The 72,089-nt window shown below is 42.9% G+C and overlaps 1 protein-coding gene across 1 annotated transcript; it reads right to left on the reverse strand.

The window, feature by feature from the left end:
- Positions 1 to 10,960: 10,960 nt before the first annotated feature.
- LOC126457348 (tetra-peptide repeat homeobox protein 1-like) lies at positions 10,961 to 41,169 on the reverse strand. The gene is made up of 2 exons (XM_050093576.1): positions 40,966 to 41,169; positions 10,961 to 12,854 (listed from the first exon to the last, which is right to left on the reverse strand). Exons 1-2 carry the CDS (start codon positions 40,978 to 40,980, stop codon positions 11,892 to 11,894), a joined length of 978 nt encoding a protein of 325 aa, XP_049949533.1. The 5' UTR covers positions 40,981 to 41,169; the 3' UTR covers positions 10,961 to 11,891.
- Positions 41,170 to 72,089: the final 30,920 nt, after the last annotated feature.

Raw genomic sequence — 72,089 nt, forward strand, 5'->3', positions numbered from 1 at the left:
GTTCTGCAGCGAGCAATAAGTCCATTAGAGTGAGGACAATGTGCACTGTGCAGGTACCGACAGGCTGGCAGATGTCGATTCAGAGATCATTTGCCGGCCGGTGTGCCCGTGCGGTTCTAGGCGCTTCAGTCTGGAACCGCGTGACCGCTACGGTCGCAGGTTCGAATCCTGCCTCGGGCATGGATGTGTGTGATGTCCTTAGGTTAAACAGGTTTAAGTACTTCAAGTCTAGGGGACTGATGACCTCAGATGTTAAGTCCCATAGTGCTCTGGGCCATTTGAACCATTTTTTTTAAAAAATTATTTCAGCGAAGATCAGAACTGGACACTGGAATACGCAATGCAAAGTGAGTCAGGGGAACAAAGAGTTGAGGTACGTTACAGTGTGATAACGATGGCTATATGGTGGCGCGGTGTATGGTGTTGCTTCCAGAACTGTTGAGCGCCATGCCCAGGCATGCGACCTGAGGGCATCCGGAGGTCTCTGTGTGGAACAGCAGCGAGAGACTTCACTGAGTCAGCCGACTGATGACGTCATCTTACCCTGCACGGCAGAGCGGCCCCCGGTATGCATACAAATGCTGTGCCTGGGCAGGGCGGCAATCCACGTGCACTGCCGGGCTGCGCATTCGCAGGGGCACTTCTTCCTTCTGCTCCCACTTGTTTCCTCCGGAACTCCCCAGGGGCACGAAGACTCGTGTCGGGGAGGTGAGAGGGTTGCTGCTGGTTTGGCACCTTTACAGATATTCCATGAATAGCGTAAAAGCAGGGAGGCCCAAGGTCTATTGCCTTAGTTTCATCTCCAAAATAAATTAAGGGAATAAATTACCCTCTAAACGTGTTATGCGTAGGTGCAATTTTCTTCTGTGAGGTGCACCGTTATATTACCTTAAATTTTTTGCGCAAAAGAATGATAAGGTTTTTACCGATCTCTGAAGGAAAGCAAAGGAGATATTGGAGAAGTAAAGAGTGAGATGATCTGTCTATCACAGAATTTAGGTTAATGATAAACCAAGCAAAGAGGAAGATGGAAATAATTAAGAAACTTAGGAACTTGATAACACATGGTACATTATGCGATATGGTAAACTAAACTGTTATCGAGCGTCCATAAGACGAAAGAAACTGAAAGTAAAGCGATGCAGAATGGTTACATGATTTCAAATGTCGTCATGGAAATGAAGAAGGGATTGCTAACAGTGCATGTCTGAAACATAGCACTGAATAGAACCGAAACGTGGACTGTAGTAACACAGAATATGAAGTAATAGGCAGTAGTGTAATTTTTGCAGACGCATTCTACACGGAGCTGGTGATAAAACAGTTCTGTATTTACAGTCGTTACGGTGTACAGTCTCGCTTCAGGCACATCTCCTCAGTAGCGTATTCTGTGCTATTCTCTACATCTCCATTAACTATTTCAACCAACATACATTTGAAGTTGTTTACCGTTCTCAAACCGTTGTATCCCTCTTGAATTATCAAACCCTTCCCCCCTACCACACACACACACGCACACACACACACACACAAACACACACTTTCCATTACCAAACTCATTGTTGCATGATACGTCGGAATGTGTCTTACAAACAGATCTGTTCTTTTAGTCAAGATGCATTATATATTTCTTTCCTCCACCATGCGATTCAGTACATCTCCATTAACTTTTTGTCCAGCATGTGGAACATTTTTCTGACGATTCCGTGATTGTGGTAGTTAATTTGAAGAAAATGTCCGCACCGGTTGCACTTTCCTTTTTATTTGAACCCGAGACCAATATCTCCCCAAGGTCATTATCTACCGTTATCTACGTAGTAACAGGAAGCAGGTACACTACAATTAGCCAAATGTTAGCAATACGCATCATCAACACCAATTCAGTTACATAATTTTTCGAAACAATTCGTCCACACACTTCATAAAAGCAAAAAATGAAAATAATGTAGTATGAACTGTTCCATTATTGAAATTGAAATACTCACGCAAATTAAATAATGTTGAATGACAACTTGTCAACGATCATCATAAAAACATAATTATTTTAAGAAGTTGGTTACATCAAGGAAACTGACGTACGTCTCCTAAACTCACGTATCAGGCGTTCTAGGAGGACACAGGATGACTACTGAGGCGCGCTACGAGTGGCAGTTCAGAAGAGAAGATGCAATTTACAAGTAGGGCCAGTATGGTCAAGTTGTCAAGGAAGCAATGGCAAGTGATTGGAACTGAGCAAATGATTCAAAAGTTGAATCAATTACAATACAAATTGAAATTAAATGACAGAGAATATGCTTAGTAAAAATGTGTAAAATGCATTATTAAATTACAAGAAACTACAGCATACTACGCTAAGAGATCCTATTAAGGATGAGAGGTCGCGTAGGAACCAACGATAGTAAACGAAAGGAAGCAGGAAAGTATATTTGCGCATGCAGACCCGATGTTAATTCGACGTGTACTCATAAGGAACTCAGCGCGAGCACGATCTCCTGTTTACAGTAAACGGGCCTTCTGTACTACTTAAAAAGACATAACATCATTAAAATTAAGCACATGATAATATATCGAACACATTCTGAAAGGCACTCTAGAGGACAATGTTTATCAGCCTCTTATTCTGGTGCGCATGATCATAGATTTCAGTTGCTCCCACAATATCAATACGGGAACCTTTTTCCGTTTAATGCAAAAATGTGAGGTTCTCGGAATATCAGTGACACTGTGTCATTTTGAAATAAAGTGACAACCAAATGTAGATTTGTCTTCTGCAGTCTTCCTCCATTATATCCTTCCCCTACATTGCTCCAGGCAAATGCCGTGACGCTTTCTTTGGAAGGGCACGGTCGATTTCTTTCTCCATCCCTGACACAGTCAGAGCTTGTGCTAGGTGTAGGATGACCTCAATGTCGACGACACGTGAAACCCGATCTCGCTTCCTTTTCCTTCCATATTTATGTATGCTGTTTGACTCTAGTTTTGAAGTTTCTGCCTTTTTGGCCAATATAAAATGCGTTGCAATTAGTGCAGCAGATTTTACAAATGCTTTTATTTGCAGATTTTGTAAATGCTTGCAGTTGCAGATTTGTTGTTTTCAGTTTTAATGTTGTGTAAAAATTGCTGACGTCATGTGTCCTCGCTTTTAAACACAATTCTAATATTAAATTGGAGAAAAAACGTGCTGGGTTTTTAAGTAACGTCCCCGTGGAGGGGAAACGAGAGGATGTTTATCATTTCGGCCACATTCTCACTAGCTAACTTGCCTCTGTATAGAAGAAACTCCAGTTTCTCATCTGCGGAGAAATGATAGCTATTTTTGGAGGAAATCTGGAACAGTTTCTTGTTAGCTTCTTTATTATTCAGGCGTAATCTAAGTTATAAGTTATCTTCTTATTGTTACTTGGAAAGAGAGTCTGAAAAAACATTGTTTTTCTTAATAATTTCAGAATGTGTTTGATGTTTCATCGTGTGATTAATTTTGGTGCTATTATGTTTTTTTTTTTACATAGTACAGTAGGTCCATTTATTGCAAACGGCAGACCGTGGTCAGTTCCTTGTGGCTTCATATCATCTTAACCATGTGTCTGCGTGCTTCCATCCGTTTACTATCTATCTTTGGTCCCTAGATCTAATTTTCGATCGTCGTAGAGTCTGAAAGAGTCGTACCTGTGCTTTCTCGTAATTTAATAATGTGGTTTACACACCTTTTTATTAATCATCTCTGACAATCATTGCTGTAGAATTTGTTTTGTATTTCATTTACCTTTTAACAAATTTTAGCAATTTTATCACTTCCTTTGCCTGCTTACCTGCCTCCTCCCTACAGACTAGCCTCTCCGAAGTGCCATTCCTCGCAGACCTAAGCAGTCATCCTGTACTGTCATACGACAACTGACATACAAAGTGAGGAGACATATGTAGATTTCCTGGATTGTAACCATCTCAACAATATTTATATTACAGTGGTTTTCTAATGATGTTTGTTAACAAGTTTTTTATATTGGTTAATTTACATAAAATAGATACATTTTAACAATAGACAAGTTCATACTACGTTATGTTACTTTATTGTTTCAATGAAGCGTGTAGACAAATTGTTTTGAGCATTTATGTATTGTTTTGAACATTTACGTATTTGAATTGTTGTTGATGATGAGATTTGCTAGCGTTTCACTAATTCTGGTGTACTTTGCTGTGTGTTGCTACGTAGATGTCAGTAGAGAATGGCCTTGGGGACGGTACTAGTCGTGGCTTGAAAAAACATCCATTAGTTGCACGTTAAAACCATCTAATCTTCGGCATCCTTAATCTACATCTACAACTACATGATTACTCTGCTACTGACAATAAAGTGCCTGGAGGAAAGTTTAGTGAATCACCTTCAAGATGTCTCTCTATCGCCAGGCGATGTGGCCGTGCGGTTCTAAGCGCTTCAGTTTGGAACCGCCTGACCGCTACGGTCGCGGGTTCGAATCCTGCCTCGGGCATGGATGTGTGTGATGTCCTTAGGTTAGTTAGGTTTAAGTAGTTCTGAGTTCTAGGGGACTGATGACCTCAGAAGTTAAGTCCATAGTGCTCAGAGCCATTTTTTTGTCTCCCTACCGTTCCATTCTCGATCGGCGCGCGGGAAAAATGAGCACTTAAATTTATCTGTGCGAGCCCTTATTTCTCCTATTATATCTTGATGATCATTCCTCCCTATGTAGCTGGGTGCCAACAGAATGTTTTCGCAATAGGAGGGGAAAACTGGCGATTGAAATTTCATGAAAAGATCCCATCGCAACGAGAAGCGCTTTTGTTTTAATGATTGCCACTCCAACTCTGTGACACTATGTCCCCTATTTCGCGATAATACAAAACGAGCTACCCTTCTTTGTACTTTTTCGATGTCATCCGTGAGTCACACCTGATGCGGATCCCACACTACACAGCAATACTCCACAAGGACAAGCGTGGTGTAAGCAGTCTCTTTAGTAGACCTGTTGCACCTTCTAAGTGTTCTGCCATTGAATCGCAGTCTTTGGTTTGCTCTACCCACAATATTATCAATGTGATCGTTCCAATTTAGGTTATGGTAATTGTAATCTCTAAGTATTTAGTTTTCAATTTTTTGTGGCTTACCGCGTAATAGAAATGTAGGGATTTCTTTTAGTATTCATGTGAATAACTTCACACTTTTCTTTATTCAGGGTCAACTGCCACTTTCCGCAACTCTACACTACTTTCTCATTATATGGGTTCACAGTTTTTACAAAGTTTTTAAATGCAGGCATCTTGCTTTCAGCGGCTACAGAGTTATTTTACGCCTGCTGTTTCCGACAAAGTAATGAGAGCTTTGTAAGTGGGAACAACAGTATGTACAACCAGTGTGGTAGTTTCTTGACATTTGTATAGTCACAAGATTTTGAAATATAGGCTCAGGTTAGACAGCGCTAGCAACGTAATACGCACATCAACGAATAACTAATTAGTGATACTAGGCAGTATTTCATTTCATGTACTGCAATGTATTCTACGAGGGGCGTTCAGTGTGTAATCTTACATATCACTTTTTTTTCTGAAAGCAGATTGGTTTTATTCAGGATTCCAATAAAACATATTATTTCCCACTCCTTTGGTTAAAAATGTCTATTTTTCAGCACAAACACAGTTCAATGCGATGGTCTTAAGCCACCTTACTGAACGGGTCTGCACACCCACATTGTAACATTCTACTGGTCAACGCCAGAGTCTACGTGCAGCTGCATCAAACACCTCCCCATCACCCACGTACTATTTCCCGCCGAGTAATTCCTCCATTGGGTCAAATAGATGGTCCTTCGTTGCTCATTTAGTCTTCTGTTTGGATGCGAGAAGCAAAGCGGGCGCAAACACCTGTAAGAACACAAACATGTGGGCGAAGGCAACTGCAGTACGAACAGCGACGTCCAGTTGGGCAGCGTAGAGGTTGATTGTGGTCCGTCTGTGAGGTCAAATGAGGATGTGCGCATGTTCCAATGTTGCCGCGGTCACAGCTGTGTGCGGCCGACCGGCACGCGGGATACCGGACACGTATATGCAGCGCAGCAGCGCGCAGTGGTCGCGCGGTTTGACTCTACATCTACACCTACATTTATACTCCGCAAGCCACCCAAACGTGTGTGGCGGAGGGCATTTTACGTGCCACTGTCATTACCTCCCTTTCCTGTTCCAGTCGCGTATGGTTCGCGGGAAGAACGACTGTCTGAAAGCCTCCGTGCGCGCTCTAATCTCTCTAATTTTACATTCACGATCTCCTCGGGAGGTATAAGTAGGGGGAAGCAATATATTCGATACCTCATCCAGAAACGCACCCTCTCGAAACCTGGCGAGCAATCTACACCGCGATGCAGAGCGCCTCTCTTGCAGAGTCTGACACTTGAGTTTATTAAACATCTCCGTAACTCTATCACGGTTACCAAATAACCCTGTGACGAAACGCGCCGCTCTTCTTTGGATCTTCTCTATCTCCTCCGTCAAACCGATCTGGTACGGATCCCACACTGATGAGCAATACTCAAGTATAGGTCGAACGAGAGTTTTGTAACCACCTCCTTTGTTGATGGACTACATTTTCTAAGCACTCTCCCAATGAATCTCAACCCGGTACCCGCCTTACCAACAATTAATTTTATATGATCATTCCACTTCAAATCGTTCCGCACGCATACTCCCAGATATTTTACAGAAGTAACTGCTACCAGTGTTTGTTCCGCTATCATATAATCATACAGTAAAGGATCTTTCTATGTATTCGCAATACATTACATTTGTCTATGTTAAGGGTCAGTTGCCACTCCCTGCACCAAGTGCCTATCCGCTGCAGATCTTCCTGCATTTCGCTACAATTTTCTAATGCTGCAACTTCTCTGTATACTACAGCATCATCCGCGAAAAGCCGCATGGAACTTCCGACACTATCTACTAGGTCATTTATATATATTGTGAAAAGCAATGGTCCCATAACACTCCCCTGTGGCACGCCAGAGGTTACTTTAACGTCTCTAGACGTCTCTCCATTGATAACAACATGCTGTGTTCTGTTTGCTAAAAACTCTTCAATCCAGCCACACAGCTGGTCTGATATTCCGTAGGCTCTTACTTTGTTTATCAGGCGACAGTGCGGAACTGTATCGAACGCCTTCCGGAAGTCAAGAAAAATAGCATCTACGTGGGAGCCTGTATCTAATATTTTCTGGGTCTCATGAACAAATAAAGCGAGTTGGGTCTCACACGATCGCTGTTTCCGGAATCCATGTTGATTCCTACATAGTAGATTCTGGGTTTCCTGAAACGACATGATACTCGAGCAAAAAACATGTTCTAAAATTCTACAAGAGATCGACGTAAGAGATATAGGTCTATAGTTCTGCGCAACTGCTCGACGACCCTTCTTGAAGACTGGGACTACCTGTGCTCTTTTCCAATCATTTTGAACCCTCCGTTCCTCTAGAGACTTGCGGTACACGGCTGTTAGAAGGGGGGCAAGTTCTTTCGCGTACTCTGTGTAGAATCGAATTGGTATCCCGTCAGGTCCAGTGAACTTTCCTCTATTGACTGATTCCAGTTGCCATGTCACAGTCTGCGTGGCCCTTCACGCCGGAGGTTGGAGTCCTCCCCCGGGCATGGGTGTGTGTGTTGTCCTTAGTGAACGTTACTTTAAGTAGTGTTTAAGTCTAGGGACAGAGGAGCTCAGCAGTTTGGCCCCTTTGGAATTCACACACATTTTTAGCGACCGTGTTGCGGTGATAACACAAGCCCCGCCAACAACTCAGTGTGCTTTTGTTGACTGTCAGGTATCCGTAAACATTCAGCAAGGGCCTATGAATATCTGAGATGCTCGTATTTTCAGCCAAAAGAAACTCAGTGACAGCTCTCTGCTTGGTACGGATCTCCGTTACAGACGCCATTTTGAGGGCTACGTATAGCGCCGCCACTTGTCGGAACTTCATGAAACTATAGGAACTGAGGGGGGGGGGGGGGGGGGCATAACTTAACGATGCCCTACAACAAATTACGACTTTTTCCAACCGAAACTGGCTGAGGACAAGAATAATTGTTTTAATTGTAGAATGTCCCTCGTGTGTATCGCGAAATGTTGACATCAATAGCGTGCACGTATACATTTGAGTGAATGTCTCAAATAACCTAGTTTATTTTTCTTTATTTCTGAGGTCTGTCTGTTCGTTCAGTATGTATTTTGGTTTTCATTTGAAGTCTGTATAAATTTCGATTTCTGCTGGAGCCTTCACAATCTGCCATTCTCTAACGAATGAAGATTCCTCGATGCTGTTCGTGTTGTGATTATAGAGTCGTAGATGTGTACTAAATGAATATTTAAGTTCTCGCTTATGTTCGTACGCGCCTTAAATCTGGGTGGGAAAAATATGCTTGTCTGCCTCACATGGAAGCTTTCACATTCACCTCATTTGATTTTATGCATCCCTGATTCTGTAAATGGTTTTGATTAGTGGGTGACTGACACTGTTTTTATTTGGTTAGTCGTATGGAATCTGATTCGTACATTAGTCTTATCAAAATTATCGATATTCTGTCTTATGCGGCACAATAAGGTAAAGCAACGTATTTCAGTTTTTCTGTTTCTCTTATTAATGTTATTCCTTTATACTGTTGATTTTGTTACGAAATTTTGTAGTGTACACTTTGTCTACCATATTAGCACTGTAGCCATTATTTGTGACTACTACAAAACTCTTCAGCAGGTGCGTTCTGTTCTAAGATGTTCTACACGTTGTCTAGTTTCCCTTAATAATAGCTATACCATAGGGAAGACTGTAGTATGATCCATACCCATCCTGCTGACGAAACACGTCAAACAACGTCAACAAATACTGATAGAAAAGTAATACAGAAGAAAGTTAGTCGACGTAGAAATAGTGTTATACGAGCGGCAAAACGACCGGACTTTGTAAACTGGAATTATTAGATTGTTAGAAGTATACCACTCTGTAACACAATCTTCCTTTAGTGATAACTTCTAGTGTTGATATACTACTGTAGACCACGGAATTGTGCGGGTACTACAGACTGCAGGATTGTTCAAGCTATAACGGAAAAGTTGGGGAAAATTATACACACATAAAAAAAATGTTTTGCATCACCTCGGTTCCGAGAATTTCAAAACCTGTACAGAAAACTGGAATGGAGAGCAATATAAACATCATTTCTGCCCTTTTTACTGCTCATTAAAACCACATATTGCATGTTGTACCACCATACAGCGACACCTTCAGATGTGCTGGTCCACATTGCTGTAGATACCTGTACCTCTGATACCCAGTAGCACGTCCTCTTGTATTGATACATGCCTGTATTCGTCGTGGCATACTCTCCACAAGTTCATCAAGGCACTGCTGGTCCAGATTGTCCCACTCCTCAACGGCGATTCGGGGTGGATCCCTCAGAGTAGTTGGTGGGCCACGTCGTCCATAAACAGCCTTTTTCAATGCATTCCAGGCATGTTCGATAGGGTTCACGTCTGGAAAACATGCTAGCCACTCTAGTCGAGAGATATCGTTGAAGGCATATGCGATACTCATCGATGAAGAGAACGTGAGGCCAATCCTGAGCATCCTTTCGGCATCATGTTGGACCCATCTCTACCGTGCAGCATGGTGTCGTGGTTGCAAAGATGGACCTTGCCATGGACGTCGATAGTGAAGTTGCGCATAATGCAGCCTATTGCGCACAGCTTGAGTAGTAACTCGACGTCCTGTGGCTGCACGGAGAGCGTTATTCAACATAGTGGCGTTGCTGTCGGGGTATCCTCCGAAACTATATTCCGTGGTAGTGGTCATCCACTGCAGTAGTAGCCCTTGGGCAGCCTGAGCGAGGTTTGTCATCGGCAGTTCCTGTTTCTTTGTATCTCCTACATGTCCGAACAACATCGTTTTTGCTCAATCCGAGACGTCTGGACACTTCCCTTATTGAGAGCCCTTCCTGGCACAAAATAACAACGCGGATGTGATCGAACAGCGGTATGGACCGTCTAGGCATGGTTGAACTACAGACGACATTAGCCGTGTACCTCTTTCCTGCTGGAATGACTGGAACTGATCGGCTGTCGGACCCCATTTGTCTAATGGGCGCTGCTCAAGCGTGGTTGTTTACATCTTTGGGCGGGCTCAGTGACATCTCTGTACAGTGAAAGGGACTATACCCGTGATACAATATCCACAGTCAACGTATATCTTCAGGGTTTCTGGGAACCGGGGTGATGCAAAACTTATTTGATGTGTGTAGCTTTAAAACTACACGTGGAACGGTAAGCGGAATGTAGAAGGAAGGACGCTGTTTTCTTTCTGGTTCAGATAGTTTATAAATGGCGTATCAAGGTAGAGCTGGTATCCTTTTTATCTCCTACAACAATTTTAGATCACTCATCCGTTTCCGATATTTGTCAACGTAAATTATTTCAGAAACATTACACTGATACACATGGTACAACTAATTTTCGATTCATTCTTCAACAATCAATTTCGCAATAGTGATGCATCTGTAATTAGGGTAATAATGACACCTTAGTATTTAAAGATTCGTAAATTCAATCTTGAACGCCTGTGATACAGTTAAGAAAGAGACAAAAAGTTTAAAAACGGTTGCTCATAGATTTCCTCGTTTCATAAGCGTAATTCCTAACATGCTACTTCCTGCAGACTGTTTAAAGGCATACGTTCGTTAACTTTCGACGAACATCTGACTGCAGATACTATGTGAGAGTAAGTGGAAGCCTAAATGCCTTGTTTACCAAGACACACAAGTTTTATCGAAATCATAATAAACAGAGCTCAGCGGACGTGGATATGGGCGTCATGCGAACATAGTATTACGCACTGCATTATGTTAATAATTTCGAACAACTGTAATGGAAAGCATGGGAACATGAGACAAATTCTTGGAAATTTTACGGAAATGACACGTGTTTCTGTTAAAAACACACACATTTTATTGTTTACACACCACATTATTCGTGAGAACATTGTTATATACGTCAGTACAGATAAAGCTGAAACTTATAACCTTATTTTGACCCCTACGTCTTTGAATGGTTTATGGATCAAGGCTCCCTTAACGCTATTGACATCAAATTTACACGTTGCAGAAAAAATGGAAATGAAATTGCTACTTAACAACTTTCTATATAGAATAGAGCAAATATGCAATGTGTAACAAACAAGTGAAGAAGTTCCTAGATTTGTAGAGTGTATGCTGAGGAATAAAATGAGGATGTGAACCCATGTCTAGAAATATTATCTGTTGATGCAATGGAGCTTGGAAGCTGTAGGGGCCAGTGCAACCCCTTTCGTTGCGAATGTGCATTTGTAGGCTTTTGTGTCAGGCTTGGACTCGTTCCTCTCCACGTAATGTAGTACGTGGTGTCAGGCACAGAGCAGTAAATTCCGCTTGCTGTCTATCAGCGTAAAAATTCGAGTTTGCTGCCTGAAGGTTGCTTAGCCGCATGTTTTTCCGACGGGAGTTCCTATCGTCAAATTTTTCCGTAAGAGGTTGTACAACCACTAAAATGTATGCAGAGTAGATATACTGCCTTAGTCAAACAGAGTGACTATCTTATAGAAATAATAATATTAGTAATAGATTTGCTGCCTCTGGTCATACAGATGGTATCTTTACGCGTGTCGACTCACTATTAATTCGTCATCAAGTGATCTGCTTTAAAAGGTGATGACTTGGTAGCAAGCTGAAACACTGTTACAAACTATGTGACCTGAGGCCAAAATAAGTAGTATAAAAGAAATTCCCTCGTAGTTTGTCAGTATGGTTTTGTTACAAACTGTGAAGAAAAAAATGAATCACAGAAAGGGACACGTATATGTGTAAGCGTTGTCTAGCCTTTAGCAAGGATGTACTGTGTAACACAGATTTGGCCAGGTAGGTTGTTGTGGGATACAGCCAGGGTTGTACCACGGTCCGCAGCTGGGAGGTTGGGGACACTGCAGGAACGGCCACCACGGTATCTGACGGCACTGCTGTGGAATGTCGTACATTACCTCCTGCGGTTGGGACTGTACCTGAGGTTGGAGTTGGGGATATGGGATCGGTTGGGGAACGGCGTAAGGCTGGGACGCCGAGATGGGGAAAGGGACTGACCAGGGCTGCGAAATGGGAATGGACTGGGACTGAGACACGGGGATAGGCTGCGGTTGTGGAATGGGGATGGGTTGTGGCTGAGAAATGGGGATACGTTGTGGCTGTGCAAGTGGGTAAGGTTGTGGCTGTGGAATCGGAATGGCTTGCTGCTGAGGAATGGGGATTGGTTGTTGCCGTGGAATGGGCATGGGACGTAGCTGTGGGAAAGGCATGGGCTGTGCCTGTGGCAGAGGTATAGCCTCGGGCAGTGGGTACGGGAAGAACGGCCGCAGCTGCCTTTGTTGGGGAGTCGTCAGGGGCTGTTGGGGGAATGTGTAGGGCATGTACTGGGAACAGCACGACCAGCAGCAGGGCCCGCCGAAGCCCGCCTGCCAACACTGGGTGCAGTTGACGCGCGAGCACGCCTCCGGGGGGCAGAAGGGCCCGCACGGCGGCAGCCCGTCGCAGCCCACGTCGTTCTCGTCGCAGTCGGACAGCAGGCAGTCGCCCGTCGGGGACGGCTGTGGCTGCAGGACCAGCCGGGCCGAAGTGTCGTTGCCCCGCTGCACGGTGCGCGTCACGTCTACCGTCGGTGGGACGTTCACTACAATGGTCTGGTTCACCTCGCCGGGCTTTATTGGTGGCACCTTAATGATTGTTGAGCTGCACGTCGCCTTGTCAAGCGACACTGCGAGCATCAGCAGCAGCACTGTCAGCCCCATCTTCGTCTGAAACATGGACGTAATACTTACTATTCAGTCATTTAAACTATAACAGCATGTTACGACAGTTCAAATGCTTCAAATGGCTCTGAGCACTACGCGACTTAACTTCTGAGGTCATCAGTCACCTAGAAATTAGAACTAATTAAACCTATCGAACCTAAGGAGATCACACACATCCATGCCCGAGGCAGGATTCGAACCTGCGACCGTAGCGGTCGCTCGGTTCCCGACCGTAGCGCCTAGAACTGCACGGCCACTGCGGCCGGCTACGACAGTTACTCTGAAACTAAATATCTCCTATTCTTTATAGTGACTGAGTGTCTACGCCAGTTTACGTATCAGTACTAATAAACCTGGTCGCTGCTGCTCACTAGTAGGCGTTCCAACGTTCATGGTGCGTGGCAGGAGGTATGTATTACACGTTTCCATTAGCTTCTCATAAAATTTTATATGAAATATTTTGTAAGTAATTATTAGTACATACTTTATCTTCCTGTAACTGTGCTTTGTAAACATGAGGTCACTTCTCTACATAATAAATCACCATTACAATGAAATGAACACCCTTAAATGCTTACAGGCGTTGACATACGTCAATGGGAATAGATGAAAATGTGTGCCGCGACTGGGACTCGAACCCGAGATTTTCTGCTTATATTGCAGACGCTCTATCCAACTGAGCCACCGAGGACACATAGGGTAGCACGACTGCAGGGATTTATCTCTGGCACACCTCCCGCGAAACCCACATTCTCAACGTATTGTCCCGCACTACATTCGTAGTGCCCCCGCCCATTATACTCATTACTCACGGCGCCTTGCCGATTCCCGTAAGAGTTCGGGCACTGTTCGTGCATTCGCACAGAAGAAGAAGATGGTCAATTGGCCGGTGAGCCTTAATTATATATATACTAAGATGGTATCTGTTCTTTCGGACATATATACTAAGATGATAGCTGTTCTTTCTGACATGTCCGAAAGAACAGGTACCATCGTAGTATATAAATCACCATTGTCGGTTCAGTGGGTGGTTAAAAATTTTTACTCCTAACAGAGATACAAAAGTAGGCGGTAGCAAAAAATGTGGATTACCCATGCACTACATCAATTTCCTGATTATCCTAGTGTGGAATATCTTGTTTGTGTATCACTTCTGCTTGTGAAACGTAGCACTAACAGAGATGTCTGTGAACTGGAATTTGACCATCTAAGTCTAGTACATACAGTTAAGAATCTATGTTCGACAGGGAAGAGAGGGAATACGCGGTGACCGAGAAATTGGTTATCACAAGCATAGATACACTGAGCTGCATAGCTAGAGTACGAAGCGCAATATTCAGTTTATTATACTGATGCTCTAACTCCCCGGAAAATGAGAGCAGTTGTCAGGAAAAAGACGATGGAAAATAGAAAAAAATGGACGATTATTTTCCAAACGTAAACTGAAATTAAGTGATAAGAAATACAATTTATTCTAAACGTAATTTTGTTGATAATCTGTCAGCCTCCGGCGAGTAACGTGTAAGTAATGTGGTGGGATTTCAGACCTAACACGCAGCATGATTCAGAAATGCAGTAAATAGCAGTTTCCGGTGAAAACATCTGTATTTTGGTCTATCGGGTTTTTCGGTTTTCCGTGCAGTCTAGTAATTTTGGGTCTTCCTTCTAATATCTTCTTCGTGTCGTTGTCCCGTGACTGGCAGCAGCAGCAGCAGCAGAAGAAGAGAGTTCCTAATCTCTGAAAGAGAGATGTGTTATTGAATTCCTCACTGCAGAACGAACTGCGGAAATTTTGGTGACGACGCTGATTTAAGATTCGGTGCGTAAGCGATGCTTTCTGAGATCAGTTGATAGGTTCAGTCAAGCGTAGTCGATTCTCGAGATTGGCGTCTCAATCGTTAGGGGTGTTGGTACGTTTATTAGAAGTAGGAAAAAGTTGACTGGCGCCGCGTGATCTTACATGACTCTGTGCTATGTGTTCCTGGCTCGTACCGCCGCTCGCAGAGCGAGTGTCACGATTTGCGCACTGTTAGTAGTGAGACAGCACGAACAAGACCACGTGTATCGATACACAATTCTCTGGAGGCAGAAACAAGAGCCTTACTGAGTTGCAGTAGTTAGCCAGCGTTACCTAAGCGTTGATTGCTATTATTATTCCATTCTTTGCATGTGTAACATTGTACATGTGATGGTGTTAATTTCTTTTTCTGTCCAACCGGTTCTAGGCACTTCAGGCCGGAACCGCGCTGCTGCTACGGTCACAGGTTCGAATCCTGCCTCAGGCATCGATGTGTGTGATGTCCTTCAGTTAGGTTTAAGTCGTTCTAAATCTGGGGGACTGATGGCCTCAGATGTTAAGTCCCATAGTACTTAGAGCCATTTGAAGCATTTTTTCTTTTCTTTTCCTGTTTTACTTTGTGACACAAAACTTTCGTAAGTCAGAGATAAGTTCCAATTTGCATGGTGATAATATGAAACTCTTTCATGTAATTTACACTTTCGTTAATGCATGGTGTTGTTTGCCTGTACTGAACAGATTTAATGCAGGCATTGATCACCGGTTAGTTCCCGTTATTTTCACCTTCAATCCGAAAAGACTGCTTTCAAGATTAGCAAAGTTTAATACTTCGCTCCTGAACCAAAGTGAATTACAGGTCCATCAAAAAGCAACACTGCAAGCATCAGCAGCAGCACCTCGTTCTGAGTAAACTTGATGAAATAGATTTGAGACTGCCAGACTCTTAGAACCGATAGTTTCATGTATTCATGAGCCTTTGGAATGCAAAAGAAGGGTCTATTAGTTCCTGAGGCATCTTCAGACTCGTCTAATAATGAACGTAAATGGAGAGACATACAGCAGAGTATGAAGGTATCTGCTTGAAAGTTGAAAAAAAATAGGAAAAGACATTCGCAATTTACCAAACATTTTATCACGCAAATAATAGAAGAAAAATTTTGAAATGCACGCTGGCAGTCGGAAGAAATATATGAAACCAACCGTAATAACAAATATCGACGATTTTAACAGATAAGCAAGATGTGATTTGCATGGTGAGGGATTTAAACCGGAAGCGTATACTTCGAGTACTGCCGTATTACCCGAAGAACAATCATTTGACAACAATAGAGAGAAAATGATAACGAGAAGGCTACAGGCCAAAATAACGTGGCAAAAGAAGTTTGTCAATTAGGAAAGAAAGATCTGTTAGTTGCTACAACTATACACATCACTAAGTTTACTAAGATGAGGGAAACATTGAAAATGCTGCAGTGATACTATCGCTTAAGAACGTTTCAGAGGAAGTCTTGAGAACTGCCATCCTCCAAGAAGACCCTCGTTCTGCCAAAAGCGTTGCCAAAGAGAGCGGTGGAGTGAACAGTTTCAGGTCGCCTTCTTGACTCTGCGATACGAAACTGACACTGAAATGCTGAAAAATCATCAATGATCAACTGTATATGGACGCAGAAGGCAATGGAAGCAACTGCAAGAGACACATTGTGTGTATCGACAGCGTATGTGGCTCGTAATTAAAAATGATTAGAAAGATCACTTCATAGGCTAAGGATTCCAAGCGAGGTAACCAATAACTGAAAAACCAACGAAAATATAACATTCTACGATTCGAGGCGTGGAATGTAAGAATTTTGAACATGGTAAGGAAATTAAGTTCTTGCTGTTGAGAAGAGCTATCACACTCGCTTGTTCAAAGAATCTATAGAAATACACAAACATGACAAAAGCTTCAACAAGAAAGAAGAAAGCCTAAAGGTGAACGGATCCTGAATTTTCTTGCTGCAGCGAACGAACGTTGCAGGTAGCAAGGGAAGAACCGTAGAGGAAATGACAACGGGAAAGCCTTGGACGTTGGTGCGCCAGATACATATAACTTGCGGCCGCGAGTTCGATTCCAATCCACCACTAGCAATTGAGGGTGAAGCTTTGATAACGCCAGCCGCATGTGCTGGCGTAGCGTCGGAAAAATCAAAGAAACTGAGACAGAAGTCAACAGGCAGTTTGTCAGACTGAAGTTTGACAGAATCGTCTGGAAGACCTAATATGGAAATAAGTGGTATGCTGAAATACTGAGGAATGATAAGATGCGTTTCAAATTGTCTGAAACTACAGAAACTGTGATAACGAATATCATAGTAGGCAGTTTATCTGCAGAGGAATGAAAGTATCTAAAATCGCTATAAGGAAGCTCGACAGGTAAATATACTTACAAAGCAAGTAACTGAAGATACCTTGGGTAACTAAAGTAATAGTTTAAGTGATCGACGGAAAAAAAAGAAATACAAAGACGTGCAGGAAGAGACAGGAACACACCAAGTGCAGAAACGCCAAGGCGAAATGGGTGCAGGAAAAATGTGAAGAAATCTGAAATGGAATGTTAAATGGAAGGATAGATTCAGCAAAGAGAGAAACGAAAACAACGTTCGGTCGCCCTACTACTTAAATTATACATCGAAGAAGTTATGACGGAAATAAAAGATAGATTCTAGATTGTGATTGAAATTCGTGAGGAAGGATATCAGTGATAAGATTCGCTCGTAACACTGCTATATTTAGTGAAGGTAATAAAGGCAGGACCTGTTGAAAGAAATGTAATTAATGGGCACAGAAAATGGATAGAAAATAAACCAAAGGAACTCGAAAGTAATGAAGGGTAACTTAAGTTAGTGATGAGCTGCACATTAGTGGATCAGGGAGTAGAAGAATTTAAGAAATTTTGCTACCTTCGAAGTGAGATAACGCATTTAGGCGTAGCACTTCACTTTAAGTAAGAGACGGTAGTGGGCAAACAGCTTCAGATAATGAGTCATGGTTACTGCATGACAATGCGCTGTGATCCAATAGCTAGCTACAAGTAGCTTCGACTATGGCCGAAAGCTGACAGCTTCTTACAGACTATGAAATTATCAAATAGTTGAAACCTTTTTTTAGGAACAAAACTGAAGTTATTGTGATTATTACGACTGTCATTAATTGTTTAATTTTTATTAATATGAATGGTAGTGTGAATGGAAAGTAAGTTGTTAAATAAATATTCTTATAGCTATTACCTTAGTACACGTTAGTGTGGGAAATGTGATCGTACAGAGAAAGTAAATTATACATTCAGGGCAATTTTGTTATGCACAACTAGCCAGTATGTGGCAATGGGAGAACAAGAAACATTTTACGAAAATTCTGTTGTTTAAAGAGGGAGATATCGTAATATTTGTGGACTTTCTAAATTCTTTCATTTAGTAAACTATTCACAAAAGCTATTGAGTTTTGATTGGTCAAACAGAAAAATTACAATGATTGCCCGGTTTCATACTAATATAGGATTGGTTACTATACATATCACTCAATCAAAGGACAGTACGTACGCGCGTATTTTGTTGCATGTTATATGAGCTGTGACCGCAAACAGAACACTCTTAGTGATCAAATTGTGTAATATTTGAGTGAGCATTCTGTCACAGAGAATCCATTTGGTAATCGGTTCGGTTAATCACCATAAACTAGCTATTACGAGTGACTGTGATTACGTCTGTGTGTTGAAACTTATGATTAGCAAGGATTTGGAAACGTTTTTGGACCAAACAAGCGTCAGTATATCGAAGTATTCATCCACATACAACCTTTCAATTAATCGCTCATTAAATCTGTTACTGAGAAACATTTTTATCGCCCGTTGGGTTCCTAGTACGTTATTAGTAGACAGACAAATGCTAAGAGAGTGAATCGCGGGAGAAATCTTGCAGAGATGTGTGTAAGCTTCAGACACAGGAGGTTTTGATGGGTGGGAAGCTGTACACGATTGGCTGGAAGAACACAAAGAAAACAATATTAGAGAAAAGACAAGAGAGCCAGTAATTTTTTTGATGTTCAAGATGAAGTGAAGTGCTTAACTGACAGCGGTAGTGATCTTTGTGCTGTCATGCAGAAGTTGTTAGATGCTTTACCTAATAAGGAGGAGTTGATAATAGTGCCTGTCATGGATATTCAAATCAATGTAACCACTGGAAAAGTAAAGACGCCTATTAAATTTGAAATGATTTACTTATTAACTTAAGTGGTACCCAGTTGTGTAACAACTTTCTCATAATTTACGGTTTGAGGATCGACGTATAGATAGGGGTAGATTTCTTTAATAAATACAAGAGCAAGCTCGATTTCAGTGACGATCGTGTGACTTTGTACGTAAAGGGGTGGCAGTACTCCATTTTACAGGAAAAAGAAACTCAAAGATGAGGAAAGTGACAATATTCGTATAAGGTATTGTAGGAAAAGGATTTAGAACGGTGTAATGAATACAGTGAAGAAATTGAGGTGATCCAGAAGTGTCATTGGCAGTAGAAAAGCAACAGGAGAAAACAGCACATGAAAATATTGTAACAGTTCTGATACTAAATGTAACTGGATTTTCTCTTTTGATGCTAGTCAATTGTCAGGATGAGCATTCTAAAGCATTATGTCAGGGTGAAAATACTAAATTAATTAATTTTTCTCTCTTAACAACATGTGGCCAGGGTGGGTTCTTCCTTGGCTCGGGTATGAGGTCGAATGAAACATCATTTTTACATAAGATAACTTTTATTGATGATTTGTACAACTGTTTCTTACTCGATGTTCTGGCTCGGAGAGCGGCAGCTGTGTCGTTTGCGAAGTCTTCTGCTGCGGCAGCGGCGGCGGCGGCGTCTGATTACGCGTGGCAGTGTGTATCTCGTGTCGCCGTCTCGCCCAGCTGACTGGAGACGCGCAGCGCAAGGTGGCGAAGTCGTGCATCGGATGGTGATACCTTGGATTTGGCGTCCCAGTGTTTCTCTTCTCTAAGCGGCCGCGTATGTTGTGCGTCGGCCAGCGGAGCGGCGCGGCGGGGGAAGGCCAGTGTCCCGGACACGAACAACAGACTCCCGCTTGCCAGTCTTCGGCTGTCAGATCTTCATCCCAGCTCACAGGTGACTGCTGATGTGAGGCCATCTCCTTCCCGTCCTCACGAGTCACCCGGGTGCGTAAAAATCAGACTTCAAATACCTTTTAACTTCTGTCTTCTGGCGCCGCGGCTGCTGCTTGCTATTCCATTACAGCGGCGGACTTGGTGCGTCTGTGCATGATGCAGTCTCTTCTTGCATGACAGTCTTCAGCACCGAAACTGACTGAAAACTACTGCTACGCTTCTTCACTTCTTCGTCTTCTTCGTCTCTCGTCTCTCGGGCCCACTGCATCTCACGTATTTATTCACTTCAGTTTACTGGAGGTGAACGACTTCACAGTCATTGCCTCTTTTGTCACGTTGAGAAGCTTCTCGAAGAATCTTCTTAACGCCGGTCATTGGCTATTGGAATGTAGGCGAGGGCCTTTGCTCACATGCGACAACTGAGAAACACGTGAGCCGGTCGTTGCCTCTTCTGTCACGTTGAAAAGCTTCTCGAAGAATCTTCTTAACGTTGGTAATTGGCTCTTCGAATGTAGGCGAGGGCCTTTGCTCACATGCGACAACTGAGAAGCACGTGAGTCTGTAGGGCGATGCCCTGACGGTTGAATCGACAGCGACCGGGTTATGTGGAACTTGCTGACTTCACGGTCATTGTCTCTTCTGCTCTGCTGTTCTGCCCGCTGTTTTCCAGTATGTAACTCTCTAAACTAAACCAAGTTTTTCATTTATTTTCTAATTTCTAGTTCACTTTGATTTCACTAATTTATTTACTTAAGTACCACTCAATAATATTAAGAAAAACGTTTTAGCGAGAAACAGATGGCATGACGCTATGGCATCTCCTACTAGCTTTCAGACTAGAGACCTAGTCTTGGTCGAAAGAGGAAAAAATATAAGAAGATAATGGCAGAAACCAAATGGTATACTGATGAGTACCCTCTTCTGGCCATCTTTATTTTTGTGTCGTATGACTTCCCTAAATCGTTTCGGACAAACTCCGGGATGGTTCCGTTGAAAGGGCACAGCCGACGTCCTTCCCTAATCAGATGAGAACAACGACCTCAGTGTTTGGTCCCCTTCACCAAATCAATCAACCAAACAACCAACTGGTGAGTACATGGTGACTGAGAAACCACATATTTATGCCTATAGGTTAGATTATTGGAAATCAGGAAAACTGTTTGAATTACACAAAATTGACTTAGAGAGATATGTACAATAAGGACAGGAACAGGGAACGAAGATCTCTGGGGGCATTACACTATTTGCAATGGTAGGTGACTGACGATCACTGGGCACTCTAGTTATTGGCGAAGTTATTCGTTTTCATTTCATGTTGTCAATCTTCCTCTTTTGTCTAGCATCTTTTACCATCTTCACTATCGAAAGAAAACTAGAGAGACTGCAGAATGTTGTGTCAAAGTTAATTATAGGAAGAATAAAGAAATTCAGAGTAAAATATTAAGAAATTTGGAAAAGTGATAATGAGGTCTATCATTATGGAAGAAAGTAATTAATGGATAAATTAAGTAATTTGTTGCTGAGAAGGGTGTGTTGTCGCGAAAAATAGGCAATGGATATTGAAGTAGGTGACATGTGAATGACATGATCAGTACAAGAAAATATGTGGTAGAATGATCTGACTTGAGGTAGAATGGTGTTTTATTTTGTTGAAAAATAGGCAGGATGTTGTTGAACAGTGAGCTAAATTATACCCAATGTGGTTTATCAGGAAATTTAGTATAGGTAAAATAACTAGTTATGGAATGAAGTATTGATTGTAGAAGAGTGTGTTTTGTGACGAAAAGTGATTAATAGGTGTCGGAATAGTAACGAAATACTTACGGGATGTGACAAAATAAACTGCTTGGTATGATAAAGTAGAGTTTTCGTGGGAATATTGAATAGTTTTCCTAATATGACTAAAGCCAAGTGTGTGTGTGTGAGAGAGAAAGAGAGAGAGAGAGAGAAAGAGAGAGAGAGAGAGGGCCAAAGAGAGTGATATGAAGAATTTTGTAAATAACTTTATGATCTTGGATGTAATTTTCTTTAGTAGGTTAAATACTTTATTGTGATTATTTTAAGAGGCATCCTGGCCTACCAAAATTATATCTGACTGTATATAAACTGAAGAGAAATGGGTAAAAACAGTGGCAACTGTTTTATGCTTGTAAATTTGTAAGGGAATGATTTATGCAAGTATTAAGCTTTTTGAAAAATTCTGTAAACCCTAGGTAAGTAAGATTTACTGAGTTACTTAAGTAAATATTTAAAATTCTTTCACTAACAACCAGTTTTACTAACGTTATTGATGTTTCCCGGTTTGGAAAGTCATGTTTTTCTAGGAGTTTCGTATTTGTGTCACTTTCAAGTACCGATTAAAGAAAAATTCCACCATTAATTTACTCTCTAAGACAAGAATCAAATAACTCAAAATTTTATCTGAAAAGATAAAGCAAAATAAAAAAATTTAAGGAAAATACATGTACTAGTATTTATCTTTCAGGAAGATACTGTATAAAAAAGTAATCTTAGACAAATATGGTTTCAGGGAAATGACCAAGTAACTGCAGCCTTGATTGCATTGTAAACATAGGTGGAGTGTTATGGACACCACACAAGTAAGGCACTGTGATGACGTGAGGAAAACGACTTCAAATCTAGGACACTAGCGACGTGCCGTACATAAGGTAGGTATGGGCCTATAATTATACACAGACTCATTGCTGAGTAAAAATTGTAGAACTTCTTGGGAGTGAAGTAAAAAAATGGAGAGAGTGTAAATAAACAAATATTTTGAAGTTAAAAGAGAACATAAATCCCGTATTTAACTGAAATTCTGTAAGTAATCTGAACCACTTTCGAAACAAATTAATTTGGTGCTTCGAAAAAGAATTTATGTAAAGGATGTCAGGGAAAATGAGTTTTTGTAAATTAATAAACTACGTTATTTTAGAACTGGCAAGTCCAGAGTAAACATTACGTAGTTTAGTTCACTAAGTTTGCTGTTGGAAAGTCGTGATGTGCACAATAATTAAAATATTGTTTTGCAATAATCAGTTATAACCATAGGGAGTGTGGGTGATAGCGCTTTATATCGAACTTACATTAAGTACGAGACAGTAGTGGCCAGACAGCTTCAGACAATGAGTCATGGTTATCGGATGACAGATGCGTTTTGATCCGACGGCTAGCTGCAAGTAACTACGACTGTGACCGAAAGCTGTCGTTACCTACGGACCATGAAACTGTCATGTACTTAAAACTTACTTTGGAAGCAAAACTATTTATTGCGGTTATTGTGGCTGTCAAATATCCTAATGTGATTATTAATGTGAATGACAGTGTGAACGGTAAGTAGGATATTAAATGAATATTGTGAAGTCTATTAACTGGATACACATTAGAGTGAGAACTGTGATTGTGCAGAGAAAGCGAATTATACTCAGGGGAATTTTGAAATGTACAACTAGGAAGTTTATGGGACTGGGAGAACAAGTAAAATTTTGCGATAGTTCTGTTATTTGAAGAGGGAATTATTTTGATACTTATGGAGTTTCTAAAGTTGTTCATTTAGTAAATTGTTGATAAAAGCTATTAAGTTATGAGTTGTCAAATGTAAAAGGCACGGGATTGCGTGGTTTAATATTAATATTGTATTGGCTATGGTGTGTATCAGCCAATCAGAGGACAGTATTTTCGCACATGTTTTGTCGTCTAAGGAATTACTTTATTATGTCTAAAGAGTGGAGTTCGGACCTCAGCCACCATCGTGTTTGTTTGCGAATATAAGGAGCCCTGAATAGATTTGATAATTTTGCAGAGTAATAATTAAAAGTGGGCCATGGAGTGCCGCAGAGTCGATGCGAACGTGTGAGAAATACACATGAAATTCGGAATTTAATAACTGTAATTTGACTTGAATAACCAAAATTCCCGTAGCATGCTATACAAGCCGTGACCGCAACCTGGACATTCGTAGTGGCCGAATTGTGTAATGTTAGATCTAGTATTCTGTCACAGGTAATCCGCTTGATAATCTTTTTGGTAACGGGTTCGGTTGATTGCAATAAGATGGCTGTTACGAGTGACTGATTGCGTGTGAGTGGTGAAACTTAAGGCTAACATGGGCTTGGCAGTGTTTTTTCATCAAAATATGTGCCAGTATATCGAAGTTTTCACTCACGAACTACCTTTCAATCGCTCAGCTACCCTGAGAGTGAAAAAGATTTGTTGCTTCTGTTAGGCTCGTACAATGCTGCTTGTTCTACTACAGATTTTCCAGTAGAGGAACATGTTTCGTTTTCAGCAGGGAAGGCGTGTGGTCAGGATTTCAGAGGAAGAAATCATCGCAAGGTGAATGAACATTATTTGTGAGGGACGAGCACATAGAAATTTGTGACATTGCAGCATGGCGAAAGATCATAAAGGTCATTGACAGCCAACTAGCACCGAAAAAGAGGACATTCCTGGCCAAAAGTACTACTATAAAACATAGGCCTTGTTTTGGAAAAGAAATTTCTCAGGATGTACGTTTGCAGCTAAGCATTGTATGACAGTGAATTGTGGAAAAACGAGAAAAAAGAGAATCGGAGCGTGTGAGAAGTGTTGCTATAGAAGGTTGTTTAACATAAGACGGACGAATCACATGGGGAATGAAGCGATTCTTGGCAGAAGCTGCGAAAAAAAAGGAACACACGGATTACACCGACAAGAAAAAGGGGCGGGATGACAGGATATTATGCTTAAGGGCATAACTTCCGTGATACAATGGGGAGCTGTAGATGGTGACACCAACAACTATGGATAAAGGGATGCAAAGTTGAAGGTCAGTGCCCATGTACCATCATGTGTCATTTCCTGTTATAAGCTCGCTGACATAAATACTTATGAAACAGGTAGGCCTTAGGCAATCATAATGTCAGTTGGTTACAAAACAGAATGAATAAGATATCAGATCTCAACAATATGGAAGTAAGAACAGGCAGGCCTTGGTTAAAAAGAATTCCAGCTAATCCAAATTATGTAACAGATCTTAATTAAAAAGAGAACAAGTAGAACTTCAATACTGGAAAGGTAAATCCTGTGATAATAAGCAGTTTAATAAATATCCAAACTTTGCTTTTCTTTTCACAGGTTTCCGCCTTAAAACACTGAAGGACAAGTAAATTTAAATTTCAGTCAGTTCATTCTCGTCGACGAGAACTACCCCACAATAATAATTTACAGCACATCTAACAGATAATGAACCTCTGTTCACCAATCACCACTGGACCACGCAACACGACTGCTAGTGCCTAGTGCACCGCTTTAACGGTGCACCATTAAGCGTTATGCCAAATCATCAGCCAAAACTATTCGTTTCTCGCTCAGCAGAGCTTAAATAGCTTTTACGCCTTAATATAGTTACATTCTGAAGTAAGCCACCTTAACGGGGCTAAATCTGAATAGACACCACTTATTCTAGGTGACTAATCAGTACACTACCTTAAGGGAACGTTGTGCACTCAACCTAACTTACAATTAGGGGATATCCCTATTGGGCACAAGAAAATTTCTTACACTCGTACTTTTAATTTAATTGAACACAAACCTGGCAGACAGTATGAAAGGGCCACTACAACTGCGCTTCATCAAATCACAAAATCATCAGTTCTTTGCTCACGCTGAATGTGACAAACAGGCGTCTTGGTATATTTCACTAGGATACGTACGAAATGTAATTCTTCCACAGGCATTGCCGCTAATGGCGTAACCCTCCGCTTTTATCGCCGTGGCGCCCAAAAAACAAGTATGGACAAGAACATCAAATGCAATCTTACACGACCAACACACATGCGTATAACCAGTAGTAAGTTCCGCCATAGGAATGTAAAACGCCGCTGTAGGACACTTACAGCAATTAACACAGGGAGAGAGAGAGAGAGAGAGAGAGAGAGAGAGAGAGTGAGAGAGAGAAAGGGGGGGGGGGGTGAGAGAGAATGAACGGCAACGTCTTGGTATTAGCCTAAAGCCAGATGCAGAATAACAGGAATATCTACATCTACATCTACATCTACATTGATACTCCGCAAGCCACCCAACGGTGTGTGGCGGAGGGCACTTTACGTGCCACTGTCATTACCTCCCTTTCCTGTTCCAGTCGCGTATGGTTCGCGGGAAGAACGACTGTCTGAAAGCCTCCGTGCGCGCTCTAATCTCTCTAATTTTACATTCGTGATCTCCTCGGGAGGTATAAGTAGGGGGAAGCAATATAAGCAATATATTCGATACCTCATCCAGAAACGCACCCTCTCGAAACCTGGCGAGCAAGCTACACCGCGATGCAGAGCGCCTCTCTTGCAGAGTCTGCCACTTGAGTTTATTAAACATCTCCGTAACGCTATCACGGTTACCAAATAACCCTGTGACGAAACGCGCCGCTCTTCTTTGGATCTTCTCTATCTCCTCCGTCAGACCGATCTGGTACGGATCCCACACCGTGCGACAACGCCGGAACAACTGAAGTCCGTGTTAACACATGGCACCACACACAGACAACACTAACCTTGTTCCGCGCTTGTTGATGGTGCATAAGACCCACCACACGAAGTCAGTAGTTAATCTGTAGCATCTCCTGCCCAGATGCTTCCACAGAATTCTTCTTGATCGCTGCACATGCAACAGCACCTCTTTTCACAATAAGATGATTTCTCTAACCAATAGTGAACACTCGCCAAAACAGCAAGGCCAAGGAGTTCGCAGTAACAGCAACTATGCAACAAAATGCGAACTGCACGCCACTCAAATTTTCGCCGACCGAAGCGTGTCTACGGAAAACTACCACCAACTACGGCGACAACACTGCAATCTCAACACAAATGGTCTACATTCAGTAAGCTGGTATACGTCTTTTGCATCAGGAACCCCGCACACGATTTTAATATCTTCCGATCAAAAAATCGTGCGGAGTGCACAGAGCAAAAACTGGAGAGCAAAGATGCGGCCATGAACACCTGTCTGGTCAGGCTACGCACGAAGAACGCACTCGAATTCAGCCACGAAAGGCGACGCCAGCTACCCTGTCACGGGTCAGACGTTAAAGACAGTAGGGGAAGACAGCAATAGAAATGTATCCAATGAATACCTGAGGACATAGGGAGCAGTGCTACTCTGAGGTGAGCGTAATTCGCAGCGGGCCCCACCGACCTCGCCAGAAAGCCTATGACTCAAAATAAAGGCTCTTTACGTGCTTCTAACTCATCATATGCAACGTACTCATTGAACAAGGACATGTCTAACAACCAGTCGAACAAGCAGGATTTTGCAGTATGAGATTTTCACTCTGCAGCGGAGAGTGCGCTGATATGAAACTTCCTGGCAGATTAAAACTGTTGCCGGAGAACTTCTGTAAAGTTTGGAAGGTAGGAGACGAGATACTGGCAGAAGTAAAGCTGTGGGTATCTGGCGTGAGTCGTGCTTCGGTAGCTCAGTTGGTAGAGCACTTGCCCGCGAAAGGCAAAGGTCCTGAGTTCGAGTCTCGGTCGGGCACACAGTTTTAATCTGCCAGGAAGTTTCAGGATTTTGCAGTGTTTGTCTCAGCCGTGGACCATATCCAAGTCATCGCGCTTATTCTTAAAACACAATGGAATAAATAAATATAGCATAGTTGAGTATAAGAAAGCATTTGGATCACTGGAGAAGTTTTAGCGATAATGAAAGTGGTTATGATTCCTAGTGTCATTCAGAAGTACTTAATCTTCATGCAGTCCTATTTACTAGCAGGCAACGACATTGTTGGAGTAGATTAAACTCCCATAACCATGAAAATAGCAGCAGCCGAATGATTTCGCCAGGAGGAAACAATATTTCCGAAGTTAATTAATCTTGGATTGGATCACTGTTCGGAAACTAACTCGTATTCTGTATATCAACAACAGCTTTGAGGCTGTAAGCGTTTCTCACTGTCTTTCTGATCAATCCAAATCATAAAATTCCATTTTTTCTTTATTTTCACTTCTTTGTTGTTGCTGTCGTTGCCTAATAGGCTGCAGGTGCCGTTAGCTTCGTTGTTTAGTGATTTTTTTTTCTTGCTTACCATTTATCACAAATTCTTGCAGCTCTGAAGTGAACAGAGCTGCCGCTAGCACGTCGTTGGCGACATTCAAATATTTTCTGTTTTTTACGTACAGGGCGAAGTATCTCTGTTCGTGTACTATGGCTTGATTTCCGTTCTGTGGTCAGTGTGTTCTTCAAAACTTACTGAGATCTTAAGTTTCGTACGTTCTGTGTTCTACCATCACAAGTGCTTTCCCCGCTTGCTACGGTATTAATAAGATTACGCGTTACTTCCAGCATAATTATTCCGTTGAATGTGATGATTTTCATCCTTGTTTAGTTATTCATTGTCTCCCTAGACAAGATACGATTGTAATGAAATGAGTTCCAGTTGTAGAAATTTATCGCACACTACTGTAACGAATATTGACGGAAAGAAATTTGAGGAAACATCGGGAGCTCATTTGACAGGCGGCAAATCAGCGGAACGATACGAATTATTCCAGTCGCGTCGTTCGTTTTCAGCCGCGAATCAATGCATCGTCATACCGCAGATCCATAGCAGAATTTCAGTACCGAACAGACAGCTACGCTAACTGTGCATTTCCATATTCTTCATTTCGTGCGCTCGCGGCAGCTCCCTATTTGCGTAATTAATCCGTACGAGTTCCTGGAAATTGGATAAATTATTCAGACCTTTTGCACGGGCTAATTACCATTCTAATCAACAACAGCAAAACAAGAGTGCGCTCCGCATGTACCTGGGAAGCGTTGCGGAGTTGTAGCAATTTTAAACGAAGATTTATGTCACGAGCCAAGGGGTGCTTTATTACGGTAATCTGGGTGGGTGCAGCTAGCATGATTGGATTGTGTTTTAACGTGACGTCACGTTGAATGATTGCAAATGCGTGCGCGGTTACGCTCGCACAGTGTTTTGTTGTTACCGGCACTGAGGGGGGCCGTCATTCTGCATGGTTAGAGTGCCACGCCCTGCATTGGGCACAGGAAGCATAGTACAGAACGGAAGTGTTTGTGACATGGACCCGTATAATGTTAAGACGTCCAGATATTGCCGTAACTAAATAACAAATGTAGGGCATTTGGGAAAAGAGAGATGAATTTCTTTATAATGGGACTAAATGAAATCTATGTGGTTTATCACGCAGATTTTCCAGTAATTTCCTTATAATTGCTAATTATCGAATAGTTCTTGGTGTAGTGTTCATACGAGGTGAATCTAATGTATGTAGGTTATTTTACACGATCAGAAAAAGATCGCGTTGTAAATATTGAATCACCTCTAGATATGAAGGTGTTCTGAAAAGTACTGCCTCCCAATTTTTTATCCTGTTCTCATTATCGGTTAAGGTATTAAATGTCATGCATATTACTCGGTCGACTCTCCCGCTTAATTGCAACACATTGACGCTTGAAGGCTCCAAAATGTAGCGTGCAACGTGGTAGTGTGTACCGTAACTATATCGGTTATATCGGTGCATTAGACACTCTTAGAATATTGGGAGCACGAATTCGAAGAGTACGTCCACACATGGACCCCTCTCCCTATTATGACAGTGCTAGACGACACACGAGCACTCCGACATCTGCAAGATCGCCTTGGGTTCGCTGTCGTAGATCATTCTCCATACAGTGCCGAGTTGGCCCCATCCGATATTCACATGTTTCCAAAACGTAAAGAACAACTTCCAGAACTTCACTTTGATAGTGATGAGGCGGTTGAAGCGGAGGTGAGGTTGTGGCTTCGTCATGGAAGTCAACCTTTCTATAGTTACTAGGGTGACTCTGTTGAGAGATAAATATGTAGGAACTAGAGCTGTTCTCTACCAAAACTGTCGGTAGTTTTGGTTCGCTACATAAATGACGCAGTAAATGGTAGAATTAGTAGCATTGGTGGGGAAAGAAAGCTACATGAATGTGTAAGAGAGAAACTGGGGACTGATGACTTTTTTTGTTTATTATTTGTTTGGTTGTTTTTTGTGCGCATAAGTAGAACCGCATATCACTCAGTAATAGTGCACTTTGTATAAGTAACAAAAATTAAAGTTTGTTTTATTTAAAAAGTTTTATGAGTTTTCACATAAAATAATTCGGAGACTGTCCTTTTGAGCACACCCGCGTACTCCCTAAAAATAAATACGACCCTTTACAAACTACAAACAGACTTGGAACAGATTGCAACACAGAAGTCTTTCTAATTTAAAAACTAAAAGTAGAAGGAAATCTGGCAATACTCACATTCAGTGATTTAAGGGCTACACTCTTTCGGCAATAACGTAACCGAATAGTGATGGATCTGTTCGCCTATTTAAACGCAATAGGTGTCCGCACTCGATAGCTGAGTGGTCAGCGCGACAGAATGTCAATCCTAAGGGCCCGTGTTCGATTCCCGGCTGGGTCGGAGATATTCTTCGCTCAGGGACTGGGTGTTGTGTTATCATAATCATCATCATTTCACCCCCATCGACGCGCAAGTCGCCGAAGTGGCGTCAAATCGAAAGACTTGCACCCGGCGAGCGGTCTACCCGATGGGAGGCCCTCGTCACACGACTACACGATAGGTTACATTTATTTGTGTCGAAGATCAACTACCAGTCCCTGATACAATCCTCCATCCTCTGCATGTCTTTATGGATTTAGCTACATTATCCTGGCTTTGCAACCTTTCATATAGACAACCGTATCTTCTGCGGCAAGCCTCATAGAGCTCCCGACTTTGTTCATTGGATCTCCTAATGTATAATGTAAATGTCCCTGTAACACTCCGTGCGGATGCTCAAGAAAGATACTTTTACATCTGTCGAATGCTATCCAAAGCAATAAGTGTATTATCCAAATTCCAAAATTGGATTCTCTGTCATTATGCATTAGGTCGTCCACGTTACCCACATGGTGTTTTGATCAGAAAGGGAAGGAAGCTAAGCCAACGTGCAGTAGGTACGTCTGCTGGGGATCTTCGTCCGAGAGGTGGAGGAGGCCCTGCCTGAGGCTGTCGTGGATGCAGGATGCAATCATCTGCTAGTTGTGGTTCACGGCTGCACCGGTGACGGCTGTCTGTTGGGATCTGCGGCCAGTTCATACGAGTGACTGGAAGACTCTGGCTTCGTGCGAGAGTGCAAGCAGATCACCCAGTTTGCAGCAATGTCCCCAGAGTTGATCGGGTTCCTTTGGTTTGGAGCCGAGTGGAGTGTCTCAATAAAAGGCTCTGTGGCGGTCTTGGCCGCATATTTATGGACGTGCATTTATCATGTGGAGAATTGTAGGGCTCCCCTTGTTAGGCGTGCGATATACAAAGGAAGCAGATACTCGGGTGGTAGAGTACTTTTGGAGTGCACATGTGGTTTTTGTTAGGCTAGGCGTTAGTTTCAGGTACTCTGAATATTCGACAAGCGGGTAGAGAAACCAGACGGCGTTTACAGTAAAGACTTATTGACCGTCAAAATTTTATCAGTTAACTGTCGCAGTATTCGTAATAGAGTTCCCGAACTTGTTGCCCTCTAGGAAATTAGTCACGCTCAAATTATTGTCGGGACTAAGATCTGGTGAAATCCGAAATAGAAAGTTCGGAAATATTAAGGAAGCCATGGAAAATATAAGGTAAGAATAAGTTAAACGCAACATCAAGGGGAGACTTCATTGCAGCCTACAAAAATATTGTATCTATTGAGGTCGAATTGGAGTGCGACTGTGGAGCTATCTGGAGGCGTGTGGGACTTCCAGGTTAAATCAAACTATTTACTGGATGTTTTTAGTGGCCAACCGATTCCGTTGAGACAGTTTCACAGTCATTCAAAGGAAGTCTACACTCTGAAGGGCGGAAATACTCTGTCTATGCAATTTTAGTTGCAGACGACTTAAACCTACCGATTATAGTATGGTACAGTAAAGTATAGATTTATCGCAGGGGTACTTTTGAAAAACTGTCTTGAACAGATAGTTAGAACACCTACACGCAGGGGAAATATTTTAGATCTTGTAGCTATAAACAGGCCTGACCTTGCCGACGGTGTCAGTCTAGAGACAGAAATTAGTGATGCTGATGTCATCGCAACTACGATGGTAATCAAAGTTAAAAAGTCAGTCAAGAAGGTTAGGAGAATATTTTTGTTAAAAGGAGCGTCCCACTTGTTAGTGTCCCAATTAAACAGTGAATGGACATCATTTAGTTACAGTATGATAGACGTAGAGGAATTACGAGCAAATCTTAAATGGATTGTAAAGCACGCTCTGGAGTAGTATATGACGAGTAAGTGGATTAAGAACAGAAACGATCCATGGTGATTTAATAACAAAACTTAGGATAATATTGAAAAAGAAAAGACTGTTGCACTCCTAGTTCGAACGAGAGCGCGCAAATGAAAACAGTCTAAAGTTAGCAGAGATCAATGCGTCTGTAAACAGATCGACGCGCGAAGCATACAGAAACTACCACCGTGATACATTAGCAAAAGATGTTGGCGATAGGCCGAGAAAATTCTGATCCTACGTAAGATCGCTAAGTGGTTCGAAGGCTTCCATTCAGTCACTCGTTAAGCAGTCTGGTGTGCCAATAGAAGACAGCAAAAGGAAAGCTGAAGTATCAAATTTGGCGTTTAAGGAATCATTCACGGAGGAGGATCGTACAAACATATCGTCGTTAGACCGTTGTAATGACTCCCGTACGGGGAAGCTAATACCAGACGTCCCCGCCGTAGAAAAGCAGCTGAAAAAGATGAAAATATATAAGTCACCAGGTGCAGATGGAATCGTAATTCGGTTTTACAAAGATTACTCTATGCCTTTGGTCCCTTACTTAGCTTGCAGGTGTTGCGAATCTCTCACCAAGCACTAAGTCCCAAGCGACTGGAAAAACCGCATGTGATTCCTTTATATAATAATGGTAAGAGAACGGACCCGTAAAATTGCACATCAGCATCCTTAACATCGGTTTGCTGCAGTATACTTGAACATAGGCTCATTTAGAATGTAATAAATTTTCTCGAGACGAAAAGCATTTGTCCACAAATCAGAACGCATTTAGAAATCATCGCTCGTCTAAAACTGAGCTTACCCTTTTTTCACATGATACCCTGCGAACCGTGGGTGAAGGGCAAGAGGTGGATTCCATACGCCTCGTTTTTCGAAAAGCGCCTTACAAGTTTTCGCGCACCTTTCGTTAGCTGTTGATGTAGTAGAGAAATTTAAATAGTTTATGAAATGGGTTAATAACAGTGGAAAGGTAAAAATGATGATGTCAGTATATATATATATATATATATATATATATATATATATATATATATATATATATATATATATGTGTGTGTGTGTGTGTGTGTGTCTATGGGTGTTTGTATGAACTTTCGTTTGTGAGGTATGGGAGTGAGTTAGAGGGTGGGTGAATGGGTGGGTACAAAGACACATGTTTAATTCTAAGTCTTATCTGCTCATATAATGTACACTGAAGCGAAAACGGTTCAAATGGCTCTGAGCACTATGGGAATTAACTACTGTGGTCATCAGTCCCCTAGAACTTAGAACTACTTAAACCTAACTAACCTAAGGACATCACACACATCCATGCCCGAGGCATGATTCGAACCTGCGACCGTAGCAGTCGCGCGGTTCCGGACTGCGCGCCTAGAACCGCTAGACCACCGCGGCCGGCACACTGAAGCGCCAAAGAAACTGGTATAGGTATGCTTATTCGAATACAGAGGTATGAAAACAGGCAGAAAACGGTTCTGCGGTAGGCAACGTCTACACAATACAAGTGCCTGGCGCAGTTGTGAGAACGGTTACTGCTCCTGAAATGGCAGGTTATCAAGATTTAAGTGAGTTTGAATGTGGTGTTATAGTCGGCGCACGAGCGATGGGAGACATCATCACCGCGGTAGCGATGAAGTGGGGATTTATCCGTACGATCATTTCACGAGTGTACTGTGAATATGCGGAATCCGGTAAAACACCAAACCTCTGACATCGCTACGGTCGCAAAAAAGTCTTGCAAGAACAAGACCAACGGCGAGAGGCTGAAGAGAATCGCTCAACGTCACAGAAGTGCAACCCATCCGAAAATGTCTGCAGATTTCAGTGCTGGGCCATCAACAAGTCTCAGCACGCGAACCATTCAATGAAACATCATCGATATGGGCTTTCGGAGAAGAAGGCCAACTCGTGCAACCTTGATGATTGCACGGCACAAAGCTTTACGCCTCGCCTGGGCCCGTCAACACCTACAATGGACTGGAAACATATTGCGTGGTTGGACGAGTCTCGTTTCAAATTGTATCGAGCGGATGGACGTGTACGGATATGGAGACAAATTCGTGAATCCATGGACTCTTCATGTCAGCAGGGGCTGTTCAAGCTGGTGGAGGCTCTGTAATGGTGTGAGGCGCGTGCAGTTGGAGTGATATAGGACCTCTGATAAGTCCAGGTACGACTCTGACAGGTGACACGTAAGTAAGCATCCTGTCTGATCATCTGCATCCATTCATGTCCATTGTGCATTCCGATGGACTTGGGCAATTCCAGCAGGACAATGCTACAACCCACACGCCTAGAATTGCTACAGAGTGACTCCAGGAACACTCTTCTGTGTTCGAACACTTCCGCTGGCCACCAAACTCCCCAGGCATGAACGTTATTGGGCATATCTGGGATGTCTTGCAACGTGCTGTTCAGAAGCGGTCTCCACCGCTCGTACTCATACGGATTTCTGGACAGCTCTGCAAGATTTATGGTGTCAATTCCCTCCAGCACTACTTCAGACGTTAGTCTAGTCCATGCCACGTAGTCCTGCGGCACTTCTGCGTGCTCGTGGGGGTCCTACACGGTGTTAGGCAGGTGTGCCAGTTTCTTTGGCTATTACGTGTAATTTAGAGTAGTGAAACGGGAATTTACTGCACACGTTCCTAGTTAACGGCACATAATGCAATTTTCCACCAACAAATATTATAGTACAGTGCTTAAAAGTGCGGTATAATCTATCCTATTCATCTCTGTTCCGTAAATCTTGATTCACCAATATCCAATAGCATATCGACAGGTGTCAATATTTATTTATTTGTTTAATCTCGAAATAAGGAAGGATGTATACAGTATTTTAGGTAAAAACATTTTCCTTTTACCTTTGCATTATGTCTGCACAAGAGGAATTTGCGGTACCGTGTGTTTTTTGCGATGCGCGGAAAAACAGAGATTATTAGCGTACCAGGAGTACAGTGATATCCAGAGCAAAGATTGAGATCGGAGTAACGAGGACAGTGTCAGCGATGACGTAATACTCAAATACGTCAGTTGATGACCCTCCCACGTGGCATTCATGGTGGTAAGTTGCAGACGATTCAAGATGAACAATTTTCAGTCGCTGAAGAACAACCACACAGGATCATATTCACAGAAATTATTCGCTGATTGTGTACCTTGGAGGAGAGGTACCTTGTACGCAATGTATTAGGTGTAGTGCAACTATTACAAATGAGTTTACATGGCAGAGTAGCCTGAGTATCAGTATAAAGAGCCTACGCTTTTGTTATCGGTTTAAGTAAAAGCGTGGCATATGCTACTTCGTCAATGCTACAAGATTATTCCATCCGAAACTGAATGTCGCATTAAAAAAAATGATGATTGTTAGTAGAAGGAAAGTGGGCACACACACACACACACACACACACACACACACACACACACACACACACACACACATAAGCACAAGCACGTGAATTATCAGAGCAAATGAAATAACTTGTTATCATGCAGCTGTCAATGTAAATTACGAGCGTTGTAACTTGTCAGCATTATTTATTTACCTTTTATGTAACGGCCTTAAGCCAGAATTGGCACTCAAGTGATTTATTTTAACAGTAACTCTTTTTCTCGGTCGACCAAAGCTGACCTTTTCATCATTCAGAATATGCCACCTACTTACACAAGGAATCAATAAAGAGAGAATTCATAATCAAAATGAACTCTTTGATCTATCAGATTTCTAATTACTTATAGAGCAACAAACAAAATTTGTACAGCAAGAGACAGTGATACATGTTCAAAATTTTACAGTTGATCTTTAGTACAGGATCACAGTTTGATTCAGTAATAGAGAGGTTCCGCTAAAATTATTAGTCAGATGTTCGATATCGTCACGAGGAGCGTTAGCTGAAATGACCAGAGTCACATAATCAATTCATGCACAACGTTTTAGCTGTACATTCTGCTCTCCAGTACCGGCACAGGCAGTAAATCAACAGCACACAGAACACCCTTCAGTAGGTAAGTATCCTAAGGCTCTGTCATGCATCACATGCACACACATACTGCTATTATCCTCCACGCCATAAACTAAAGCACGTAAGCAGGATGGTGTACAGAACCCACCAATAATGGTGCCACTGAATCGCCGTAAGCGACAGATGTCTGTTATCTCTCTAGTAACCTTAGCTCAAACACGGACGTTGAACTGTTGGTGATGAAACGAACTCAGTATTCTGTTGAGATACGCATAGACAAATGGACAACAGATTCCTCGTAAGGAGCAGTCGAACAAAATCGTAGGTAGCTGTTTATCAATTCAAAAGTACTCACCATAACTGTTAATAAATTTACCACAATCTGCGATAAGACGGTGAACGCCTTCATGGGAAAGTACACACATCAAAAAAAGTTTTGCACCACCTCGGTTCCGTGAGTTCCGGAACCTGTACAGAAAATTGGAACAGAGATCAACATAAACATCCGCCCTTTCTATTGCTCATGAAAATCATACATAGCATGTTGTATTAGCATACAGCGAGACCTTCAGAGATGATGGTCCAGATTGCTGTACACACCTGTACCTCTAATACCCAGTACCACGTCCTCTTGTATTGATGCACTCCTATATTCGCCGTGCCGTACTATCCACAAGTTCATCAAGGCACTGTGGGTCCAGATTGTCCCACTCCTCAACGGCGATTCGGCGTAGATACCTCAGAGCGATTGGTGGGTCACATCGTCCACAAACAGCCCTATTCAATTTATCCCAGGCATTTTCGATAGGGTTCATGTCTGGAGAACATGCTGGCCACTCTAGTCAAGCGATGTCGTTATCCTTAAGAATGTCATTAACAAGATGTGCACGATGGGGGTCCGAATTGTCGTCCACGAAGAAGAATGCCTCGCAAATATGCTGCCGATACGGTTGCACTATCGGTCGGAGGATGGCATTCACGTATAGTACAGCCGATACGTCGCCTTCTATGACCACCAGCGGCGTACGTAGGCCCCACATAATGCCACCTCAAAACAGAAGGGAACCTCCACCTTGCTGCACTCGCTGGACAATCTGGCTAAGGCGCTCAGCCTGACCAGCTTACTTCCAAATACGTCTCCGACTATTGTCTGGTTGAAGGCACATGCGACACTCATCGGCGAAGAGAACGTGATGCCGAGCCTGAGCGGTGTAATCGGCATGCTGTTAGGCTTCTGTACCGCGCTCCACGGTGTCGTTGTTGCAAAGATCAACCTTACTAACCATGGACGTCGGGAGTGAAGTTGCGGGTCGTGCAGCCTATTGCCCACAATTTGGGTCGTAACACGACGTCCTGTGGCTGTACGGAAAGCATTACTCAACATGGTGACGTTGCTGTCAGGGTTCCTCCGAGCCAAAATCCGTAGGTAGCGGTCATCCACTGCAGTAGTAGCCCTTGTTACCGACAGTTCCTGTCTCTCTGTTTCTCCTCCATGTCCGAACAACATCGCTTTGATTCACTCCAAGACGCCTGGACCCTTCCCTTGTTGAGAGCCCTTCCTGGCACAAAGTAACAATGCGGACGCGATCGAACCCTGGTATTGACAGTCTAGGCATGTCCGAACTACAGACGAGCCATGTACCTCCATAGTCGAATGATGGGAACTGATCGGCTGTCGGACGCCCTCCGTCTAATAGGCGCTGCCCATGTATGGTTGTTTACATCTTTGGGCGGGTTTAGTGACATCTCTGAACAGTCAAGGGGACTGTGTCTGTGGTATAATATCCACAGTCAACGTCTGTTTTCAGGAGTTCTGGGAACCGAGGTGATGCAAAACTTCTTTTGATGTGTGTATTAGCGATTGCCTAAGGAATCATGGTTCTACTCAACTGTGCACTTCTTCTTCCGAAGCAAGAATGTCTCTTGTCTGGGCTCCAAAAATATGGAAATCACATGGGGAGAGATCGGAACTGTATAAAGGATCTGTAAGGCCTTCCCAGCGTAGCTTTTGCAGCGTAGTCGAAACAACCTTGGCAACACGTGTGCATGTCACCGATTTGTTTCGAACGAAGCGGTGCACACCTGGGTACAACCGTGTTTCTGTAGGCTACCGCCAATGTTTCCCTATGAAAGCATTTTCCGTCTTGTCTCATAGTGGGATAAATGTACTAACACTTACTGCGATTACATTTGAAATAACTTACTTTTCTACCATGTGGCTTGTTTTCATTTGACTGCTCTTTATATTACATTGATGCAGTCCCTACCGAAAGCCCTTTCATTAATAAAGAAATCTGATGAAGGAAGTCTCACAGTGGCAGTGCTCTGTTGTGTAAGCAACAATGGAACTTCTCTCACAGGTAAAATAAATAATGCTGCACTCTGACGAATCCATTTGATATTTTTTATTCACGGTTACAAAAGTCTTAGGCTGTAGTTGCTTAATAAATTTCCTGGTGATTTGATGAGTGATCAGAAAATTTTCATTAATTTCTTGACTTGCTTTTCTTAATACGAAGGATGGGACACTAACACCTATTCAGAAGCACGTCCTCCATTTATACTACGAGTTGTAATGAGAACTGTTAGGGGTCACAGACAGATATTGCCTGTGTTAAGTGGTATTTACATGTGTAATTCAAATCCATCCTCTGTAATGCTGTCCGATATGCAAAATGTCGACATTCTTTGTAGCTCAATACTCAACAAAGCCAACTATAGTCGCAGTAAAGGTGATCGTATTAGAAAGTAAGCAGCAACGTCCCAGGAAAAAGTAATATGCGTTGTCTTCTTAGAAAGTCGATCGCTCAAAATTCTTCCGGGCACGTGCAACGGTTTAATGGTAGCATCACTGGACTTGTAATAAATGAGGAAGAGGGAAGAATGACTTGTGGTAACTAAGAAGGCGACAAACGGTTGTTGAGAAATGCTGAAGCCAACTAAGCCATGGTGTAAAAATTACGTGAAGAAGTCTCGCGATGTCCATGATGTTACGGTTCGACTTTACAGCCCAAATAAGAAGCACCATTCACACAATAAACATTTGATGCACATAAATCTGCTATTATGCATCTTGATTTGTCCAGAGATATCAATCGATATTCGTTGATTTCTTGTAATGTCATCTTTTGAAAATGTCTTAGTTATAGAAATCTGAGAAGATAGTCACTCAGTTTCTACTGATTCAGCTGCTCCTATCAGCCACCTCACCAAGAAGCCTCTTATGGTGTGCGTATAGTGCACCCTAATTTTTCGAAGAAGGACATTTTGTTTTAATTCATACAAGTTTTAACTAGCGATCACGTCCGGACGACAGAATGTGGTTACCAAGAAGGGACACACCGTCTGACATGTACGATTAAACTAGGCGTATTCTAGTTTACTTTCCGTCTATTCTTTAAAAAAAAATTATTAATGTTCATTGACAATAATCTCAGCTCATCCCATCTTCTGATGCTAACCTTTGAGCTTATATCCAAAGAATTCAAGGAAAATGCCCGCGATTCACGTAACTGGACTTGCTCGCTGGCTTTATACGTGATCACTTCTTTGACCCAGAGTTGTCGATCAGCGGTCTTCATCAGAGTCGGCTCAATGAACGAAAGATAATAAATGTTTTATTGTGATATTTTGAAAACCAATTTAGTTTGCGAGGTCGATATGTAAACACAGTTACTGGAATACTAGTTTCGACGTTATGTATTACGATCCTCAGATCCCCAAATCCGGGCTGTAGTAGCTACACCATACAATGCGAACACCATTCTGTCACATGAGAACTGTATTTACAATATGCATAAAAGAGTCGAGGCATTGCATGTGAGAACGTTGGTGTAACCTTTTTCTGACGTAGTAAGCAGTGCCCGGTTTTATGAATTTGAGAATGGCAACTCATATTTCCGCAACTAATAACCCATTAATTGCATTTACATAGTGATCTTGGTAAAGAAACTGGCTTTCGGAAGAACACTACAATACAAAATTATAGATCGCCTCCTGCACTGACTGATCGTATCGAGTAACAATAATAAATACTGCTAGCGATTTAGACGAAAAATACATTTCAGTACACATTATGACGGTGGACTTGTACAAGGGATTTCACTCGTTTATAAATAAAGGTGAAGAATTTTGTAAAATACTAGTGGATTACATTGGCGAAACGTTGTTCGCACATATTACATCGTCACTCAGTTCTATCAAAAGTGCACCATAAAAGTGACTATTGACGTTCAGTTCTCGCTAAACGTTTAGTGAGTGACAGTTTACAGATAAGGACATCGGAACACACACTTTCGATATCTCTTTCTGTATCATTCTGTGTCTTAAATAGCAGGCCGCTGCAGGTTTGGTCATAACTTCTCTTTACCTTGTCGGGTAATACACACATATTGCCGGACGGAGTGGCCGAGCCGTTCTAGGCCCTTCAGTCTGGAATCACGCGACCGCTACGGTCGCAGGTTCGAATCCTGCCTCGGGCATGGCTGTGTGTGATGTCCTTAAGTTAGTTAGGTTTAAGTAGTTCTAAGTTCTAGGGGAGTGATGACCTCAGATGTTGAGTCCCATAGTGCTCAGAGCCATTTGAACCAATACACACATATTGCCACAAAAATAAACGGCGACCCTGGTCGAGAGATCTACAGATACAATGCGAGCGTTCATATATCCTTGACATGTTAGATTTCTAACAATTCAAAATAAGTAGATGAGCAGACGTACTCTAAACCATCCGCGATCAGAAGAACACTGGAGGCGATCAAAATTTGGGCAGTAGTTATACCATCTCACATTAAAAGTGAAGGAAACGCATGGTGCCGGGTATAAGACACCTGTGCTGTGCAGAGCGCTCACGAAAACACCGCTCCTCTGTGCACAATGTTACAGAACACGCAATATGTGCAAACGTTGCAAAGTGCTTACCAGTGCGAACGGCATGTCTGCGAGAAGCGGTCAGTCAGTCGGCCGCTGGAGGCCGTGTCTCGAACGGGATTGAGTGCGTCGCGCCTGGGCAGATAACCCGCACCAAGAGCTACGATAAGAAGGCGCCCGCCTCCCAAAATTTATCTCCCACGCCACGCCGAACGACCGTCAAGGATGAACTGGCGCACAGCTTCTCCACGCACGACTGTTTCAACGTCAAGCGGACTAGTACATCGATCACTAACATATCTGCATTCAGGATTAAACTGGGGTTAGTAGTTTCACAAACAAAGCGTGACGATAACAAGGAGATAACTGCAACTGCAGCTGGTTTCCGCTTACACTACAGAAAGTTATCATAAGGGCGGCAGAGGCTAAGCACATCCTCTCAGTGAATTCTTTTGGTTTATTTCGTCTTATTAGTGGTTGCCCGCGCAATAATATTTCGTCTCCTGCATTTGTGAAACAACAACCCGAACGTTTCGTGGCCAAGTCGAGATAACCACAAATAATTATTTATATATTCGTTAACCTTGTCAGAGACTATATCCGCGTAACACTAACAACTGTTTAAAAGACGTCACATTCCACTCATGGGTGGAGTAGCTTTTATATTGCTATTGTAATTTCAGCATTATGCCATTGTCAAGAAAAGTAAATAGATGCTATTTCACATCACAGATGTAACAGTACCTAATGCCAGTTAACAATTCATAGCCGGCCAGTGTGGCCGAGCGGTTCGAGGCGCTGCAGTCTGGACCCGCGCGACCGCTACGGTCGCAGGTTCGAATCCTGCCTCGCACAGGGATGTGTGTGATGTCCTTAGGTCAGTTAGGTTTAAGCAGTACTAAGTTCTAGGGGACTGATGACCTCAGCAGTTAAGTTCCATAGTGCTCAGAGCCATTTGAAACATTTTTGAAGAAATCGTAGGTATGTACAAATGTTGTGTTAACAGGGTGCAAAATTGGACGCAACACTACTAAGGTAGCATAATTTATGGCTCATAACTGTGCCGCTACATGACACCAATCTATTGCACTTGGCAATGGCAAGCGTTGAATTTTTAGTAACAAAATAAAAACTTCACAGCCATAAGCGAAAACTACGTCCGTTAAATAATAGATACAGGCTGTAGACCCATATTGTAAGGTCTTAACCAACAACTATAACGTTTACTTACTGCAAGTTGATAAAACGAAGTGAAAGTAGCGCACAAAAAAATGTATTCCTTGAAGATTTTGCTGCCCCGAAATGCGTTGGGCGTAAAAAGGAAAACAAAACTGGACATACTTGTCACACGGAGTTATCTCTGAGTCTGATTTATACAGAACAGGCGTATTTCCTGTTTGCCGATCGCCGTTTTTATTTCAAATTGACCGGTTACAGACAATGTCGTCCATCTTCAGATTATCTCTCGTACTTACGTAGAATAACAAGTCTTAACAGAACTGAATAAGGCCTCATGCTGCTGTAAGGAATGACAATGAAACTGATAGTTCCATTAAGACTGATTAATGTGTGATTACGAGATACAATCTGAAGATGGGCGACATCGTACGAACCCGATAATACTGAAATAAAACCAGCCACTGGATGATAGAAAATTAGCACATATTACACAAAATCAAAATACTGGGACCCTAACCAACAATAAAGAGCAGCCTGTGTCTGTTAGTAACGCAACAGAAGTAAGTTTTATGAAATCATGAACCGTCGTAGGCGCTGTGACGTTGATATGGGCATTTGTGTGTCTATCAGGTTCCTGGTGAACAATATATAACACACTAGCGACTCTGCGACTCGTTGCGGATAACACCAAGAGTTTTGGAAGCTCACAAAATAACAACAGACTTAATAAAAAAAATCTTGGATATTGCGACATCTTCCGCACTGAAGGAACATCTCAAATGGTATCATTCTGTATCAGGATGATACTTATCCTGCCCACGTGCTTGCAACGTGGCTCGGAGATATTTATGTAATCGTTTTGACTTATCCTTCTCATAGTCTGGCATGAATCCCAACGAATGTGTCGGCGATGAAATACTGTAGTGGTTGTGTGCCAGAAAAATTCGCTGAAAACTTGGAAACCAGTATTCACTTTCCATCAGGACGTATGTAAGTAATTGCGCCTTACTTGTACCAGAAATAAAATGTTGAAAGTAGTTCACCGGAATGCAACCTAGTAAAAGTTGCAAAAGCGGAGCGTACACACTAATAGTCAGACATGTTCTTGTTCGCTAAAAAAAGGAATAGGACGCGGACGACATTTGGGCACACGGAATGAACGTAAGTGAAACTGACTTTGTGGCGTTTCGTGTTGTGTTTGCACTGTCGGTAAAAGGAAGGATGAAGAGAAACACTGAAACTCATTGCCAGCGCGAAGCACTACGTACAATTTACGTCTGCTCCTAGATATGGATCTTCACCAACGCTTGCGTCCTCACTACGCGTTTATTTAAGAACATTAATTAAAGACAACTCGCTTCACAAAACTGTGATGAACTAAATAAATTCATCGTCTGGACCGTCGGAGCATATATTTTTGGTAGCCGTTTTCAGTCCGATATGTATATCTTTTTCCGATCAGAATACTGCAATAGGCGGTTTGTAGTTAACAAAAATATACAGGGTACCGCACGATAAGACACCTGATTTGTTTCATGAATAACACATTTGTTGTTGAATGGTGCGGCATAACTCCACAATGATGGCCCTAAGTTACATTGCATTTTCGGGTTTTCTGTGGTACACCTTTTCTTTAAGGAGCTCCCAAAGGAAGATGTCACATGGGTTAATGACCGAGTTGTGGGGTGGCAACATTCCTCCCCCAGCATATCGTTCTGGAAATCTGTCTGACAATACCCTTAGGCCAAGTCTTTCGTGTAGGCGATCAAGCAAAACGTTGGCAGTATGGGAGCGTGCTCCGTCCTGCATGAACCATTGTGTTTGCAGTGGAAGACATGAGGCCATGACTTGAGGAAAGAACTGGTTCCGCAGCCTGTGTAAATAGCATCCACCGGTTACTGTAGCACCGAAGAAGAACAGACCGATGATTCCATGGCTTGGCATCGCGACACACACGCACACTTTCTCCCCACAGGTGTCTTTTGTGTGGATTATTCGCGGAGGTTCACGTTCCCAGGATCGAACGTTCTCTTTGTTCACAACACCGTTCACGTAAAAATAAGCTTCGTCAGAAGACCACGTGTTGTGTAGCACTGCCTCTTGGTCTCGCTCGATTTCCCACCTTGCAGACCGCAGTCTCTGCTCCTTATCTCTCGCACTAAACTTATGCACCATAGTCACCTTGTGTGGATACAAGCGAAGGTCGGATTGAATAATTCTTTGCGCAGATCGGGGTGAAATTCCTAACTCGGCATTGGTTCTTATTGCTGATTTACGAGTCAAAGCCATTATACAGTGGTATGGTTCTTGTGTGTATTTATTTCTGTGAGACAGTCATAATCTTTGACTTACTTGTAACCGTTTTTGTGCGAATGCGCACAGAGCAGTCTTTGTTTCACTTTGCACAAGTTAAGTCGTTATTTCGCTTTGTAAAAGAACAGTCAAGTCTTGTGTTTGGTTAAAGAGGAAATTAAATATATTAAGAGTGATAGAAAACTGTTTTCTTCATGATATGACAATTAAGAAGTATACGTGAATTTACAAGAAGTTTAACAAAAATGTGAATCGTGAACACCAAGTCAAAAATTACTTCTACCATACCATTGTTCTTATCTGGGATTGTTTGATTATTAAGAATTTCCTGAAAAACGCATTTGTTAGGTCTTCAGATACTGCTAAAATACAGATCTGGACCTTCTAGCAGCCAAAATGGGATCACCCTAGAATCAACAAGATGAGCCATAACGACTTTGACGAAATCTACGTGGGAATCCATTCAAGATAAGTGCCAAATTAATGACTTTTTTACAGTAACCTCATTATTTCCATTCTCACGATACCATCCACAGTAAATAACTTTGTTGTTGCCCGATAAAGCGAACATATGCTGCCTAAGCAATATTATTAATCTGATTTCTAACCTACTTTGCAAGTGGCGGTATTGTTAGAATGTACACACAGTTTTATGACTTGACGCTTTCGCCATTTTCCACGTTGGTAGCCAATACTGGTGCGACCGTAACCCGACTAGAAACCCAGTCGGGCGGTTCATAGTTACCACAACTCAGCGACATGAGCCACAGATGCGTGAAGGGTGATGTATAATTAGTACAAGTGTTCAGTACATTGTACTTGTACTCAATTTTCTTTATTGTTAGCTACAGGGCTCTCTAGCACTGACCAACAAATACCGATACAGACAGAATAAACCTTCAACAAAGTGTGCCAAACAGGACCGAGTAAGGCTAGATAAAACTCGGCGACGGGAGGAGTGGCAAATATTTGCGCCGAGTCGAGACTGTGAAGTGAACGGCACGTTGCGTAATCCGCCACGGCCTGGATTTTTCTGTGGGATACAATGTAGCCGGCGGATATGGGCGCGGCGGCGGAGGTGATAACTGAAGGAGCGGCGCGAGGCCCTGGGGCTTGTCCTGCCGTGTCAACGCTCGGGACACGTGTGGGGCCGCCGGCCGCACATCCGTAAACGACACTACTTGACGCACACTATACCTCCCTGACGACAATACACGGGGTGTATCAAAAAGTATGCTACGACTTCAATATCTTTTAGTGCCCAAATTAATTAAGGTATTCACAACATGTTTGGGCCGGCTGGAGTGGCCGAGCGGTTCTCGACGCTACAGTCTGGAACCACGCGGCCGCTACGGTCGTAGGTTTGAGTCCTGCCTCGGGCATGGATGTGTGTGCTGTCCTTAAGTTAGTTTGGTTTAAGTAGTTCTAAGTTATAGGGGACTGATGACCTCAGAAATTAAGTCGCATAGTGCTCAGAGCCATTTGAACCATGTTTGGCTTAAGTCACAAACTCATAAAGTTTAGTTTGTGTGTGCTCCAGCTTGTAAGTGTATTACAGTGATGACGGTGCAATAAAAGGCTTGGTGGCGTGTGGAGTGGTCTATTCAGAACAAATCGGACAGGCAGGTTCAAAGGAACTTCCGAACACGTTATGGGAAGCATCTACCCTCTCTGGCGTCGATATGTCGGTGGTAATGTTACGCTATATGAAGGGCTGAAGGGGAGCATCATGCTCAACGTTACTGGAACGAGTGAAACCGACACAGAGTGAATACGATGGGCTTTCCATTGTTCACCGCAGAAGCCTTATACATTGAAGCGCCAAAGAACATGTATAGGCATGCGCATTAAAATACAGGGATGTGTAAACAGGCAGAACAGGGCGCTGCGGTCGGCAACGCCTACATAAGACAACAAACACCTGGCGCAGTTTTTAGATCGGTTACTGCTCGAAAAATGGTAGAGAATCAAGATTTAAGTGAGTATGAACGCGATGGTATAGTCGGCGCAGGCGCGATGGGACACAGCATCTCCGAGGTAACGGTGAAGTGAGTATTTTCCCATACGACCATTTCACGAGTGTACCATGAGTATAAGGAACCCGGTAAAACATCAAATCTGCGACATCGCTACAGCCGGAAAAAGAGCCTGCAAGAGCGGGACCAACGACGATAGAATAGAATCGTTCAACGTGACGCAAGTGCAACACTTCCGCAATGCAGATTTCAGTGCTAGGCCGTCAACAAGTATCAGCGTGCGAACCATTCAACGAAACATCATCGATATGGGCTTTCGGACCCGAAAGCCACTCGTGTACCCTTGATGACGGCACGACACAAAGCTTTACGCCTCTCCTGGGCCAGTCAACACCGACATTGGAGTGTTGATGGCTGGAAACTTGTTGTCTGGTCGGACGAGTCTCGTTTCAAATTGTATCGAGCGGATGGACGTGTATATGTATGGAGACAACCTCATGAACCCATGAACTGTGCATGTCAGCAGGGAACTCTTCAAGCTGGTTGGGGCTCTGTAATAATATGGGTCGTGAGTATTTGGAATGATATGGGACAACTGATACGTCTAGATACGACTCTGACCAGTGACACGTACGTAAGAGTCCTGTCTGATCACCTGCATCCATTCATGTCCATTGTGCATACCGACGGACTTGGTCAATTCCAGCAGGAAAATGTGGCACCCACACGTCCAGAATTGCTACAGAGTTGCTCCAGGAACACTCTTCTGTGTTTAAACAATTCCGCTGGCCACCAAACTTCCCAGACATGAACATTATTGAGTATATCTGGGATGCCTTGCAGCGTGCTGTTCAGAATAGATCTGCGCCCACTCGTACCTTTACGGATTTATGGACAGCCCTGCAGGATTCATGGTGACAGTTCACTCCAGCACTACTTCATATAGTAGTCGAGTCCATGCCACGTCGTGCAGCGGCACTTGTACGTGCTCGCGGGGGCGTTACATGATATTAGCCAGGTGTACCTGTTTCTTTGGCTCTTCAGTGTACGAGGCCGTCGCGGGAGCTGTAAATACGAAGGGCGACCTTGCACAGGGGTCCTTCCGAAACGTTTACAGAGGTAACCATACCGATTGCACGCATTGAAACCAGACGACCAGCTACAATGTTCACAGTACCTGGGGATGTTCTTCACCGTCTAGGGGACAATGAAAATTTTTAAAGAACATAGTTTTTTTTTTCTGACGAAGCAGCGTTTCACGTGTGTGGTAAGGTACGCAAACAACAACGAATGCATCTACGGCACAACCAATTCGCTACTGTGACGGAGGAAGTTCATGACAGCCCGACTGTGATTGTGTGGTGTTATTTGACGGTTGATCGTATTGTGGAACCATTTCTTTTCTCAGAAGTAACTGTTAATTCTAAACACTACTTTTATATGCTGAAGCTGTCTGTATTACTACAACTGGCCGAGTTCTAGGACAGTCTTTTCTCAGCAAGATAGTACACCGCCATAGTGGGATCAGACTGTAAGAGATGTTGCAGACCAGATGTTCCCAGATCGATGGATTGTCAGGGCTGGTCCTAGCCTCCTGGATCGTCTGACATTGCGCCGATTGAATTCTTTCTACGGCGATATGTCAAGGATAGAGTCTGCCAAACGCCATTCAGCTATATTAATGATTTAAAAAAACAGAATCGTTACTGCCATTGTCACTGCTGATGCGGATATGTTGCGCCGAGACTGGATGCTGTAGAAATTCATTGAATAGTACACAAACTTTATGAGGTAGTGTGTCACACAAGCGAAACATGGCGGGAATATCTTAATTAGTTTGAATGCTATAATATATTGATACTGTACCGTACCTTTTGAGACACCCTGTACACTGCGTGGCATAAAATTTTGATGGATGGCGTCACGTTGAGTTCAGCGATGAATCAAAGTTCTGGACTACTCCGAATGACCATCGTCGCCAAGTATGTCTGCGCATTAGCATTACTCTTGGCATGACGGTGCGGGCAGCTATCGAGTACGACATCGGCTCAAAGCTGGTAGTGACTAAGGGTACTCAGATGGCGCAACGATACTTCGCGGACACCCTGCCTTCTCATGTGTTACATCTGATGGAGCAGTGTGGTACCATTTTTCAACAGGATAATGCTCGTCCACATATGGCACACGTCTATGAATGCGTGATCTTGAGATACTCCCTTTGCCAGCAAGATCTCCAGATCTGTGTCCGATGGAATACGTATCGCACCAGTTCGGACATCAACCCTGTTCCAGTAGCAGCATACAACATTATGGACCTGTTACAGGAGTTGTGGGTCAGCTTGGCTCAGGAGAGAATCCAAAGGCTTAATGAAACCCTTCCCAACTGAGACATAACATGCGTCCAGGCCAGCGGGGGTGCAACGCCTTACTGATCAACTCTCTCATGCTGCCAAGACCTTTGTAAATTTGACTTGATTTTGCAATCGCTGAAATAGCGCCACATACCCTTTCAACCTATAGCGTTTCGTATTCTCTTCCTCTCCTCGGTACCTTCCATTATTTGTCAGGCCGTGAAAGTGAAAATCGCTGTGATTAAGACACTGTACTAATTACGTGGAAGTTTGGGTTAAAATCTCGGTACTGCCACACATTGATACTCCATAGTTTGCCGAAAACACGTCGGGCGATCTTTGAATTTGAATCTTCATGTTCTCGCTGTTTATTATTTGTTTTATAAAATTTCAGGAAATCTGCGCAACCAAACTTCGTCCACTACAAATATTTCGTTTGTAAACCTTTCAACCATATTCTAAGCGAGCCGGGAATACTAACGGCGTTCCCGTCCACCGTATGAATCAATTGCGCTTGCGGAAACGGTGTGTGATAGTGGAAAAAAATACCACTCCGGCGGCAGAGATTTGTGTTACGGAGAGGCCATCTGTGATGGATATTATGCCACAAATTCTGATCGAATGGAGAACAATACCGTTATCTAAGAGGGTTAGATACTGCTAGTTCCAGCTTCCAAATTTTGTCAAGATTAAAACCTTTATCACTACAAATTAAATCACAAGTCAAACGCATTTTATTTGCTTTCCCTAAAACGGAATCCCAGGTGGGCGTAACAGATGGTTGAACGGTGCCTTTGTGCGTTGCGTGGTCTGACTGTATACAGAACTCAGTCACGTACATGTGTCTGTCTGTAGCAGGCAGGTACAGCTTCGATGTTCTACACATTGTTATTGAACTGTACGTAAAATCAGTAAAATCTCGAAATTTTCCACCTTTTATCTTATTTCGCTTTCACTGCTTAACCATGCGTTTTTAGCGGAACATACTTTTTCACAGAATTGAAGAGCATTACATTTCCATCACACTTAACTGGTCAAAAGCAATTTTAACACAGCAGTTACTGAGATACAGTAGTTAAAAAATGCAATAAATTTCTCAGATTATCAAAAATAGCAGCAAAACGCAGATTTTTGGCTTAAAACTTTCACGTGTAAACATTTGTTTATAAATTTTCTTAAATACCCATAAGTTTTGACACCTCGAAACAGTCCAGGATTCAACCCATCATAGATCATTATGGCTCGCATGAGAACCTTCTCTATGATCTTGTCTGACCAGAATCATGACCAGAAATTGTCAGTTCTGCGAACAGTGAAATAGCCTTTCGTCGCGATCAGAATCAGTTTTACCCTTTAAGGTGATCATATCACGGTAATACAGGTTTCGACTCTGGGAGTAGTTTAAATGGCCTCTAGGCTGAAGTAGGAGAAGGAGAATACTAGTGCTTGATCTCCTGTCGACAATGAGATCATTGGAGGCGGAGTGCAAGCTCAGACTGAGGAAGGATAGTGGAGGAAACCGCCCGTGCGCTTTCAAGGAATCATCCCGGCATTTGTCTTAAGCGATTTAGGGAAATCACGGGAAACCTAAATCAAAATGAGCAGACGCGAATTTGAACAGTCGTCCTTCCGAAGGTGAGTCCAATGTGCTAACAACTCCACTACCTCACTTGGTATGGAAGTAGAGATTCGAGATGGATGTTCCAGTCACCCGTACGTACAGCTCTGAGGATATTTTTCATTTCGAATGTATTGCATCCACAGGTCACAGTTGGCCCCCTATTCTCAATTTCTTTCAGCCGTTTCGTGGATTTAAGTTTCACAGCATGCAATTATGGAGCCTCAGAATTTATCTTGTATTCATCAGAAGAATCGATAATTGTATCCCGTACGAACAAATCTTCTTTTTTCAAATCCACTTATCCGTCCACCCAAAGCAGTTCAAATGGTTCAAATGGCTCTGAGCACTATGGGACTAAACATCTGTGGTCATCAGTCCCCTAGAACTTAGAACTACTTAAACCTAACTAACCTAAGGACATCACACACATCCATGCCCGAGGCAGGATTCGAACCTGCGACCGTAGCAGTCGCGCGGTTCCGGACTGAGCGCCTATAACCGCTAGACCGCCGCGGCCGGCCCCAAAGCAGTGTAAGCAAGGCTGCGCGCACGTATACCCATGGTGTAAGTATGTCCAGATAGTACCTTATCAGCACTTTTCGCTACAAAAATCTCGCATAACAGCCCTTGCGAACCATTCCCAGCCATAAGGGTCGCAGTGGCACCCATGAAAGACATTAAGACGTTTAAAGTTCCTAGCATCAGATCGACGTTTTCCAAGTCTGGTATGGAGGCAACCATGTCACGAACGTTGCAAACCAATGGCTGATCAAAAGGGAGAACACATGTTTCTTGGTTAATTCACTCATACTCGTCAATTCCAGTGAGGATGATGGTCAGGTGTTGAAAGTTTCCTTTAACAATGTTCTTCGTCTGATTTTGATTTTGAACTCGTACTTGTCCCACAGTGAATACACCGGTTCCCGTGAGATCACCGAAGTTAAGCTCTGTCGGGCGTGGCCGGCACTTGGATGGGTGACCATCCATGCCGCCATGCGCTGTTGCCATTTTTCGGGGTGCACTCAGTCGCGTGATGCCAACTGAGGAGCTACTCGACCGAATAGTGGCGGCTTCGGCCAAGAATACCATCGTAACGACCGGGAGAGCGGTGTGTTGACACCACGCCCCTCCTATCCGCATCCTGAAGCCTGAATACTGGTTTTATTGGTTGAATGTAACTTTGCTGTGGTTTAGCTTTGGGTGACTGTGCATTTCCAACTGCGAGAGAAACCAAAATTAGTGTCCAGGGAGAAGACATCACGAATGTGGCTCTGTTTTATAATCTTTCTAAAAAAAAAGTGCAAACTGATTAAATTCTAAATATTACTATTAATCTTTTTAATTCAACAACGTGTTTTCTGTACGTTAATGATGTGCCTAATAATGCTATTAAAGAAATGGTCCCTGTGCGTTTATAATTTTCGTAGCAAGCTGATCCTGAAATTAAAATATCTTACCTCGTAATGTAATTGCTTGGAAACGCGGTGTTTGCTGCTCTCTGTGCGTCTGCTGCTTACCGTGCGTGTTTAGCGGACCATGCGTATTTACAAAGTTAACGAGCATTACATTTTTTGCAGAGTTAACTGGTCAAAAATATTTACAACTCAGTAGCCACCGAGACACAGTGATTGAAAAATACATTAAATTTCTCAGATTATCAAAAATTCTTAGCGCAACGTTCCATACAACAATAAACTGTTTCATACAGACCATTGAGTGAGACACTCTTTAAATGAAAACCAGTTGGATCCAGGATGTGGACAATGCTCTTAGGTGAAATATTTCTTTAACAAACTATTCGTAAATATTCTGATAAATTATTAATAGTTTGAAATCCATGTTACAGTACTTATTAACACTGACAAAGGGCAACAATGGTATCAAACTCTTACTCTCAAAAATGTTAGACAAATAATTAATAAACACGAAAAATATCTTACACTGAAGATCACTCAATGTGCAACGAACAATCTGAAGTTCCCTGGTATGAATGTCTCATTCAACAATAGTTCCAAACTACGGGCGACTGCAATGCAAATAAAAATCACTACCTTTATTCCTCTTCATAAGCATTTCTAATTTCATCTCGGTCTAAATCATTAACAGAATCTTCCTCCACTTTTTATGATATTCAAACAAATATCATTTTGCTTAAACACAGATGCACTTAACTTTACGTCTACGCTGCCACGAGTACTTTGTTCGGCGTCCGTCTCACTTCTCCTCTGGCGACAGAACTTCCGCGCTCCTCGTTGTGAAGCAGCGGTGACAAACCAAAAATATCTTCGAGCGACACAGCTACTCTCACAAAAGACTGCGGATGGATAATCTGCGAATCCAAAATTGTGACCTGGCGTTTGAGACATCCTAAGTGTGCACAAATTACATAAATACAAATAACAAACCTCTAATAGACCTGTTTCACTATCCCACGGATAGGGGTAATTATAAGTAGTTGGCACGTCCATAGGTTAAAGTTTTGTGGTCACATTTCCATTTGCTTTAGGTTGTGACTGACAGACGGCAGATGGCAGAAAAAAGTAATAATTTCTTTTTCTCTACTCCACCAAAATATAGCGCACAGTCCTTTCTTTTCCTTCTCTTCACCCTGAATCCTTAAGCGTATTTACCCGAGTATACAATAAAGAAAATTCTACAGAAATTAAGATTGCACTCGTATAACAAAACGAATAGTCCACTCACACTCAAGTAAAAAGTAATAAACCTGATAACGATGTTTGCCTAATGATATTTTCACAATGCATTGTACATGTAATGATTCTTACATTTTAATGTTTCTTTTATCTCACAAGTTGAAACAGATTGCTATTATGATTATTCTCTTTGAGATGTCTCCACCAACACATCTGTATAAGTCGTAATTTCGACGTTCGTAACAAATGTTTGTTATTTTTCGTCATGTAATTTGTGAGTTTACTATTCGCGGTTTTAGATACACTATGTGAATGAAAGTATCCGGACGCTCACAAAAACCTACGTTTTTTATATTAGGTGCATTGTGCTGCCACCTACTGCCAGGTACTCCATAGCAGCGACCTCAGTAGTCATTAGACATCGTGAGAGAGCAGGAAATGAGGCGTTCTGCGGAACTCACGGACTTCGAACATGGTCAGATGATTGGGTGTAACTTGTGTACGCGAGATTTCCACACTCCTAAACATCCCTAGGTCCATTGTTTCCAATGTGATAGTGAAGTGGAAACATGAAAGGACATGTACAGCACAAAACTGTACACGCCGGTCTCGCTGTTGAATGACAGGGACCGCCGACAGTTGAAAATCGTAATAGGCACACATCTATCCAGACCATCACACAGGAATTCCAAACTGCATCAGGATCCACTGCAAGTAATATGACAGTTAGGTGGGAGGTGAGAAAACGTGTATTTCATAGTCGAGCGGCTGCTCATGATACACACAACACAACGGTAAATGCCTAACGAAGCCTCGCTTGGTGTAAGGAGCGCAAACATTGGACGATTGAACAGTGGAAAAACGTTTTGTGGAGTGACGAATCACCGTACACAATGTGGCGATCCGATGGCAGATTGTGGGTAAGGCGAATGCCCGGTGAACGTCATCTGCCAGCGTGTGTTATGCCAACAGTAAAATTCGGAGGCGGTGGTGTTACGGTGTGGTCGTGTTTCTCGTGGAGGGGACTTGCACTCCTTGACGTTTTGCGTGGCGTTATCACACCACAGGTCTTCATTGATATTTTAAGCCCCTTCTTGCTTCCCACTGTTGAAGATCAATTCGGGGATGGTGATTGCATCTTTCAACACGATCGATCACCTGTTCATAATTCACGGCCTGTAGCGGAGTGGTTACGAGACAATAACATCACTGTAATGGACTGGCCTGCACAGAGTCCTGATCTGAATCCTACAGAACATCTTTGGGATGTTTTGGAACACCGACTTCGTGTCAGGCCTCACAGATCGACATCGATACCTCTCCACAGTGCAGCACTCCCTGATGAATGGGCTGCCATTTCTCAAGAAACATTCCAGCATTTGATTAAACGTATGCCTGCGAGAGTGAAGTTGTCATCAGTGCTAAGGGTGAGCCAGCAGCATACTGAATTCCAGCATTACCGATGGAGGGCGCCACGAACATGTACGTCATTTTCAGCCAGGTGTCCGGATGCTTTTGATGACGTAGTGTAAATGTCTTAGCTTTATTTTCTTTCACTGTAAGGTAGCAGAATATGTGTACTTTGTACAAGCAGCACCTTCAAAGACTCAGATTTATTCTCTACACTGTGAGAAAGCTCGACGTATTATGAACGTTTTCTTTACCAAGACGTACCACATCCATTATCATTATTTTAGATAACTTCACGGACATTTGGTGAAAATGAAATGGCAGTACCTTTTGTGAGTGGTCTGGTTCTGAGTTGTCACAGGATTTGTTATGGACAAGTACCGCATCCCCTGTGTCCAGTCTTAGCCGCCTCACGAACAATTATGATAAAACGCTTTCACTTCAAGAGTTATTACGTCATACAGGTAAGTGCTAGAAAACACTTCAACATGAGCTAGGTAGTTACTGTGTACACTGATGTCAATAGCTTCGTGTGCACCAACCACGAAAAGACATTGCTTCGATACATACTTGCTACGACTAAAATACAATGTAATCACAGTCTGTGTCACGAGCTTTTGCGTAGAATAACGGCGAAAACAATAGCGCAAGGAGTTTCATTTTTTCTCACAGTTGATGACCTTCTCGCGTCCGTCGGTCGTCGTAATTTAATGTATATATTATTATTGTTATTATTATTTTTTGATTGTTGCCGACTTACGTGGTGGGCCTTCATAAAAATGATATTTAAGTTGAACAATGTAATAAACTTTTCATATAAATTTCCTCGGCTAGTCAGTTGACGTTAAAGCAAAAGATCTTTAGTTATTAATTACAATTGCGGCCCACACACGAGCGAGAGTATTTTCTTACCTCCGTTAACCATTGTATTGTAGTCAGAGTCCTGGCTCTGGATCTCGGCTATGCTACTGAAAATAAGAATCTTAAAGCTAAGTATTTCTGCAACTTCGTGCGGCTGTGGAGAAAAATTAATATTATGCTAATAGCGGGCGAGTTTTCCGCTTCCGCTAATTTTTCATAAGTTAATATCGCCACGTAATGGCGTCGTTGGCTGCATCGGCCGCTGCGATTGTTGAGCTGTAAATTACTTGAATGCAGGTTAATTCAAGGAAGGCGGACATGAAATCGGGATCACCTCTTACAAATTAAAAGTGCACAATAATATTAAATAGTTATATTATATGTTTAACTCATACAAATATGCTTACATTTGTCAGCACACGCAAGATGTCCCTCTAGACACATTCAAGACAAGCGAAGAAGTAAGGTCGACTAAAAAATTAACAAAAGAGTGTAACTGGGCGTCTCTTTAGATCATTCTGTCATAAATTATTTCTTTGCAATCTAAACCTACACAGAGAAATTATTATTTTAAGGCTACATGAAAAAAAAAATCTCTTACAAATTATGAATGTCTTCTTTATAAATATTGTCTTTTCGTAATATGGCACTGGGGACGCTATATTGCCCCCCGAAATGTTTATGTCATAAAAAATGTTCGTGTTTTTTGACATAAATATTTCCACTTTCATGTCCACAGTGTCCACACGCAGAGTTTTCTTTCATAGTCTATATATGTCACATCGTATGTTGTAATTACTGAGGTGTGTTGCACACAAAGTGTAATACAGATGAAGTTATCTACATAACAATATAATATACAATTGGTTACGTATGCAGTCATGTACAAAAGGACATAGAATACAACTAGTTTTATTTTGGTTGCTTCTTCTTAGGGTTGCAACTTTTGCAGTGTTCAAAGGTATACAATCACGAGTTAGTCCATAAACTTGAAGTCCCAGGGGTGTCAACTATTCGCTCCCCATTTGGCGCGGCCGTAGGGAAACCTGGGGAAAACCTCGGCGGAGCGACAGACTAACTGCTTTGGTCACTTTCACTTAATTGTTTCTGGAATGTCATTGGAGTACAGGATGTGCATACAAATATTTTTGTTGCACTATGCAAAAAATGAGGTCATTAAAACAATTGATTGCGGTGTCGTTGATGATCTACGCCGCGACGTTTGGCTCGCGACGGCGTCGGTTGGTGTGTTCGATGCTCGGCGTTCGCGGCGGCTGCGGAGAGGTCAACGCCCGCTCGACGCCAGCGTGTGTCTCGCCGTCGCGGAACGTCAGAATCAGCTGATCGGCTGCACCGTTGGCGATGCGCTTCTGTCTCGGCCGGGCGTGGCGGAGTGGGATGATATCCGCCCCCCGCTCTTGTTGGCAGGAGTCAGCTCTGCTACGCATCTCCGACGTAGTACATGAAACACACACACAACCAACGTAATATTTGTTTCCCGCTGCAGATGGTTACGCTAGTGGGAAAGGAGCATTTATTAGTGCGGCAGTTGTTGTTAAGTTTTCGCCAGTTTCCGAGTGTCAAGCTAGCACTGTCTTGCAGAAAACATGACATGGACCTTCTCCCGTGAATGCAGTTTTGATGCAATACTGTTTCCATTACACGTCAGTTTTTGTCTTGATAAAATTATTTATGTTTTCGCCGCACTCGCAGGCACTGGTGAGTGTCCCAATACGAGCTTAGCACAAACATTCGCCGTTTCTGCGGTCGCTGTTTTTCAACAGTCCACGCATCGCATCCAATCTCGCATTATTGTGCTCACTGAAACTACAGTCTGTCCCAAAAATATTGACTGTGGGTTCACTTCACGTTAACAGTTCACATTTATAAGCAAATTCACAGTTTTTCGTGCGTAATATTGGCGTTTGGCGTCCTTACCGCTGTTGAACGTTCAATACTAGCACTTCACTGTCCGTATCACAGTTTCACCTTCACAGTTTTTCACACTGTTTAAAGTAACTGTTTCGATTAGTTCACAAACACTAATGTATTTCATTCAGTCTGAACTGGATTTTGGCTCGTGCTGGATTTTACCAGTCTCTCGCACTAATTATCTCTTTTCATTTTCCACTTAGAGTCGTACTTGCCTTCAGATTTTTTTTGACTATACAATTGTATTTCCGTCTCACCTGAGGTAAGTCCCCATGTCATGTCTGCCCACTCATTGCGTACTTGCCCTCCAGAGCCAGGCTCGACTTTACAAAACTTTGCCTCTCGCATTATTGTAGACATTTTATAATCTAGGCCTAGCGTGCAAGTTCCTAGATTAATGTTAGATTTGTGACTTTTGTTTACACTATAAATTCGTGCAAATCTCGGCCTTAGCAGATGGCAATATATTTTAACAGTGCTTAGTGGTAGTCGCGTTTACTGATTTGCTTTGTACCTTGTCCACAACACATGAGGTACCTTGGGTGATGTACACCCTGCACTCACATTGTTAAGTAAATTATGCTTGAGCATATTTCAAGATCGGTATAGACATAAATACATAGAACAACATATACACTATAATATTAAATTTCATAAGTTGCGTTACTACTACAGTTCAAAAATATTCATGACACACTAATGAAAAATTCTTTCATCGTTACATGCTATTGAATTTTCTCTTTTTTTAATTTTTTTTAGCGTTTTTCAACATGAAATTTTTAAAATATTCTTAAATCTACGTTCACTTTTTTTTTCAAAATGCAATTGTTTAAAAATACTATTATTCCTTAACATCTACAAAATTGAATCGCACTAATCTTGTGTGCCTCATTGTCTTTAAATGTTACACTAAAATCGGAACATTTACACACAGAAAAAATACACTATAAACTTAACCTACTACACACAAATGTAAACGTTGCTCTACTGAGCGAACTTCTTTAAGTCTTTGTAAGTATTTTTTTCTTATTTCCTTGGTAACTGCCTCCTTATTTGACCACGGAATGGTGTAGTTTGCGTGACAGAAAGTATCATGAGGTACCACTTCGATGTTATAGGTGTAGCCCTCGATAACACCGGGTTTTTCCGAAAACACATTCTCATAATCTGTAAGTAGCTGAGTCAATTCGTTTTGTTGTGCTTCAGTCAAATGTTCTGACTCCCTAACTTTCATGGCTATCAGTTTCCTTTTTTCCTCTCTGTCTTCAGTAATAAACTCCTTATAACATGCTTGTCTTGTACTTAAGTCAGAATATAAATTCATTACCTGTATTCCTTCGAATCTCGTTTGAAAGCTCCGGCAATATTTACCGTGCACTTCCCGTGTCCTCAACAACGGCAAAATTACACGTCTATCCTCATTCATAAGGCTTACTTCCCCGCACAAGAGGTCGATTTTTGCGTCCCTCTGGCGTAAAAATTCCATGCCCAGGATGCAAGCAACACCTAATCCCTTAACTACTAGGAACGAGCTTTTCATTGCTTCATTTCCTACCGTAAACTCGACTTGCACCTGGTGCTTTATGATATGAGATTGTGCACCTATTGCACCTGTAACACGACAATTCTTCACTGGCAATACTGGTATTCTATTATTTTGACTCAAGTACTTGTAAAAATTTGCGCTCATGACACTGGTTGACGCACCGGTATCGACTATTATGTGTATTGGTGCTCCATACATATCTGCTTGCAATATAGCCTGAACAACACTTTTGTCGGTTCGGTTACAGGTCTGCGGTATGTCTACAAGTTCCTTTTCTATTTTTGTTCCTTCATTGTATCTCAGCATACAAAGTTTATGGCTGTCATCCGTGAATGTGCCCTCACTACACCATCCTGCAGCCAACAACGGAGAGCGTATTGTGGCTGTCTTTAGTTTAACGGATGAGCATTAGTGGGTTGACAGTTGTCTGTCACTTCCACTAACCTCACATTGTGGTTCTGGTTGTTGTTGTTGCTACTGTTGGGTTGGCCACCCTGCCTCCCCGATGGCGTATTTTGATATTGTGTATGGCTCTGGTTTTGTGGTGGTCGGTTGTAACTCCCTGACATGTTCTGTGACGGACCTGGGTTGGCGTTCCATTGTGGCGCTGTGTTTTGTTGCCACTGTGGTGTCGGTTCGTTACGACCACGCCACTGGTTTCGGTTGTTCCACCATTGCGGATTGCCGTTACCATTATATCCATTACTCATGCGTCCATCATGATGTCTCTTTCGATTTTCACGATTATAACCGTTGCCGTTATAACCATTGCCATTGTTTGTGCCTTGATTCTGTTGCCGGTGCTCTTGCCTATTCCCGTTACCATTTGGTACTAAGTTACTACCGTTACTGTGGCTGCTATTGTAATCGGCTTTGTGTTGATTATAGCCTGCATGGTTCCACTTGTTTTCGGTTTTCATATCTTCGATCAATAGGTCAACAGAATCCACTATTTCCATGAATTGTTCTATATCGTATTCCGGCACATTGATGAAATATTTTTTAATTTCACTGGGCAACTTCATTTTTATTAATCTGATTATGTCACGATCGGACATTGGCTCGTCCCAGTACCTGGTTTTGTTTATATACTTTTCGAAATATTTGCGTAACGTTCCCATCTTAGGATTGTACATTTCTGGACTGTACAACTCCTTTCGTAGTCTTTCTTGGACGCTATCGGACCAGAATTTTTGCAAGAATGCACCTTCAAACTGTTGCATCGTCAGACATTTTTCGGACACGTCGGTGGCCCACAGTGCTGCGTCACCTTGAATAAAGGAGACCACGAACTGTATTCTTTGTCTTTCCGTCCATGTCCTGGGAAACACATTCCTGAAGCTCTTAATAAATACAACAGGGTGGACATTTCGTTTTTCGCTATTGAAGGGTTGGAATGTCCTGTGTTTTATTACATTGTCCTCTTTTTTGCACATCTGATTGCTACATTCTGGGACATTCATCACTTCGTGATGTGCGCTGCACGGTATCGCGTGTTGCTCGTGCTCATAATTCGCATTAGGTTGCGGTTGCGCACTCGCACCTTGGCTACCGTCAGCGTTATTATACACTCCTGGAAATGGAAAAAAGAACACATTGACACCGGTGTGTCAGACCCACCATACTTGCTCCGGACACTGCGAGAGGGCTGTACAAGCAATGATCACACGCACGGCACAGCGGACACACCAGGAACCGCGGTGTTGGCCGTCGAATGGCGCTAGCTGCGCAGCATTTGTGCACCGCCGCCGTCAGTGTCAGCCAGTTTGCCGTGGCATACGGAGCTCCATCGCAGTCTTTAACACTGGTAGCATGCCGCGACGGCGTGGACGTGAACCGTATGTGCACTTGACGGACTTTAAGCGAGGGCGTATAGTGGGCATGCGGGAGGCCGGGTGGACGTACCGCCGAATTGCTCAGCACGTGGGGCGTGAGGTCTCCACAGTACATCGATGTTGTCGCCAGTGGTCGGCGGAAGGTGCACGTGCCCGTCGACCTGGGACCGGACCGCAGCGACGCACGGATGCACGCCAAGACCGTAGGATCCTACGCAGTGCCGTAGGGGACCGCATCGCCACTTCCCAGCAAATTAGAGACACTGTTGCTCCTGGGGTATCGGCGAGGACCATTCGCAACCGTCTCCATGAAGCTGGGCTACGGTCCCGCACACCGTTAGGCCGTCTTCCGCTCACGCCCCAGCATCGTGCAGCCCGCCTCCAGTGGTGTCGCGACAGGCGTGAATGGAGGGACGAATGGAGACGTGTCGTCTTCAGCAATGAGAGTCGCTTCTGCCTTGGTGCCAATGATGGTCGTATGCGTGTTTGGCGCCGTGCAGGTGAGTGCAGGTGAGCGCCACAATCAGGACTGCATACGACCGAGGCACACAGGGCCAACACCCGGCATCATGGTGTGGGGAGCGATCTCCTACACTGGCCGTACACCACTGGTGATCGTCGAGGGGACACTGAATAGTGCACGGTACATCCAAACCGTCATCGAACCCATCGTTCTACCATTCCTAGATCGGCAAGGGAACTTGCTGTTCCAACAGGACAATGCACGTCCGCATGTATCCCGTGCCACCCAACGTGCTCTAGAAGGTGTAAGTCAACTACCCTGGCCAGCAAGATCTCGGGATCTGTCCCCCATTGAGCATGTTTGGGACTGGATGAAGCGTCGTCTCACGCGGTCTGCACGTCCAGCACGAACGCTGGTCCAACTGAGGCGCCAGGTGGAAATGGCATGGCAAGCCGTTCCACAGGACTACATCCAGCATCTCTACGATCGTCTCCATGGGAGAATAGCAGCCTGCATTGCTGCGAAAGGTGGATATACACTGTACTAGTGCCGACATTGTGCATGCTCTGTTGCCTGTGTCTATGTGCCTGTGGTTCTGTCAGTGTGATCATGTGATGTATCTGACCCCAGGAATGTGTCAATAAAGTTTCCCCTTCCTGGGACAATGAATTCACGGTGTTCTTATTTCAATTTCCAGGAGTGTAGTAATCAGTACGCGGAGTCTGATTCATGATCTGTCCGCCACTGTTTACATTGCTTTCCAACGCAGACAGTCTCCGCGCGACCTCCTGTTGCCAATTTGGCAACTCCGCAGTCACACGGGACTTAATCTGTGTTAATTCAGCATGTAGTGCGGCAGCGCTGGCGTCAATATTTACACTCGCGGCCGCAGTCGCCTGTTCTACAGCTGTTTTTACGTCGCTTTCAATCTTTGCAGATATCTCGCGATCCTTTACTTCTAGCCATTCATTTAATTCTTTTTCTACTTTTTGAGCTTGCACTTCCAAATATGCGTCAATACTTTTCCGTGCATCTATCTCCACATTATCCACGCGGTTGGTTAAAGTCTGGACATTGTCTTCAAGCCTAGCCTGCGATATCTGTAATTTTTGCATCTCTCCGGCTAAGCTTTGCACAAGATCGGGGATCTCTTTGCACGCATCCCGCATCTCGGCTAGTTCGCTTTGGATCCTATCTAGTTTCGCTTCATTGCGCTGCTCTTGCTCACGTAGCATCTGAGCCAGTTTTTCGTCTCTTTGTTTTTCCCTCTGTTCTGACATTCTTTCCTTTTCCCTTTCTTTCAGTTCTCTTTGTTGCTCTTGCTCATGGAGCATCTGAGCCAGTTTCTGATCTCTTTCCCTATCTCTTTCTTCTAACCTGCGCAGAAATTCTGCAAATGGGTCTGCAATCGGTGAGCATACTGGTGCCCCGCTTAATCTAGCACTCGATTGGCCCCCCTGCCCAGGCAGTGGAGTTGTTACTCTATTCCCATTCTGCTGTGGAGCGTCATTCACCGTCCACAGATCCTCGCCCCCCGCTCCGGAAATTATGTTATCCGAGGCGGTGGCTTGGAATTCGTTTACGTATTGCAAATGATCCTCACTTTCCATATTAACAGAATTTTGTTCTTCTGGTACGGATGCTTTAGGTTGTCCTATCTTACCCATACTAAATTCACTTTAAGCCACTGACAAATCTTTAACACTGATACACACACGATTAATTATCCCCTCCAAAAATAAACACATAAATACACAAAACGAATAATTATCCCTCCAAAAATAAACACATAAATACACAAAACACCGAAGGTATCTCATGTGCACATGGGTTCGATATTCCGCACAGAGCTACACAGGATACTTGCACAATAGGCCTTACCTTACTTATTTTTCTTTCTCGCAATGCTCTTTCTTTTCTACACTTTTTCCTCTCCAGATCTCCTCAGGGTGTGGTTTTGTTGTTGTACATGTAAAAGAATTCATACAAGCATTAATATTTTACAACAATTAGACACATACATAATTACATTCATTACAATAGAATCATATTAATCGGGCCCCAAAGATGCGGCGCCAATCTCGCGTCCGTCGGTCGTCGTAATTTAATGTATATATTATTATTGTTATTATTATTTTTTGATTGTTGCCGACTTACGTGGTGGGCCTTCATAAAAATGATATTTAAGTTGAACTATGTAATAAACTTTTCATATAAATTTCCTCGGCTAGTCAGTTGACGTTAAAGCAAAAGATCTTTAGTTATTAATTACAATTGCGGCCCACACACGCGCGAGAGTATTTTCTTACCTCCGTTAACCATTGTATTGTAGTCAGAGTCCTGGCTCTGGATCTCGGCTATGCTACTGAAAATAAGAATCTTAAAGCTAAGTATTTCTGCAACTTCGTGCGGCTGTGGAGAAAAATTAATATTATGCTAATAGCGGGCGAGTTTTCCGCTTCCGCTAATTTTTCATAAGTTAATATCGCCACGTAATGGCGTCGTTGGCTGCATCGGCCGCTGCGATTGTTGAGCTGTAAATTACTTGAATGCAGGTTAATTCAAGGAAGGCGGACATGAAATCGGGATCACCTCTTACAAATTAAAAGTGCACAATAATATTAAATAGTTATATTATATGTTTAACTCATACAAATATGCTTACATTTGTCAGCACACGCAAGATGTCCCTCTAGACACATTCAAGACAAGCGAAGAAGTAAGGTCGACTAGAAAATTAACAAAAGAGTGTAACTGGGCGTCTCTTTAGATCATTCTGTCATAAATTATTTCTTTGCAAACTAAACCTACACAGAGAAATTATTATTTTAAGGCTACATGAAAAAAAAAATCTCTTACAAATTATGAATGTCTTCTTTATAAATATTGTCTTTTCGTAATATGGCACTGGGGACGCTATAACCTCATAGGTACTGCGCACTGATATAATGGACAATTTTCTTTAACTTCTGCACACTTCTTTCAAACGAAATGTAGCACATTCTGAGTGCACCTGAGCGCCAGTGTAAGCAACATTTGTGACTTTACTTGGAGTACACTAGAGTACTAAATGTACAAAGCCTTTTGTAAATTAATTTCTGTGTGACTGAGCACCGCTATTTACAAAAAAAGAAAAAAAGTCTTCTTTACAGTGCATATATGCACGTTACATGTGTGTATCGCATATTCTATACTCTTTTTATGTTTCTGTATGATGTATTGTACTACTTCCTACCCCAGGCGTACAACCTTGACAACTCAAAGAAAGTGTCACTTTCTTTGAGTTTTTAAGGCTGAGGGCCTGGTTGGTTAGGTAGGAGTTGAAGTTTGTGATGTCTGAAGATGGGTGTAATCCCGAAACGCGTTACATGTTCTAATAAAAGAGTCAATTGAACATCTCATGGCTTTAATGCGATTGTACAGCATTGGTTGCCAATTATGATCTGACAGTCTTACATGGTTGTATAGAGATTCTGTGTGTTATACTTAAGTGGCTGGAGACTATGTTCGACACCCGAAGCACTAAAACCACCATCTCAACTTTTCTCTGTTTTTTATTAATGTACGTAGTCCCCAAACTTTTTGGAATGACGGGGCTTATCGACTAAATTCGTTCGTAAGAAGAAATGAGTACATTAGCTGAAGAACGCATTTATCCTTAGAAAATCAATATGGCGAAATGTGACTTCTTCTACCCATGCGTGAAATTCACTTGCAATTGAATTATTTGTAATTCTTTTTCTTTTTATGACAGACTGTTCAAAATATCGAGTTAAGCAAGAGTAGCAACAAAGTCTCGGCATAGTTACGAGGTGCATTCAAGTTCTAAGGCCTCTGACTTTTTTTCTAATTAACTACTCACCCGAAATCGATGAAACTGGCGTTACTTCTCGACGTAATCGCCCTGCAGGCGGACACATTTTTCACAACGCTGACGCCATGATTCCATGGCAGCGGCGAAGGCTTCTTGAGGAGTCTGTTTTGACCACTGGAAAATCGCTGAGGCAATAGCAGCACGGATGGTGAATGTGCGGCCACAGAGAGTGTCTTACATTGTTTGAAAAATCCAGAAGTCTCTAGGAGCCAGATCAGGTGAGTAGGGAGCATGAGGAATCACTTCAAAGTTGTTATCACGGAGAAACTGTTGCGTAACGTTAGCTCGATGTGCGGGTGAGTAGTCTTGGTGAAACAGCACATGCGCAGCCCTTCCCGGACGTTTTCGTTGCAGTGAAGAAAGGAATTTGTTCTTCAAAACATTTTCGTAGGATGCACATGTTACCGTAGTGCCCTTTGGAACGCAATGGGTAAGGATTACGCCCTCGCTGTCCCAGAACATGGACACCATCATTTTTTCAGCACTGGCGGTTACACGAAATTTTTTTGGTGGCGGTGAATCTGTGTTAAGCAAGAGTAGCAACAAAGTCTCGGCATAGTTACGAGGTGCATTCAAGTTCTAAGGCTTGAGCTGACTGGCGCTTTGTTTCTGGATTGAAAAATGGCATCCACGTCTCATCCATTGTCACAACCGACGAAAAGAAAGTCCCATTCATGCTGTCGTTGCGCGTCAACATTGCTTGGCAACATGCCACACGGGAAGCCGTGTGGTCGTCCGTCAGCATTCGTGGCACCCACCTGGATGACACTTTTCGCATTTTCAGGTCGTCATGCAGGATTGTGTGCACAGAACCCACAGAAATGCCAACTCTGGAGGCGATCTGTTCAACAGTCATTCGGCGATCCCCCAAAACAATTCTCTCCACTTTCTCGATCATATTGTCAGACCGGCTTGTGCGAGCCCGAGGTTGTTTCGGTTTGTTGTCACACGATCTTCTGCCTTCATTAAACTGTCGCATCCACGAACGCACTTTCGACACATCCATAACTCCATCACCACATGTCCCCTTCAACTGTCGATGAATTTCAATTGGTTTCACACCACGCAAATTCAGAAAACGAATGATTGCACGCTGTTCAAGTAAGGAAAACGTCGCCATTTTAAGTATTTAAACAGTTCTCATTCTCGCCACTGGCAGTAAAATTCCATCTGCCATACGGTGCTACCATCTCTGGGACGTATTGACAATGAACGCGGCCTCATTTTAAAACAATGCTCATGATTCTATCTCTTTCCAGTCCGGAGAAAAAAATCGGAGACCTTTGAACTTGAATGCACCTCGTACTATGATGTACCACACATTACAGTTTTTCTTGAGGTGTTGTGACTGCATTAATTATCAACGCTGCACTTCACACTCTTCAGGTCGCCAATATCTGCAGCGCTTTCCAAAGGCTAACAGAGCGGCAACTATTGAGACACCTTAAGCTGTATGTTCACTGCATGCAGTGCTATGGCATTTCTCTCGATATAGCTTGCTAGCTACTATCCGTATCTGAATTTGCAGTCTTACTGTACAACCAGTGTCGCTAAAGTTATCAGCAGTCCTGTATAGATTTAATACAGATACCTGACAGAATATCATGTACAGAGAACCAAAGTTGTAAACACATTCATGTTCAGAAAAAACAAAACGCCTTGAACGACTAGAGATAGGGAGTTCATATTCACAGGACGTGTACATTAGTATGTTCTGCAGAAACTATTGGCATTTTAACAACCTCGGCCCGTGGGTTCAAGGTCAACATCGATATTGCGGCGAAACACCATCTATCAGTAAAATTAGTCTATGGCTCTCGTTGTCGCTATAAACCGAACATAATGGGTTAGTGTGACTTCAGACAGACGTGCAGGATGCCTCTCAGACGTATGCGCGAATCCAATAGTCAGTTCAGTGAGTTTGAAAGGGGGTGCGTTATTGGCATGACAGAATGTGATGCATCAATCCGGGAAATTGCTGCTCGTGTGGGACGAAGTGTTTCGGCAGTGCAACGGGTGTGTGCCGAACGGTTCACGGGAGGCCTGCCTTTGACGAATGTGCAGAAACATGCTAGACGGCGATGATGCGTGGAGCGATGTCACTAAGGAAAGGAATAGCATCAGGTTCTTTTTGTTTGAAAATGAGGCCGCGTTTTGGTTCGCCACAGACACAGGGAGCAGCATCACAATGACTGCATTCGCGCAAGACACAGTGGCAACTCAAGGCCTTATGGTGTGGAGTGCTATTGGGTACAACTAAAAACCACAGTTGGTGCGAATCCAGGCCACTGTGAGCAGCGTAACCAGCGTGAATGACATCCTGCGGCCCGAGGCCATACCCTTTCTGTACAACACCCAAGACGCCATTTTTCAGCAAGATAATGCACGACTACTTGTTGCTACACGAACACGTGGCTTATTTGTGTCACAGGATGTGAACCTTTTGCCCTGACCCGCCAGATCACCAGGCTTGTCACTTATTGGAGGAAATGTGTGAAACATGGAGAAACGCCAGAAACAGCTCTGTGACCCAATGCCAACCACTACAGATGAACTTTGGAACCAGGTGAGTGCAGTATGGCTATACCATAGGACGCCATTCGCGCCTTATACAAGTCAACGCCATCACGAGTGGAACAAGTTATCAGGGCCGGTAGTGGACCCTGTGCCTACTAGGCACACATACTGAACCGAGATGACTGAAATGCTAACCATATTTTCAGAACGTGCTAATGTATATGTTTTGTGAATATGAACGTCCCAACTCTAGTCATTCAACATGTTCTGTCTTTTCTGAACATGAGTGTACTACATCAAGCATACTAGGAACGAATTCGATACAGAATGTTTTCTTTAGATCCTATATTGTTCTATCAACATCAAAACAAAACAAAAAAAACATTTTTTACAAATGTTTCTGTTTCTTGTTTCATCCATTGCGCACGTATTGGAGGTTGTCCCTAGTCTTTTTCTTAACATATTGTAACCCCCCCCCCCTTCCCTCACTTATCGACCTTAATGACAGTGAGAAATTAAACCGCGTGTATCTAATGGAAATTTGGGAAAAGCAATCGTCACCGAAGTCAATCTGTTGGTAAAGAGGGAGGAAAGGGTTACATCTAAATTAAACGAAAAATGCAAATGAAATAGGTGAAATTAAGTTTGAAAAAGTGTAAAGTTAATGAAGAAAGTAAATGTGCGGTCGTTACGTTAACAATTAACTGGCGTTAATTAGATATTTGAGATTTGGGGAAAATTACGGTCGCCAGTCCTATGGACAACTACTATAATAACTTGAAAAGAAAGGTTAATGCACATATAATTAGCACTAAAAGCGTGGCAACTGAATGTTGACACGTGTTGTGTGAAAACTGAATGTTTGTCAGAAGTAATAAATTTCGCTACACTCTGACTTAATTTAGCAAAAGAATTAATAAAACCGGAAAATTGAAAGCTAATTTAGTGACTGAAATTAATAGTGAACTTTGCTTCTGAAGCTCTACGAAATAAAATAAAATAAGGTTAGTCTTGGGCTACTTCAACAACCATCTCAAAAGCTACTTGAATCTACGCAATTTAGAAATAAGAGATTTAACTTTGAACTTGAATTAAATGATTCTGAACAATTAACAATAATAAAATTTAGTACGTACCAAGCTGAACTGCAGTCACAGGTAAGCTAAAATATGGTAACAAAACTCGCACTCTTAATTTGTGCTTGTGTAATCTAAATATTGTAGCCAGCTATGAATACTTCAACTGAATTTTGAAATTAAAGCAGTAAAATGGAATTATATTACTTTAATGCTGGCGTTTGAATTTCAACGACACCCGAGTTCATTTCGGAAAATGAAGGGACCCTGCTTGGTAATGCAATTGGGACAATGAACAACAAAGGTTCATGCTAAGTTGCTGTGTTTTAGTGATGCAAATGGAACAGTTTGAAAAGCTGAGGCCTGCCATACAGTTCTAAAACTCTACGTGCTTTCAGTCTTCCTTGTTGGTTGATTGAAAGTTTGAAGTCGTCGATCGAGGAGGTGGTGACAATCACTTATTGTCGGCCGTAGCTGTTGCAGAAGCTCACCTTCTTCTCGACACGATCACCAGGCGAAACGGGCTCTTGATGTGTGCCAGCTGATGTTTCCCGTCCGCGACACCGTGCCAGAAACTATCATACCAAGTCGAGCACAATTACATGCTGCCAAACCCCGAAAGCGCGGCAACTCGCGGGAGCGTCACTCAGCACACCTCTCCACCGTCCTACTCCCGCCAGACTCAGCTCTGCCCGCGCTCCACGCGGCAGAGTTAACACTACCCAAGATCCTAAACACTTTGGTTCTCCACACGACCTATCGATGTAATCGTTCGATAGCATAGTTTCCCCTAGGCAAGACCCAGCGTAAAAATACAAATAATATTTACAAAACAAACCAATTATACATCCACAGACACACACACACACACACACACACACACACACACACATATATATATATATATATATATATATATATATATATATATATAAAGACACAGAAATGTCATACTTCAGGTAACAAAATAAGGAAAAAATTTATAGTACAATAGATGGAGATAGAAGCTGTGCGTCCCCACTTTACCTGATCGAATATGTTTTAGGCAAACTATTAAGACTCAACTGAAACGTGAAGCTCCCCGGTATGTGAAATCTGCTTGAATCTAGAAGCGACATGGAAAACATTACAATTTCATATGGTAAATCGCTAAAAAGGATTCTTTGCACAAACAGAACTATCAAAAGTGAAATTTCTTTTACTGACAGTTCGATTGTATCAAAGTGTTTCGGAGATTACTACGTCCTTGTAATGTTCTGAGAATGGCTGATGATGGCAGAGTGCTAGATAATAAACTATTTTAAGAAATAATTTTTTTCCTGCTCCATTATAGTAACAGTCTCCTTTGCGTTCAAGGATTTTAGGACACTCACGGATAAACAGATAATTTTCGTAGGATAATTTATGCGCTTGAATGCACATTTTGAACTATGTGCTGAGAGGAAAACGTGAATTAAGTAAGTAAAAAAAGTAAGAAAAGAGATGTACGTCGTGTGCCTAATTACAATTAAAAAATGGTTCAAATGGCTCTGAGCACTATGGGACTTAACATCTATGGTCATCAGTCCCCTAGAACTTAGAACTACTTAAACCTAACTAACCTAAGGACAGCACACAACACCCAGCCATCACGAGGCAGAGAAAATCCCTGACCCCGCCGGGAATCGAACCCGGGAACCCGGGCGTGGGAAGCGAGAACGCTACCGCACGACCACGAGATGCGGGCAATTACAATTACAATACAGAGCTGCAGAGCTCAATAATCAAAACCATCAAGGACATACTCTAAAGGAATGTTACTTTAGAGCTAGATAGCTATAATATCCAGTTCCGAAACACATTTACCTATAGTTGTAAGCACGAAAAGTGGCTAAATAATAGGGGGGAGGATGTATCTTATCTTGCCAGGATGATGCGAGAGGAAGATAAACATTTTGTAATATTTATGGATTCTTCTTTTACAAGCGACACATGTTGTTCTTGCTTTCGTGTTAGTAGATCGTCCTAAAGCAAACACCGATTTTGTTTGTTTAAGCAAGATTGATCACCTAATAAACGGACTGATGAAGAGCGAACCGGCGTACTTTGACGGAATGCCGCCATGTTGTTTCGTGGAAACAGGTATGAAAATTACAGGTCTCATCAGAAAGGGGCCTTAAGAGATAACTAACGGTGATTTATCAGGCGTAGGACGTCATTCGCTGTTTTCATCGCATCACATCGCAGCAACACGGCCGGAAGCGACGCGGTAAGGAAGGTGCCTAAGTGGAAGGGGTTGTAAGTTGGGGAGGGGGGGGCTCGGGATGAGGGGGGGGGGGGGGGCAGATAGACGATAGACGATAACTGGGTGGACGGCCTTACCGTTACATCCGACGAAGGGCGAGGCGCGATAAATCAAAGTGCTGGGCAGGTGGGGCCGGCCCACTGCCCCTTAGGTCGTAGGCGCTCCTTGTAAGACGCTGTAATATGGGCGTGGATTTTTAATTCGTGATAACAATGATGGAGCAAGGAGCGCCATTACTGGCACTATCTGGCGGCTAATCTGGGCCCGCAGGAGACGGCAGCGCCAGCGCGGGTGATTGGGAATCCATCAGGTAATGGAGCTCGTTCTGGCTGTCAGGATGAAAAATTGGCCCCGCCGCCGCCACCGCCGCCGCCACCGCCCTAGCGCCAGGCCTAGTCTGGCCTTGACGGAAGGGAGATGCGATGTGATGTGCCGCCGGTGATTCCCCCCGCAGCCAGCGCGTAGCTTCAAGGTGAGCTGTCCCTGGCTCGCTGCTGCAATCTTCGTGCCTCAGAACCTTATCGCGAGCTCACGAGTACAGAAAGAGCAGCAACCAAAACGTGAACATTCTCGATGACTGACTCTCAGCAGCCACTACATACTTCATACATAGCATTTTTAACACCTAAACACCTTCGAACTGCATATAAAACCTAGATTCTTCAAACTTATTCCGGAAGTAGCCCATTATCAGGAAGCTGACAGAGGGAGCCAGCGACGAGAAGTAGATCATCGAGATATCATAGTCGTCACATTATGTAATATAAAGGGCTACGGCTTAACCTAACTGAATAAAATATTAGTCACCCCCTTAAAAGAGTACGCAGGTCGCTTTGGAGCGCAGAGGATGGTGCACAGCTGTTACCAGGTGCAGATGTGATCCCTTCAACGCCGACGTAATTCATGCCAGTGAAGTGGTCGATTTCTGTGTGCCAGTTGCTTGTATAGTTGCAGCACAGTAAGACGAGTAAACATAGTAACGAGACGGACGACAGAGAAGACTTACCGTGTTGTAAACACCCTGGACCACGCCTTGAATCAAGTTGTCTGTTGCTAAGTGCGTCAATACGGACCGTGCAGCGCGTCTACAAGGAACAACGTCTCGCTTACAGCCATTAGTAGAGAACCAGTGAGAGCGCCGACGCCAGCATCGATGGCGCAGGCCGAGCGGTTCTAGGCGCATCAGTCTGGAACGCGCGACCGCTACGGTCGCAGGTTCGAATCCTGCCTCGGGCATGGATGTGTGTGATGTCCTTAGGTTAGTTAGGTTGAAGTAGTTCTAA

This window comes from Schistocerca serialis, chromosome 1 (genome assembly GCF_023864345.2).
Source record: "Schistocerca serialis cubense isolate TAMUIC-IGC-003099 chromosome 1, iqSchSeri2.2, whole genome shotgun sequence".
Taxonomy (NCBI): Eukaryota; Metazoa; Arthropoda; class Insecta; order Orthoptera; family Acrididae; genus Schistocerca; species Schistocerca serialis.